This window comes from Thunnus maccoyii, chromosome 6 (assembly GCF_910596095.1).
Source record: "Thunnus maccoyii chromosome 6, fThuMac1.1, whole genome shotgun sequence".
Classification (NCBI taxonomy): domain Eukaryota; kingdom Metazoa; phylum Chordata; class Actinopteri; order Scombriformes; family Scombridae; genus Thunnus; species Thunnus maccoyii.
This window is the reverse complement of record NC_056538.1, coordinates 1,249,885-1,310,832: the sequence shown is the minus strand read 5'-3', so window position 1 is coordinate 1,310,832 and position 60,948 is coordinate 1,249,885. Positions and strand designations below refer to the sequence as shown.

General features: G+C 38.5%; 2 protein-coding genes across 2 annotated transcripts; one reads left to right on the top strand and one right to left on the bottom strand.

Annotated features, from left to right (window-relative positions):
• Positions 1-11,049: 11,049 nt before the first annotated feature.
• On the top strand, positions 11,050-37,488 carry nlk2 (nemo-like kinase, type 2). Its single transcript, XM_042414563.1, has 11 exons — positions 11,050-12,970; positions 21,987-22,116; positions 23,318-23,373; positions 26,529-26,635; positions 26,890-26,975; positions 28,093-28,302; positions 28,607-28,708; positions 29,469-29,555; positions 31,418-31,616; positions 32,815-32,908; positions 34,776-37,488. Exons 1-11 carry the CDS (start codon positions 12,504-12,506, stop codon positions 34,828-34,830), a joined length of 1,593 nt encoding a protein of 530 aa, XP_042270497.1. The 5' UTR covers positions 11,050-12,503; the 3' UTR covers positions 34,831-37,488.
• Positions 37,489-40,604: 3,116 nt separating this feature from the next.
• Positions 40,605-58,717, bottom strand: LOC121899566 (Na(+)/H(+) exchange regulatory cofactor NHE-RF3-like). Its single transcript, XM_042415481.1, has 11 exons — positions 58,639-58,717; positions 55,411-55,438; positions 53,950-54,011; positions 53,615-53,826; positions 49,814-49,885; positions 46,827-46,959; positions 45,161-45,297; positions 44,851-45,058; positions 42,461-42,657; positions 42,294-42,371; positions 40,605-41,748 (listed from the first exon to the last, which is right to left on the bottom strand). Exons 1-11 carry the CDS (start codon positions 58,652-58,654, stop codon positions 41,716-41,718), a joined length of 1,176 nt encoding a protein of 391 aa, XP_042271415.1. The 5' UTR covers positions 58,655-58,717; the 3' UTR covers positions 40,605-41,715.
• Positions 58,718-60,948: the final 2,231 nt, after the last annotated feature.

Here is a 60,948-nt window from a genome sequence, read left to right as displayed (position 1 = left end):
ATGATGCAGGGAGTCATGCAAATTTATGATGATACACAGTCTTTATATATATATATATATATATATATATATATGTATACACACTGAAATAGTGAGTAATGGATTTTATTATAATACTAAGTAACTGAGAGGTAATATTACATGATTTTATGCAAATGTAAAGGGACAAAGGAAGTACTGAAGTTAATGTCAAGTCAAGTTACCTTATTGTTACATCTCATGACACAAGTATAAGAGAATAAAAATCTTTTTCAGCTAATGATGTAAGAATTTTTTATACAAATGTGTTGTGATACAACACTACATAGTCATGCTCCCATAGAGATAAACCTGATTTCAATGGCTCCATTACCTTTTTCACCATCAGGACAAATATTACTCTTTTAGCCCATCTACTGGTGAAGCAAAAATCTTCCTGATGTTGTTCCTGCTACTCAACACTGCAGCCTCTAGGAAGTGCTACTAGGGCTTTCAGTCTGGGGAGTAAATACTAACAATGTGAAGCTTCATCAACAACATCAACACATTAAAATATGATACAGTAGCTGTCACAAATTTAAACCTCAAAACTGAACAAAAAAAACCAAAAACAATCCCAACATCTCAGCACTCTCACTAACTACAAACATTCTAAGGTTTACTGCAAGGCAGTTGCATGAACTGGATTACATAGTGCAGGCTGTGTCCAGCTTCACTGTTACCTGTGACTTCCAGGATCTCCTATAGCTTCTGATTTTGCCCGCACAAAATCTCTGCTTTTTGATTGCTATTCAAACATATGAAGAAAGTATGACTATCTGTAAAACTGTAGAGGCAAGTCCTATATTGACTATTATTTACACTACAGTACTCAGTAGTATCTAAAAATGTATAATACCTGTCCCACCCGTTCAGGCCACATACTCATGGAGATACATTTTTGGCTCCACTGCAAAGCAGCATTACAGATATGTGTGCAGAAACAAAAATGATATTAACTCTAAGCACAGACAAAACTATTTCAAAAATTCATTTATTGAACTGAAATAATACAGTTGCAAATATGTTAAGGCACCTTATTACATCTGCACAGATGTCACGAGTGACTCAAAGCTATGGTTGTCAATAACTTAATGAGAAAAAACAGGGTAGCATTCACATTAAAGATGAAGAAACTCAGGTGTCATCTTGTGGTGTGTTTGAAGACACTGGACTCAGTATAACACATTCTTACACGTTCTACAATTACATTCAATACGATACTTTAGAGCTGCACTCAGCTGTTCACACTGTTGGCATTCCTGAAGCCTTCTTTCTCCCTAAAACTCTTTTCATTCATACAGTGGTAATGTCTGAGACCAGGCTCATGTTGCATTGACTTGAAACATTAACAACAGCACTGAGTCACAATAGGAAAACTGTTTTTGACCATTCACCTGTTTAAACATTTTGGAACACCTCTGGTCAAACTTGGCAAGCTGTGCACAAGTCCTTTGGTATGCATGATATTGCATCATATGTAAGACATCATTAGAAACAACATGAATCCATCTGCTGCTCTAAAATGAACATGATAAAATTAAGTCATACATCATCTTCATCCACCTGAAGGCACCAAGGAGCAACTGATTCTCCATTCGCTTTGATTTCTTCTTTTTGCAGCTTGAATCCTGCTTAAAGCAAAGAAACACACTTTGGAGGAGGCTTTCATTAAGACAAACGGTAGATATGTTGGGACAGAGACGAGGCCAGAGGCTAGCCTACAGAGGGACGGTTGTCAGGTAATCCTTTGGGTATAGCCATTGTCATTTTGTCCAACCCCAGTCAGTTTGGGAGTTCATGTCTTTTAAGCAGAACCTTGATGTCTACTCGATAGCGTCAGGCCTGGTGGCCACATAGACAAAGACAATGATGAGCAGCACCACTACGGCCAGCGTAGGCAGTACTACGGTGGCCACCTGCTGTCGGGCTTCCTGCATGGCCTGCTTCCGCTCCTTCTTGTCCTTGGATGTTTCTTTCTTGGGTTTGCCCTTGAGCTGCCTCATGATGTCTTCCTGACCGCCTGCTCTATGTCTTCACTGTGCTCACAGGGACCTGACAGACACAGAAACATATCAGATATATCACATAAGACACATATCCATAGCACATATTCCAGAATAGATGAACATGCTGAGACATGCTTATCTTAGAGGACGGAGTATTTCACTCTGGGCAAGATGTAAAGAGCAAAGAAAGAATGTGAATGAAGAAGATTTTCACAACCTTGAAAAACAACATGCACAGACTCAAGATGTACAGTCACAAAATGTGCTAACACAAAAGAGACTTGAGTTTAAAAATCTTATGACCACTAAAGCAGAAAGAAAGATAGCAAGGACATGGTATCATTATTATGAGAAAGGGGAGAAGACAGGAAAACTGCTGAGTTTGATGATCAAAAAACAAGAACAAGAACAATTACTAAAATCTATCAAAGATCCAGAGTGCAACATTACAAATGATCCCATTGGAATCAATAAATGTTTTGAAAATTGCTATCAGGATCAGTATGGATAAGATGAGTAAATGGGCACAACAGAGAATGGATGGATGAGGACATCACACAAAAAGAAGTAACTGATGTATAATATCTCTGAAAACACATTACCAGGGCTAGATGGTTTTTTAAAAAGATTTATTGATCACCTTGTACCTCCTCTTAACAGCTAGGCTCAATGAATCATTTGAAAAGGGATCACTACCCAAGTCTTTACAACTTTCCTCAATTTATGTCTTTCTAAAACCCAGCAAGGATGAACCTCTATATACCTGGTACAGGCCTATCTCACCACCAAATCATACATCTTAAATACTCTCAAACATAATAGCACTCAGATTAGAAAGAATCATTGGGCATCATGCAAGAACCACTCATATGAACAGATTCATTCTAAAGTATGACGAGTGATTTAAGAAGATTTTTGACATTCATCAATTTAATTCAATAATTTTTTACATTTTTTTTTTTTTTTACGTACGAACAGAATTTACAAGTGGTCCAGAGCCAGAGCTGTTGTACGTGTCATGAACAGATAGTCTAACTTTCTTCACAAGAAGAAACTCTTGTTTGATTTAGAATGATGTCTTAATCTGAATGAATGTGGAGTTTAAATATGATATGTGGAAGCATTCTCTCTTTATTTCTGTCACACTAGATTTTTACGCTTTGGTAACATTTCTGTGAATGAAACTCGACCACACATGGATCAGAACATGGAGCCTTACATGGCAATTTTAGGGGCTAATGATCAGATCTCACGAAAATGAAAATGAATGTTTAAGAGAGTTTGGTGAATCTGATTTGGAACACTCGTACAAGTAAACAGGGTATGATTTCATATTATTAATGCATCAAAAGAATCATGTGATCCAAAAATTGTAATATCTATGAACACTGAGGAAGTGTTTTCAATTGATAATTTTTGGAGGTAACTTCCTAACTTGGATAAAACTGCTGTACAGAGCAGCTATTGCAGAGCTGGTCTCATTTTCCTGCTTAGTTCATATTAGTTCAAACCAATTGCAGCTCTATTTTTTTTTAACTCTCAAACATTAACATTGGTACTGGCTTTAAAAATCCAGTATCAGTTGGTCTCCAGAAATCATCTATATGGCATAAAGGCACCATCACATACACTGCATGTCCTATGAATATTCATCATACCTTCCATTCACTTCTATTGAAGTCCAAACAACAGATGAATTCATCTTTTGTTTTGATGCGATCTCCAGCTCGCAGGTCAGACTTAATGTTTCTTTTACCTTGCAAAAGGTAAAACTGAATGCACAAATCATTGTAGCATGTGCAATCAACCTGTTTCGCAAAATATCACACAATGCAATGTTGTTGAATATAAGACTAAAGTGACTAAATCTTAAGCCTAATTAGTCTAAGTTAAAAAAAATGCGGTGAAACATCGGCCTTATCCCCTACTAGCTGCAAACATGAAGGACTGAATATCTAATAAGGAATACAGTGTAGACCTATTCAATTAATACACACATGTAACTGCATGATTACTACATAATAATAACACATCTTCTTTACTGTAATAGTGTTTAATGAACATGAATTAACTACTTATTTCGACTTGATAAAAGTTTCAAGCGTCTGTTCATTTAACAGGAAGAAAATGGAAACTAATGGCTGCTTAGAGGGCAGCAAAAACTACAGCAGCCATTTTAAACACAACACCATGCTGCATCAGTAATATTAATATTAAAACGTCATTTGTGCTAAACATGTTACAATACGTAAAAACACTATTATGGTTTTTATGCTCCGTCTGTATTTGTGACAGTTAATTACGTACGGGTTACTCTCCCGACAAGTCAAACAACCGTTAATTTAGTCGAATAAAAATAAATAAATCAAGAAAAAAATGTCGTCATTTTTATATCCCAAACTCTGTAGTCGATGAGCACAACTGCGGCCCAGCAGTAGTCAAGCTAATATTACACGCTGTAAGTACGCTGTTAGTAGCAACACCATACGGCAGTGAAGTGACTGTTAAGGTACCGGGGTTAGCTAGCTTAACAGTAGGTGTCAGTTTTAGCCACATTGTTGCACATTTTCTCTCTCTAGCGTTATGTGCTGTTGAGGAAGTTGGTGAACATATTGGTCCTGAACCCGGCTCCTCGTGCTAGTTAGCTGATACTAACTTTAGGACATGTTAGCTACAGCACTGATGAAATACTGCTGACGGTTAGTTGAGTGAGTTTGGTAGTTAGAGTTATTACCTTACAAGTGGAGTCAGAGTTGAGAACAGTTCCACGCTGAAAGCTTTTGGCCCGCTCATCCGCTGTTTGTTGCGGAGTCCCAGATGTCAGGTTTGTTACGACAGAAAGTACAGTACTGTACAACTTACAAACCTGCGGGTCTATTTCTTACGGGGCTTGACGTGGCAGTCACTGGAGAGCTCCTGGAGTATCACCAACAAGCCCGCCATGATCAAAACAAGGACACTTCCGGTCACCACCTCCAAAATAAAACCCTACATGAAGGCGTTGCCTTAATAAAGTCAATTCATCATGTGGCAGCGGTGTGGCTCACTGACGTGTTTTTAATACTTTTCAGACAACAACAGAGGTCTACGGCACAGATGAATAAGATATATCAGACTTTGATGCACACACAATAGTTGTTAGTGGACGAGTTCATTGTTGTGCTCTGCACATGAGATTTGTTGACAATAAGAAAAATGTAGAAAACCGCCAGCCTTATCCTTAAAGATACATACATACTTTGTGTATTTTAATGTGTATTTATGTGAGGGTTTTATTTGCCTTATCCTTTAAAAGGACATGTGCTCCCTCATTGAAAAATACGGAATCTATTGATCAGAAAATATTGTTCTTTCCAAAAGTTTAATTGCTGAATGCATCAGACTTCTCCTACTTCACTGAGAAGTCTAAATTCAAGTTACCACATGTGTAAGTTGAATACTGGACCAAGATTGGCTCCAAACTAGTTGTGATGTCACAAATCCTGCTTGTACATCCATGTGTGAAATTCAGATTTATGATGAGAACAAAGAAACTTTCTCCCTTCAGCAGATGAATGTGAAAACAAACTGCACATAGATCATTCTGGACAGTGAAACTCAAACATCCACATAATATAACAATATGCAAAATACATTGTGTGTGTGTGTGTGTGTGTGTGTGTGTGTGTGTGTGTGTGTGTGTGTGTGTGTGTTTAAATAGCTGGTCACTGTAGTTTTTAGCAAATGTTACTCAAAATGAGGAAATAGTGCTTCTGTTGTGGACTATTTTTGATGGCGGATGAATCCACATTTGGTGCTCTAGTTAGTATTTGTAGCAGCAGGACAGTGTATGTGGGATTGAGTCACAATAAATTACAGTGTGTGTGTTCATGGTAATGAAGGAACATTTCACCCAGTGCAACAGTGTGACTCATTGATGTGTTTTTAATAGTTTTTGGACAACAGTGGAGCTCTATGTCACAGAGGAATAAGATATATCAGGCTTGGATACACACAATACTTGTAAGTAGATAAGTTCATTGCTGGTTTCGGACTGCCCATGAGAGTTGTTGACTATAAGAAAAATATAGAATGTCACCAGACGTATCCTTTAAATACACATACATATACATCAAAAAGGTAAAAAGACATGCCCGAATCTCAAAGATCAGTTTATACCAATCCATCCTGGTTCAACATGAGCTTGTTTGACAGGTTATCATCCAGGTTGTTGCTGCTGGTGTTGAGGTCTGTTCTGAGTCAGTGTTCACCCTTGTGCCTATTTCCCACAAGCTGTCTCCCACAGAATGCATTTGGCAAAAGAGAAATGCTGGCTGTGAAATTAGCTTTGGAAGAGGAAAGCTAGGGGGGGAGGGAACATCTATTTTTAGTTCGGAAACACCACAAAAACCAAGCATACATTCACACAGTCAAGAAAGTAAACTTCTGGCAGGCAAGGTGTTTTTTTTCAACCATTTTAATTTAACACTGTCCTACAGCATAGGTGCCAAGAACATGAAGCCAGCTGCCCTTTATTGCCACTTCTGTGCTGAAGAGAGTACTGGAGCTCCAGTGACCATCCTTTCCCAGTCCTGCATAGTGGGAACTGTCTCTAGGGACATAGAGCACAGGCAAAGGCTTCACATCATTTCATTCATTCCATCCTGGTCCTACACCTGTCCTGCTCACCATCTAAATGATCTAGAACCCTCTCCCTTCAGTGGGGACACCTTCTAGGATCACCGATCACCCAGGTTCTACCAACATCCTGGCCTTCCTAAAAGAGCACTTCTTTCGACCATGGAGATCAGTAGCAGGTCATTTGTAACAGCCTGTCAAGTCAGTGCCCTGCATAAGTCCTCTCTTTGAGCCCCTTCTGGTGTACCATGACCTCTTCCTACCCTATAGTCAACCCAGCACTTGTATCTCACTGGATATCATCACCAGTCTTCCCCCCTTCCTGCAAACATAAAAAGAGAGCTGTAAAATCCTGAAGCCATTCGTCTCTCCACATTCTTACCTGCATATAGTTTTGACTGTATATGGAAACATACACCCATTTTTACCAGCCACAGCCACAAAACTCCATATATTTGTCATTAGGTCCAGAGCATGAAGTGCCAGGGGCCAATGGTTCCTGGCACAAAGTGCAAGGAACTGAATTTTGTAAAGGTTACTCTCCTCATTTTTGGTCAGCAGGTGTGAGTGTGCAAATTTTTATCAGGGCCCAAGCATAAAAGTGTGAAGAAACTCTTGTTTTCGTAAAGATTATTTCAAAGAATTATCAGGGCCCCAGCATGAAAGTGCCAGGTGCCCAACGGTCTACACATGATATACAGCAACATGAACGTATAATTATTGGGTGTTCTCTAGTGCCACATAGTGGACACAGGAAGTGATAGTTATCTCCTACATGCAATGTCCAATATTCATGAAATGTATGTCCATGTCATTTGCCCTCTGGTAAATTAATATTTCACTCATGTAGTATTGCCTACAGGCAACAAGAAGTAAATGGTAAATGGACCGCACCTCAATATAGCACCTTTCTAGTCTTCCAACCACTCAAAGTGCTTTTACACTACAAGCTACATACCCCATTCATACACACATTTGTTCACTGATGGCAGGGGCTGCCAGGCAAGGTGCCAACCTGCGCATCAGAAGGATCTAATCATTCACACATAAATTCACACACCAATGGCACAGCCATCAGGAGCATTTTTGGGGTTCAGTATCTTGCTGAAGGACACTTTGACATGTGGACTGGAGGAGCCGGGAATCGACCCACACAGAGCTGTGTCAAGGGACCTCCAGCAACTATACCATGACTGCCGCTTCCTCCGACACATGCGAGGTGCAAGGGCCCATTCATTGCTGCTTGCAGCTTTAAATAGAGTTATTTCTGTTATTGATTAATCAGCATTTGTTTCACACATGCTTTTTTTCTAAATGCCATGTTTTTTGTATATTGTGAGTTGGCAGGCCAAGCAGGTCTACATCAGCAGCACCTCTGGCCAAGGGGGCATCAATTTGGGCTGACCGGGTCAACAATTTTTTCCCATGTTTCAATCACCTATGCATGCACAGTCAAAAAACATACAATATTTACACATACAGCTTTGCTCCTATAAATAAAATAACAAATTTTCTGTAAATAACCACTCTGGCCCCACACCTCCAGGAGATCCATGACAGGCCAGCACCCTCCTGGTCTGGGGATGTTCCATGCCAGGGTTGATGCTAAACACTAGACTGTAGCACTGCTACAATGTATTCTCTTAAAGATTATCTTGGAACACACCCTTTTAATCTGGATTTTAATTTGCATTATTTTATATTTCGTAGATTATATAACCGATTTCATCTTAGTTTAACTTATTTTACTGTTTATTGTATATATTTGAATAGTGTTTCTTTTGTTCTTTAAAGGGAGTTTAAGGACAGGAGATAATAAGGAACAAGAGTCTACAGCCATAGTGGCTACTTGAGCTAAATGCTAATATCAGCATGCTAACATGCTCACAATGATAATGCTGACATGTTGATGTTTAGCAGGTATAATGTTTACAATGTACCACGTTGCCATAGGGTTTTAGCATGCTAACATGTGCTAATTATCAATAAACACAAAGAACTGATAAACCAAAGTAAAATGCACATAATCAAGTTTTGACCTGATGATGGTAATAGATGAAAAGTCAGGATATCAAAGTTACCACAATTCATCCTACAATTCATCTGAGGAACATGAATGTGTGAACTGAATTTCACAGCAATCCATCTAATAGTTGAGATATTTCAATATAGAACTAAAAAGTCAACCTTGTGGTGGCAGTAGAGGAAAAGTCATCAGATTACCAAAGTGGTCAGAATGTATATTCCAGGGACCTTGAATATCTGTTATAAAATTCATCTCAATCCATCTGATAATTGTTGAGATATTTCACTCTGAACCACAAATTTCAACCTCTTTGTGCCACTAAGGGAAGAGTCTGAGGACCACCAAAATCTGTAGGATTCATCCTTTGGGGACCATGAATACAATATACGATGTACAATATTTCATGGCAATCCATCAAGTAGTTGTTGAGATATTTCAGACTGGACCGACAGACCAATATTGCCATCTCTAGAGCAATGGCTACAAAGAGGACAAACTTGTATATATTGTGCATACATATTGCATTCCTGTTCTTGTTTTCTTGCTGATTTTCTATCTTTTAATGTAAAATGTGCAGACACACTTAAAATAACATAGGGACTCTAAAATTGCCTACGTGCAGCCTCATTAGATTATGCTTGAAATATAGCTTCTCAATGTAAAACAGCCTATAGACAGAACAAAAGAAAATTCTGTGAGGTCAGTAGGTGTTGAAGAAAGGTGCTCATTCAGTTGGGCTCAAGACCAAGATGTTTCCCAGTTTATTCCTAAACTATAACTGGTTCTGGTGGTGGTTTTTGTCAATGCACTTTGTAAGCATTTGGATGGAACAAGCCTCTGACTGAATGAGACTAAAATATAACAACAGGCACAGTGTAAATGTTATATTTATTTTGGACTAACTCATAGATGAAGCTGAATATTGTGTTGTGTGGTTTTATTGATATGACTTGTATAGCTGAATATGGAATGACCTGTGTTATGTGTTTATCTATTAAGTTCTTTGAAATTATTTGTTGTGTGCTGTGCCAGTGGAGACAGTTTTATAATGATGATATAAATACAATCAAGAAATTTAACAACAATAGTTCTATGGTAAGTGTGAAATGTATAACATTAAACACATTTGAATTTTTTATAGTTTTATTGTTGACCTCAAGTGAGAGTCTTCTTTGATAAAATAAAACTTGGCCAATATTCAGGTTTAACCTCAATTCAATTATCTTGAAACTTGAAATATTCATTGACATTTTGTGATCATTATTATTACATACTTATTTTATTATCATCTTTCATTATCAGTTATATTTATTTGTTTTCTCATTTTTATTATTATTTATATTTTTTCTACTATCACTATTGCCATACAAAGATTTTTTTCCGCTCCCCATATATCCACATATTTCCTTGGTCACACGTCACCTGCCAACGTTTATAACATATGCACACCTTTCCTCGGTGGTGGAAGAAATACTCTTTACTTAGGTAACAGTACCAATATCAGAATGTAAAAATAACCCATTACCTTTACAGTTACCAATCTAGGGGTCGGCCCCTCCAAAGGGTCAGCAGATAAATCTGAGGGGTCGTGAGATGATTAATAGGAGAGGAAAGAAGAAAAAACAAAGTTCTGATACACAAATTTGTTTTCAGTTTTTGGGCTTTTCTCTTATCTTTGATTTTTGGTGAAATATAATAATATGATCATTTTTAACTCTTTGGACCTTCAACAGTTATTGAAACGATGAAACCATGTGGGAAGTTTAGAGGGGAGATGTCTCTTTGGTGGACCTGACAACAACTCATAGACATCTGAAACATGACAAAGCATCACACCTGCACACTGATTTTATAGAGGAGCTCACAAGACAAAAAGGTTGAGAAACACTTAGGCTATTGAATCTTTATTTTATAGTCTCATCATGTGTTTTTATGTAAAATCTTAATCTAAAAAGTAATTGTGGCTGTCAAATAAATGGAGTTAAAAGTACAATATTCCCTCTGAAATGAAGTAAAAGTATTAGGTAGGATTATGTGGAAGGCCTACTCAAATAGAGTAAAAGTACTTGTAAACGTTGTTACAGTCCATCATTGCTTTTACTTACACATAGAAACATATAGAAACACAAACACAGTTCTGACATTAACATGCACTACAATTTCCAAGTTAATACTCAATAAACTCATTATCCGTGTTTCCTTGCTTTAATACATTTATATCACTGTATTTGTTTTGCTCTTTGGTTTAGAATTTATCATTTATTTTTCGGTGCAAATTCATTTTTTATACAAACACTGTAGCTTCTGTTGGAATTTGACTCCAGATATTTTATTGAATTGAATTGATCTCTTAGTTTGTTATTCACTGTTTCTGAGTAGACTGTATTGGGCCTTCGACGCAGCAGCACCAGCCACTGGCTGCGCTCGGTGCCAATCAAGGAGATTACAAGTACGTCATTGCGGGGCGTTTGGTGATTGGTTGGCCGTCCTGCATAATCTCACCGCCGAGTAGCTCAGGTTTTGTTCACCATGTTGGATCAACTGCTCATCTCAGTTGCCTTGTGACCAATAGTTTTATCATGCCAGTGGCAACGAAGCGTCGTGGGCCCAAAGTGTCGAGGTGCAACCGGGTGGCTTCCTCTTCCTGAGCGGACAGCGGGGCTCACCGACACGGACACGGCAGGAAGGAAGGACTACTGTTTTGATTTAGAGACATGGACACCCATTAGCTAGCTCCAAGCTGTCAGGTTCAGTACTACTGTCTTCTTCCAGGACAATTCAACCCGCATCTAAAGGATTTAACTTTTTCCTCCGCATTGTTATATAGTTTTCCTGGATGTGTACTTATGAACCGCAGGAGGACATTGTGAAACACACTAAAGGCAAGGTTGTCGATGGGGGAAATAAGTTGCCTGCCAGCCGTCTGCGAGAATTTCTCTTCTCATTTTTTGAGTCATGGTCGAAGCTTCGTCTCTCTGTCAAACTGATGGGGGTTTCTGTGCAGGCGCTGCTGCTGGGATCTGTAATATGTGAGTAAAGTGGACGGCCGAGGCCTGGGCCCGCTGTTGTATTGTGGCCTGGGCTAGGATACACCTCCTCTGCACCGGATCAGCAGCGTTAATTACGGCTCGGAGATTACCCCTGTTTACGGAGTAGCGATCTGGCCTGCGCACACATCTGAAGGAGGATTCAGTTTGGAATAATAAATGCGATTTCCAAGCCGTGTGGAGCCCCGGTGGTGGGAACAGCATCGGCGCTGGACCACAGCGTGTGGAAAACTTGGACACTTTTAAAAGATGAATGCGCTGCTTCCCATGTGACATGCTTTAGATCACGCTGTTCTATCAAGACGGGGAAGCTGAGTTTCACCAGGAGGGAGGGGGGCGCACCTCTATCATGAGGGACATCTAGGGCCACCGACTTTTTAATTTATTGAGGGGGGTGCGGGTTATTTTCTGTTCTATATTTTGATTTGTCATTGTTAGTAGTGGCACTGTTAGGGCTGCACAGATTCTTAGACTTGGGTAGTCATTGCTGTACATGCTCATGATATGCTTTCCGTTATTAGCCCCGGGCTACAGTAGCCTAATGGTGTGCAAGCAAGAAAATTAATTTAGAGGAAGTGGGTCAGATCCTTGTTGGCATTATGACAAGAGGCACGCCAGAATGGTATCTCACCCCATAGATTTGAAGTAACAGATGTTGGATCATTTAAACCCCAAATCTGTTCTCTATATGTTTTCTGTAAGTTTCATTACTCGTAGTATTGCAGCCTGGTAGCCATTATCACTTTTAGAAGCAGGTTCTGAAAAGAGGCATTTCAGCACCATTGAATGGCTCTTTGCGGCACAACGGCTACAAATGCTACAAAAATGATGGCTGCTTATAACGGTGGCTCCTCAGCAGTGGCTGCCCATCACCCGCATCACCACCACCAGCTCCAGCACCTTCCGCCTCCCCACATGCACCACCACCACCACGCGGGCCAGCATCACTTGCAGCACCCGGGCTCCGCCGCCGCCGTGCACACGGTGCAGCAACACACCTCCACGGCTGCCGCTGCGGCGGTGATGCTCAACCCCGGCCAGCAGCAGCCCTACTTCCCCTCTCCTGCCCCCGGACAGGCCCCTGGGCCGGCGGCGGCCGCGGCTCCTGCCCAGGTTCAAGCCGCTGCTGTCAAAGCTCACCACCACCACCACCACCACCAGCAGCATCAGCAGCAACACACGCACCACCTACCACAGCAGCTGGACATCGAGCCTGACAGGCCCATCGGCTATGGAGCGTTTGGTGTCGTCTGGTAAGTGCACCGCACTACACTTTCTTAAGCCGTTTTATTGGAAGCGTTATGAACTCATGTATCACATATCACAGGCTATTGAACGTGTTTTGCCTACCTTCTAAACACAGACTAGTTTCCGTTAATATATGAAACTCAACTTGTAGAGTTTTAAAACTGACAACAATTTCCGCTCTGGCATTTGTTGGTGAAGTTATTGTTGTGTGGTAAAGCAGCGCAGACATATGACTTTACTTCTCAGGCTGAATCGGTTTACAGTAATTGTAGCACTCATGATGTTTACTATGAGGAAGTGCTTAAATCAAGCAAATGACTGCGTGGCTTTTTATTTTAATTTTAATATTCTAGCACATGGATATTACACTGTCTGGAAGGTGGAGAAAACATGATCAACAACCTAAATGAGCAGCTAACATTTGACACTACAGCATGCTGTTGAACGTGGTAGGCTGTACTCAAGTGTACATAATATGTAGTGAATAGGACGCTACTTTAAATAAAGTCCCTGCATGCATATCCCAGTAGAACAGGTTAATGCCAACAAGTGTTGTGGTTAGACTGGTCATACAACAACTTGCCTCAGCCTGACTACCTCTTGCATACCTAAACATGGTATACTTATGACTTAATAAACATTTCATGACCACTCTTTACACTGCTGATCTTCCTGAACACCAAAGTAATGTGGCCTTGGATCTTGGTGTGTGTGTGTGTGTGTGTGTGTGTGTGTGTGTGTGTGTGTGTGTGTGTGTGTGTGTGTGTGTGTGTGTGTGTGTGTGTGTGTGTCAGCTCAGTTAATTGTTCATGTGATAGTTTTAAATTACAATACAACATGGATTTTAATGGTGATACGTGTGGGGAGATCACAGCAGTAAAAGTGAAAATCAGCGAAATACAGTAAAATATACAATAATCACTGAACTAGAATAGAATACGAAACTGTAGAAACAGCAGAAATGATATGCAAATATGAAAAGCTGTAGCTATAAATAGGTCTGGGAATTATTACGTAGGTATTTTTATTATATTGTACTTTTTAAAAACAGGGCTGACATGTTTGAGTTTCTACAGTGTGTTGTTAAGTAATATTGTGGTGCTTTTATTTTTCTCATGATGAACAAAGTATTGACAGTTGAAAGTAAAGTACAGCTCCTCCTGCTGTCACAACAGAGAGGAAAAGAGCAGACAGTCTGTGGAAGAAAGGTCTAAATAAAATGTTGCATTTATAATTCACTCAGCTGATTAACAGTGTTGATTTTTCTAATAAAAGAGTATACTGTTATTATTTACATTCACATTTGCCCCCTGTTATCCTGGGCTGCATTGATAGAATAAGAGTGTTAAAGTATCTATACTGAAGCAATCAAAGAAGCTCAGTTTGTTTGTTAGACACCGTTTTAAGCACCAGTGTTGACACTGTATTGCTTCACTTAAATGCACAGTATGCTGCTTCTTTCCCTGTCAGGAGCCTGTAGAATGAGATCTCTGTTTCCAATGAGCTGATTGGTCAGTACTCATGCTGTTGACACACTTTTTCTGATCCTCTGTTGTCATTATGTTTCTACAGTATGAAAACTCACAATATGAGTAGCAGTTATTCATTTATTTACAGTTTAGGCAGCAGATGTTGTAATGAGTTATAGACCATTTAGTCTGTGTCTAGCACATTAACAAGGTAGATTTATATAAATAACCTGTGCATGTATTGTGACATCATGTGGGTGAATATAGCTGCAAGGAACACCAATGTTGCCAAGGAAATGAAGGACATTTGGCAGAAAGATTAGGAAAATAACACAAAAGAAAAAAGGAGGGAAACAAAGAAAGAAGGTGTGAAGTAAACAATGATGTAAATAATGGAGACAGAACTGAAGGAACAAAGAGGCAGTGGAGTTTTCTTGTTAACGAACAATTCTATTTACATTTACTGTTATTCACCAAAACACTATAATCATAAAATATTTGCATAGACATGAAGTGTTTTGAAACCTGAATTGTTTACATCATGTATGTAATAAAAGAGCCGGGGGTTATTCCATCAAGCTGGATAAAGGAAAAGCCTGGCTTATTTTGATAAGCCTCGCTTATTTAAGTGAATGTTCTGTTCCATTACTGTGGCCATTCCATTATATGATGCCTGGCTCAGTAACCATGGTAACTTATACCACAGACCTAGTGTGTGTAAAAAAAAAAACAAACAAAAAAAAAAAAAAATTTCCGATGGGCAAAAAACAGATTCCCAAAAAGTGTCTTTTTGCGCTCGCATCACTTTTGTTCATGTCGGGAAACATAAGATGAAGAACTGTGAGGGACGTTTACAAAAATACCTATTTCAGTTAATCCTCTCTGTTAAAGAGCGGCTGAGATTGACACTAAAATGAGAATTGCTGGTCCACCTTAAAAGTCTGTCCACCTTAAGTGAGCCTGGTTAAGTTAAGCTAATGCGTTGTTGCTAATTTCGGGGCGCCGCTGCTGAATGAATATAGGGGAAACACTGGCATATATAATGTAAGAAATAAAAGTGTGCCAACGTTGTTTTGACTTTATTTATTTATTCACTCAATTTGTTCAAGCTGTGAAGACAAAAAAATGATCCCTATCCTTCTCTTAATAAATTTTAACATTTCATTTCATTTTTAACTTAATTGGAAGATCGGTGGTTCGATTGAATGATTAGTTCCTACTGAGATGCAGGTTGGCACCTTGCATGGCAGCCTCTGCCATCAGCATATGAATGTTTGTGTGTGAATGGGTGAATGTGGCTTAGAAGTGTAAAAGCTCTTTGAGTGGTCGGAAGACTAGAAAGGTGCTATATAAATGCAGTCCATTTACCATTTACCATTTGTAAATTGAACAGACATGCTGTGAAGGAGAAAATGTGTCAGAGAGTAGATGATAATGTTGGTAAGTTAGTAAGTTGGTCCTCATAAGTTGCCTGCACCATAATTTTAAACGTACATCTGATATTATCCAGCCTACTGATAATATAGCCACAGTCACTGATCCGAATGTTCATTTATTAACAAATAAAGATGAAATAATAAGTAGAGGCATGTGCTGCTTTTCACTTTCCCCACCCATATTTATCCTGCCAGTCTAAGGGATTGAACCAGCAACCTTCTGATCACAAGCTCACTTCTCTGACCTCTAGGCCACCACTGCCCATATATGTAGGCTTGTATTACTTACCTTTTTCATCTGTCAGTAATGTTTTGCCAAGCCATCTCCCTCGCCTTGTTCATTGCAGCAGTATTGCCCTTGTTGGTGATGACTCCTTTTTATATAGTTGCATCCACAGGGTTTGTTCTGCTACTGAGAAGAACACCGCTCTAGTTTTCCCTTCTTTTTACGACATAGTGTCTTCTTTTCGACAATCGACTGTTTGGGGCTGCTTATGTACTTCATGCATACGCACAATGCAAGCTTATTCAAGCCTGATTAGAGTTAATGTTGACAAGAGACGGCTGAATCGTGTTAGTGGAACGGCTTGAGCCATAAGTTAGAGTTGGTCTTAGTTCAAGCCAGGCTTTCTCAACTAAGCCCAGCTTTCATTAGCTGCATTGATGGAATACTCCTCTGAATATGATGCGTTGAGTCAGGCTGGCTGCCAGTTTGCCCTAGTGGCCAACTGTAGTACTGCACATAAAAAAACAAATCCATTGCAGCTTTAGATAGAGACATCTTTAAAATTAAACAACCTCAAACAAGGTAAAATATTACTCTTGCTATTGTGCATTTTTAAACCATGGCAGTTATATATTTGTAGTCTAGAAATGCTATTTTTATGTGTGTGGTACAGTGTTAACTTTTTTGGGACGGAGCCAGAGCCACTCAAGAACATGTGCTGGCTGAGCAGCTTTCATGGGAATGAACGGGCACCATCTCAGGTGTCTGGTGTCCAGTTCTCAAAAATACATCCATGGTTTCTATCCATGTTTCCTAGCTAGCAGGCTAATCCTTCTCTGCCTTTTGTTGGTGCTTAGCCATTTCATTGCATGATAACGCCATTAATTATGTGGATCAGTGCAATAACATGAAACCATCGGCAGGAATGTGCATCATATCATCCACAGGCATGAAACATATATGTGGGTCCTCATGCATGTGCACAACTTAAAACAACTACCTGATTATTAAAATAAAGCCACATTATATCCACATTTGATCCTTTGGATATAACTTGTATCACTTGGCATAGGAAAATCATAACTCAAGGTCCACATAACTAGCTTTTTCTGGAGCTTTCAACTGCATCTCACAGTCATGCATTCAGTATGTTGAACAGAACTCCATCCGCTGATGAAGATGTACTTGAAAACTCTGGAAAAAGTTAGTAAGGGGACCTTAAAGGGCCACTGCGAAGTTTTCTTTACAAAGTTTCTGTTTTACATCCAGTGTTTCTCATGTAAACCACCTGTGCATATGCTTGAGGTCTAACAAACTCAATGCATTTCCTTCCTCATAAAACTTTGCAAAGCAGATTTTTTTTTTTTGAGTCTCCTGCATCGTTTACATCCTTGTTTACCAGCATGCAGTTGTCTTCTTCACTCCTTTTTGTTATTGTATTGCTGCATTTGTGCATTACAGCCACCTGTAGACCAGTGGAAAAGAGTGGAACCAGTGGTAGGACTATGTGTTGCGCGTATCATTTTGCATGTGCTCAGGACACACAAATTGGGGTTGGATAAAAAATTGCTCGGTAGCACTAATGGTGGTCAAAAACTCTACAGAGCACCCTACATGTACAAGGTAGATTATTTTACTTGTTTTTTTTAAACAGTTTTAAACATTCATACTCATATTTTACCATAATTATTCAAATTGTTACCAAAATACAGACATTTGAAAATGGTGGAAAAGGAAATGTGTCCAAGCTGGATAATGCCAGTGCTTACATATGAGAACATCTGAAGCAATTAACAAAAAGTACCCAACTTTACAACGTTACTGCATTGTGTAAAGGAAATCTAAAAATATATATTATGTTCATTTTCCACTGGTGAGTATCATCACAGTCCCGCCCCCTTCCTCCTCCTCCTCGCAGCGCCAGGCGGCGTGATATCTCTGTCCTATACTCACCCTGTACTGAAGCAGGTTCATACACATGCAGTGCACCTGTACTGGAGCCATTTATATGAGGCTAGTGTCACAGGTTAATCACTGATTGTCATCATTCACAGTTAACTCAAGAATTACACTGACTCATAAAATAAGAACAAGTAAAGTTTCATTTTATTTTCTTTCTCACATGCTGCTTTCTCTCACTTTCCCACCTACTTTCTCCCTCTCTCTCTCTTACTCCCTCTCTCTTTCTGTGTTTATCTTGCTCTTTTTTTAGACTAGTCGGGTACTCAGTTATATAAATCTTTAAATGGCAAGTTTTATTAAAATTAACAGGTTTTAGGAAGGGAAGACTGGTACTGTTCACATGTTTCCACTGTTAGAAATACTCACTAGAACATCAAATGTGGATTAATCCAATGTTGAAAATAGTCCCCAACAAATGCACAATTTCCTCCTGTTTTGAGTTATGTGCGATTAAAAACTACAATGTCCAGCTGTTTCAGGAAGTTACTGAGCATTTTTTTAAAAATGAAACTATATATGCTTGAGCTGTTTTTTTGTTTGTTTTTTTTAAATTCCTGCCTTCAGTAAGAACTAATGGGTTTGGAGCTGAGAGCCACAGACAGAGTAGGAATGTTAGAAAGTATTGACAGACAGACTAACACATTGTGGGTTTGGGTCTGCATATGGGATTTGTTGACAGGAAGAAATAAATAGAATATCATCAGACATATCTCCTAACATAAGGGCAAGTTCATCCTTTCATTATACAGACATTTTTCCTCTTTGGTATAAACTAGTTATCAAAGAAGGCATCTGTCGGTGTGAATGCATAGCTGGTTTACTGTTGAATGCTGACCAGCACTGCACTGACAAGCTGTGTCTGAATATCACACTTGGTGGATACGTTGCAAACCTGCATGTTGTGGAAAAAGAAGATGCCAATATGAAAGGTTCCTAGCATTTCTATTCAAGCTGTCAGCAGGGAAGTTTAACAAACACTTGAAGGAAGCCCAGAACACCACATCAACCATAAAGAGAAGTTCTCAACTTGTAGGAAACCCTCTTGGCAGGGCAGTAATACACTCTCATTGGGCATCATGAAAAGTGTGATGTGCACCATGGCTGCTGATTCACAGGGACATTCAACAATGTTGCTGATTTTTTTTTTCTTTTCTTTTTTTAAGATTGATTTGGAAATTATTACTTTGGCATGACAACCTATACAGTTAGGAAAATTATCTTTTTGCTTGAAAAATGTATGAAATGATTATCAAAGTAGTTGCACGATTACATTTCTCTTGATTGACTAATAGTCGCAGCTCTACTTCAGGTCCTGCTGTCAGAAATCAGCGAACAAGTTGATCAGTGTCAGTACATCAGAACAATTAGAAAACATTAATCCAGCTGCCAACGACGCATCATCAGAGCAACACTACAGTGACAGAAATAAAGAGGGAATAGTTTGACATGAAGTTAGATGCTAAAAAAAATGTCTTTCTACAGCAAAGTGCTCCATGACTAATATGACAGGTGGTCAAATACAAGGTGTTTACAATGACTATTTCTGTGAATCCCTCTCGGATTTCTCCGAGCATTATCAGCTCAGCAGAGGTCAGGCTGGCAGTGCCCTCGCAGCAGGTTGAAACACCATAGTTAGTCAAGGGAGGTGAAGTGATAACAGTAAACTCTGCAAATGTAATATTAGCTGTACCGCACATGGAAAACAGAAACTGGAACTTTCCTGTGATTATTTGCTTCTGGCTCAAGTGGAGGTTCACCTGTTGCTGTGGTAGACTGTGACACTAGTTCTCATTTGAAGAGCTCAGTTGGAGGGCTGGGTGTGTATAGTGTTTGTCTTCCTGTTATTCCCCATAAACTTCAGTTGCAGTGGCTCTGAGGGGGCCAGGATTGGATTAGGTTAACATTAGGTCAGTTCATGTTCTTAGTGTTTTGTTACTGGTGATCTTTATGATTTTACATCTACTTACATGTCATGTCATCAGGCCTTGATTGTGTCTGAGAAATATTTGACCAAAGATTTATATCCTTTGCTGCTCAGATCTCACATCCTGTTTGCAGCTGCAGATTGTTTTAAGATTTATTTTCCTTCACAATTGTACAAATGTTGCCTTTCTAGCCAACAAAAGCTGATAAAGGATCTAAATGGAATCTCCGGTGTAGAATGGATACAAATTGGGCATGTGTGAACAGTTTGGAATGTGAGGCTCACTTAATGAATGACTTTGGGGTCTTAAAGGACCGGTGTGTAGGATTTAGTGGCATCTAGTGGTGAGATTGAAGATAGCTACAAACTGAATACCCCTCCCCCTCTCCTTCCAAGTGTATAGGAGAACCTTTGGTGGCCACGAAAAACTGTAGAAACATGGCAGTGCAACATGGCGGCCTCCGTGGAAGAGGACCCACTCCCTATGTAGACATAAAGGGCTCATTCTAAGGGAACGAAAACACGACAATTCTTATTTTCAGGTGATTATACATTAATTTAAACGTACTTATGAATATTATATTTCATTTCTGCCAATAGACCCCCCTAAATCTTACACACTTTAAGTCCTTTAAGTTTAAGAAAATGATACTAATAACTCAGGTTCTCTTACTACATCTGAAAATGTGTATAGACACTCTCTTACATGTGTGTGTCCTCTCTGGTATCTGAGAAGATGAACTCCACTCTAAGTAAAAGTTATTAGTTTTGTGTTAGGTGATTACTGTGAATTCTCAAATAAAAGCCAGTATTCAAATAATGTACTATTGGCTCACATGATAAATTAAGCATTTTGTCCATTTCTACAGCATTAATTGCATCAATACAAGGAAAGAGTCAGGTGATACACACTACTCTGCTGCTCTGAGTTTCCATTTTAAATCATTTGTCATTACTTCCAATCTCTTCTACTTTTATGTTTTTTTGTTTTTTTTTATTGTTAAGCACCATTAGTGAAACCAAGCTAAATTTCCTGCAGATATTTCACACTAAAAGCCTTTCAGGAACAGGATGGATTATACCCTTTGAGCCACTTCAATGCTTTTAATATGAAACATGTGCAGGAAATGTTGCGTTTCACTGACAGTCCTTTAAAAAAAAAACCCCAGCAAAGTGGAAGATCAGAAACATAGTGAATGAAAGCAGCATTTCTGTGGTGGTGAGTGCTGACATGTCTCCACATGCTGTGGAAATGAATATTATACTGAATTTATCAAGACAGCATGTACACATGGAGGAACCTGTTGAGTTTGCATTAACAGCAAATGAAATCAGATTGAAATGCAGGCCTCTTACTAACATACTAACATGAGATATAGCCATCAAACAGGAAAGACCTGGCCCTAGGAGTTGGTTTTCTGTACAGTTAAGGTGAAAAATGTACTTTTACAGCGAATTTACAGTCATTTGAAAGCAGCATTTCATTGCATGGCACTATGGCTGCTGTCTACTCAGTTAAAGTTCCTCTAGTCTGAGAATGTGAGCTTATGAGTGGTGTTTGAAGCACAGTCTTTGTGAAGCCTGGGATTTTAGTCCACTGCCATCTGTTTGTCTCGACTGATCCTATTTGAGAAGGGTTACTGAAGGTTGCTGTAGTGTGTAGGGTTGGAATGCTCTTACACCTGCTGGGTAGCCTCACGAGGCTTTGATCTCTGCCTTCCTACACTTAAAGATTCTTCGACTAATCAGTCAGAAGGTGCTCCAGCAACAAACAGGGTGAAGTAGAATGGTGAACTCTTTATCTTTCCTGGTCCCTCAAGCCAATCACATTGTCACACTCTCATTTCTGGCCAAACAGAAATGTTAGGATTTATCCTCTGGGACTGTGAATATCCATACCTGAACATCAGTTTATAGGTGTTGATGATGATCAAAGTCCCTGTACTGTATTACCATATTTAGGTGTTGAATTTTCAGAATGTTGTGTTTGTCCTCTTCCTCCAGGTCAGTGACAGACCCCAGAGATGGAAAGCGAGTTGCCCTCAAAAAGATGCCCAATGTCTTCCAAAACCTTGTTTCCTGTAAGAGGGTATTTCGGGAGCTGAAGATGCTCTGTTTCTTCAAACATGAAAATGTAAGTGCACAGTTACACTAATATGTGTCATCATGTCCACCTTGTATTATGTGCAGTCTGTACCTGGCTATCTCACATGAATAAGGAAAAAACATATGTTTATTGCTGGTATAATTGCATGTAGACTGTATTGTGATCAGAATGTGATCGGATCAGTCAGACTAGATCTGTACGTGGTCTGGGTCTCAGCCAGCTGTAAAATGACATCTGTACAGTTTGACTACATTCTTACAGAGGAAAGATCAACCCAACAAGTTGAAAGGTCACCTATCTCTATCTCAAGCTGCCTGTCACTAGTGCTAGCAAACTATGAATATCTTCTTTGAGTAACGTTAGCCTAGTTAGCAAGAGTACTGTAAAGAAATAGATGCCTTCAGCTGTCTGCTTTTGTCACATGATCCTCTCCTTGCATTTCATAGCTGTCCCTGGAGAGTGTCAGAATCACTTCCTGTTTGCTACCTGATGCACTACATCTAGCCTCCATCCTTTTATTTAAAGATCTGCTCCAGAGTTATTTTAAGATGTATATAAAGTACTCTATTTTATAATAATTTGTGTCTAATATGTTTTTTTTTTCCACAAGTGAATTATCTCTTCAAAATCCTTAAATTGTCATCTACTATTCTCCCTCATTAAAAATTCCAGAATCTCTGAATATGCAAATATACAGTTTTCCTGCTGGAAACAACATATTTCCTACGTCACTGTAACATTCGTTCTTAGTGTATGTGCACTGGAGGCTTCAAGTTTCCACATCACACTTGTGTAAGATGCATACTAGACCACTATTGGCTCCAAACTAGATGTGATGTCACAAATCATGCTTGTAGGTACAACCCCTTGAACCAAGATTTTCAGTGAGCAAAGAGAAACTTTCCTCCTTACAGCAGATGAAGGTGAAAACAGCCTTCTACTGTCAAACTCAATTCAAACATCCAATTGAAGGAACAAGAACCAAAACACATTTTTTGAGTGGAGGGGGACTTTAAGTGCCTGAATTCAGAATGGGAAATTAATATTCTACATAGTGCTTCAAAAAAATCCCACAACGGGATAAAATAGTGTCCATGGCATGCATAATAGGTTTAACAGCAAGGCCCCCCATGATCGGATGTCGTCATTCAGACAACATATTCAGATACAGATCACATGTTAATACCTGGTGAGGCTTCTATCAACCTGGCTTTAACTCTCTCCTCAGGTGCTCTCTGCTTTGGACATACTACAACCTCCACACATCGACTACTTTGAAGAAATGTATCCTTCTCAGTTATGGTTGGCCAAATCTGAACTGAATGTTCTTGTGTCTTACTTAAAGGTGCAGTATGTAGAATGTAGTGGCAGAAATGGAATATAATATTCTTAAGAATGTTTTAATTAATAAAACATGAAAATAAGAATCACTGCGTTTTTGTTACCATACAATGAGCCCTTTATATCTACATAGGGAGCACGTCCTCTTCCACGAAGCCCGCCATGTTTCACTGCCATGTTTCTGCAGCAGCACAGAATGGACAAACCAAACACTGGCTCTAGAGAGGGACTTTTGGGGTTTTTTTTCGCGGGTTTTGCGGCCACCGTAGGTTCCACTACACACTTGGAAGTAGAGGGGAGGGCTATTCAATTGGTTGCAATCTGCAACCTCACCACTAGACGCCGCTAAATCCTACACACACTGCAACTTTAATTCTCCTATGAAATGTAACACATGAGTGATGTAAAGGAGTAGATTTTACTCCCTACCTCCAGCTAGACACAGGGCCCAGTTAACCGCTATAAAAAAGGTTTAGTTTCATTGTCCCTCCTGCTGTATTCATTTGAACATGTCTTGGTAATGTTGATGCAGGACTATAAAAAGACGACAGTCTATCCCACAACCTGCCAACTGAAAGTGATTTGTGCAAAATCCTTCTTACCTGCTCTGGCTGATGAGATCCTCCCTTGGGTTTGAGCTTTTGAGGCTGATCCAACCTCTCCCTCTCACACACACACACACACACACACACACACACACACACACACACACACACACAACTGACAGCTGACAGGCACACACAGAACTAAACACAGAAAAGAAAGTGACAAAAAAAAGTTAAAAACCTCCTAAAAACTTCATTCATTAACACATATCCAAAACTAGATAGAGTCAGTTGTGTAATGGAACACAGTTGATCCCCAGATCCACAGATGATGTCATTTTCAATGCCATGAGCATCACAGACTCATTTTCATTCACTTCCATTATATTGGTAAGGTAGAAATGTCAGAAATAAATTTCTATAAAACTGCATAAATCAAACCAAAACTAGATGAGTGAGAAAACATGTTTTTGTAATTTGGGTGAAATTACTAGTGTAGTTTGTCTTCAGCAAGAGGGATGTAATTAATTCCACAGAACACATGAGCGGTCATATGAAACTGGCTTCTGGTTCAGAGCATGTGATTGATGAGATCCAGTGGTAGTGCATGACACATAGTGCTCCTGATATTTAATAGCCACATTGTTCATCAGTCCTAAATATTCATTAGATATTGATATTGGCAGTTTTACTGGGTATCCGGACTTGAAAACATTAGTCTTTGTTAGAGCTTTGCTAGTCAGTAAGGATGATAAGGACACATTTCTTACCTCCTTTTAGGCAGCATTTGCATGGTTGTTTTCCCTTTACAGCTGAGGCATTCTGCTGACTCGGGACTCTCTGGTCATTAGGGCCCTTTGAAATATTGTCTTCCAATTAGTTTTATTGGTCTTGCTTCATTATTCATACAGTGAGTGAAGCACTCTTGTGTCCTACTGTGGAAGGATTTTCAGTTGTGCAAGGATCTTGACTAATTCATGTGCAGTATGTGCAGGTGAAAGCTTTAGTGTATCCGCTGAATGTAATAGATGAGCCCTTGAACAGACTCACATCCCAAATAAATCATCTACAGGCATGACTTCAAAACTTGCTTTATTGAATTTAGCGTCGGTTTGCGCTTGTTGATTTACGAACAATAAGAATCTTTCAGTCGAAGCAAAGTTTAGATTTTTACAGCCTTCTCGATTACTCTAATGAATACATTGTACAGCTGCCAGCCACCTCTGGCCCTGAATCAGAACAGAACACAACAAGCCGTGTCAGTCCCTGCAGCTTTCACACCATCAGTACCATAACTTTGACAGTCTTCAGATTCAGGGACTTCAAAGAGCAGGAGCTAGGACTGAACCATTTGCAGTTTAAATAACTGATAAATTGTTCTCATAATCAAAGCTATCTGTTCAAAAAAGTGTGTGTTGTAAAGTAAGAAGTGTGTTGCTTGTTATTGAGGACCTCCAGGGTTTTTTTTTTTTTTTTTTAAAGATGTCATCTGGAGAACAATTTCCAGGTAAACGGCTAGTTTTCTATGTAGAAATGACTAGTTTGATTCAAATTTGAGATTAATCTGTACTTGATATTGTCAGTCAATCATTTTCAGAAATAATTGTGATAATTAAACTGGTGTTGAACAGTTTTTGATGCTGATGTATGATATATGTGAGAAACTTAGCAAGAATTTCAACGAAGAACCTAAAGTAAGAAAACAATGGAGAAACCTTTTTTCTTGTGTCACTGTAAAGTCCATTCTCAGTGTATGTGTACTGGAGGCTTCAAGTTTCCACATCACACTTGTGGAAGTTGCACACTGGACCATGATTTAGCTCCAAATTAGTTGTGATGTCACAAACCATGCTTGAAGGTATACTAATGAGATTTTCAGTGAGCAAATATTCCACTTTCAGTAGCTGAATGTGAAAACAAATTCTGCACATACATCATTCTGCACAGTGAAGAGCACAACATCCAAGTGAAGGAACAAGAAGGAAAATACATTTTTGAGTGGAGGGGGACTTTAAATAAATGATTTCAAGAGCTGTATGCTATGAATCTAGAGTAATGTTCTTAGAGCATTGTGGGGTGAAAAAACAGCAGTGGTGGTATTTCTCTCACCTGGAATTCACTTTGACACAGTCAGTCCACCTACCAAAGGTGGAAATATGGTGAGGATAGCAAACATCTAAAAAACTATACATACATCACATGGTGGTATTCATCAATTGTAGCCAAAGGTGAAAAAAAAGTGTGAATTTCATGTTCTGACTGGAGGCGTGTACACACTGCAACGATCAAAGCCCGGTCCCATGCTGCTTTTTGTTCCTGTGAGAAATTGCTAATAAACATGTCTAGTGTTCCAGCTACAGTAGAACCCGTTTCAGGTGGGCTAACAGTGAAAAACATAATGAGATAAGGGAAGTCAAGTCAATTGAGACTGCTCCAGAGTGTCAGGTCATAAATGTCATGTCTTGATTTCAACACTTTCTTCTCAGAGAGATTTGTTCTTTGAGCTCTTGGATATGCTTTTTATTTTTTTTGCCTTAACTTCCCATCGGTCAGCTATGTGGTGACGGAACTGATGCAAAGTGACCTCCATAAGATCATCGTTTCACCACAGCCTCTGAGCTCAGACCACGCCAAAGTTTTTCTCTATCAGATTCTACGAGGTAGCATCTCTTTTATTCACACATCGTCATCTTGTTGTACATTAACATTTTAAAAAAATCAAGTGGCTTTATTTGTGTGTATGTTAGCAGACATCAGTTTGACCTGCTTTGCATGTGACTGTTTGTAGCATGGGAGCTAGTAAGCACTGTGTTAGTTATGGTTAGAGCAGGATTGTAATATCTGGCATCTGCTGTAATATTCTGTCTTGTCGTGTCTTCCCCCGCCGCCCCTCAACCATCACCACCACCACCAGGACTCAAGTACCTTCATTCTGCTGGCATTCTACACCGAGACATCAAACCTGGCAACCTCCTGGTAAACAGCAACTGTGTGCTCAAGGTGGGTGGAACAACCTCTGTGGCTCAAGTCAACTGAACATGTCAGAAAGAAAGTTCAAATCCAACATCCAGCCAGTTTACAGTAACAGTAACCCATGTAAATGATGCCATCAGTGTAATAGCACTGCAATACATCTTACATCTGTAAGACTATTAATGTTAGTTTCTTGTTGAGACTGTGTCCCTGAAGATTTGGTGGTAATGTTATTTGGCTGTCGTTTTTTAGTGTGTGCACTTCATTGCATTTTATTTTGAGGTGCTTTTTTGCTGAATCCACCATGAACACAATCCAATGCAACAGCACCACACAGCCTAAAGTTATCTAAAAAGTATCAGTTGAAAAGAAAAAATGACAAAATGTTTGACAGGTTTCATCACAAGTAAAAACTAAACAATAATGTTGAATTACTGTTAATGCAAAGTCTTATTCAACAACCTGCTTGCATCTGTGGAACCACACATTATGTGCTCATTATTGATTAAACAGTATCCCCCCCTCACACAAAACTGTCTTCTTCAGAAGTGAATTTAGCTGCTTGATCTCCCTAAAACGCAGCTTTTTGCATTTCAGTAATGTTATGTCTCTGCCTGTAATGATAGCTAACATTATTGGTTCTTGGAAGCAACATAATAACAGATTTATGGACTAAATTCATCCACAATCCCACTTGAAATGAAATAAGAAGCAGTATCAAAACAGCTGAGACAAACTAAGACAACAGGCAGGTTCATGTAACATAATAAGGGCTGTGGATGTAATGTGTAAACTTTAATTTCAGTTGGCAGATGTTGATGTTTACAGGCTATCATCAGTAGGAATGAATACAGGATTAATGTAGGTGGTCAAACATCTAAATCTTCCTCTAGAGAAACACTGTAGCTCCAAAAATATATATACCTACAATACACAATTCCATCTTAACATTTTGCAGTATGCTCCTTCACTGTTGGTGGTTTTGTACTGTACTGCATGAACACTTCTCACAGTTACCATTGAGCAGCGGAGACGAGCGTTCTACCTCAGCAGCAACGCCTTCTAGTTCTCACAAAATGAAACATGTGAAAAACGTGAACATAATCAGAACAGTTGCAGCAACCACTGTATGACTGTCTTCCAGATCTGTGATTTTGGTCTGGCACGGGTGGAGGAGACCGACGAGTCACGGCACATGACTCAGGAAGTGGTGACACAGTACTACCGAGCCCCAGAGATCCTGATGGGCAGCCGCCACTACTCCAACTCCATCGATATCTGGTCTGTGGGCTGCATCTTCGCTGAGCTGCTGGGCCGACGCATCCTCTTCCAAGCCCAGAGTCCCATCCAGCAGGTAAATGATGCTCTCTGAAGACGAGACAAGATAGAAGTTTATTTATCCTGAAGACAAAAGTGTGTGCCCGAGATGCTTAATATTCATGGTTAAATTTTGTGAAGATAAAGTTTATACTCCATGTACCTCACCTACAGTTATGAGAAATGTGTTAGTCACAGTCACATCACTGCCAGAGATGTGTCAGTGCCTCTGTTCTTAAATACAAACATGATCTGACACCTGACATGCTGGAACAAACCTTACTACTAAGTCTGTGGTGTGTGTGTGTGGGTGTGTGTTTGTTTGCCTTGTTGGATTGTAGCTGGATTTAATCACTGACCTGTTGGGGACTCCCTCTATGGAGGCGATGAGGACGGCATGTGAAGGTGCTCGTGCGCACATTCTCAGAGGACCTCACAAACAGGTAACCAGTTTGTTTTTTGCATGGAGCTGAGGTGACACTTTTCTGTTTCCAGAACAGCATTTCAACTTCTTGTCATCTTAACAAAGATAACACAATAACGCAACATTAGTTTGTTTCAGAAAGACCAGTGAAGGAATACCCCAAAAATACATTGTTGAACAGTGAATCACAAGCTGGCCTGGAAGTCAGATGGGACTTAAGCTCTCTCAAGCCTTCGAATGGTTTGGACACAGCACTGAGGATAGGATTATTTGGGTGTTTACTTGTGTTAATGACAGCCTGGAACACACATCCAGTTTAGGATCAAATGTGACTTACCAAGATGTTCATGTTGGTGTGAACAAATCAGTAGTCTGATGCATTTCATAAATTAAATGTGTGGTTTTCTTCTTCAGTATCGTTTTCGTCAATTTTAATGGTTACATTATTTTAGAAAGAAATATATTGATAAAATATTTTTGATAAAGCCAAATGTATTATTATTATTATTATTATTATTATTATTATTATTATTATTATTATTTTTATTGTTGTTGTTGGATTCATTCATCCAGAAATGGATTTGGATCCAGTGATATACAGCAGCCAGTAGATGGTACTACAGTACAGACAGTGAGGATCACACTGTGGAGGATAAGCTGATGGATCTTTGAATGGGACATGTTGAGGAGCCATGTGTATATACTGTATATAAAGTGTATCAGGAGCTGAAAGAGACAGGGGAAGATAATTGATGTTGCGTTGTGTGTTTTGTCTGCAGCCATCCCTTCCTGTTCTGTACACACTGTCTAGCCAAGCAACCCATGAAGCTGTCCACCTCCTCTGCAGGATGCTGGTGTTTGATCCGGTGAGTCTATTATGTATAGTATTGTATTATGTTTGCTTCATTAATTAAACCTGGTTAGTGAGTCACTGAAGTATAGTTACAGTATAGTATGCAGTCTGCCATTACTGGTTTACTTTGGCTTCCATCATAGCATTTGAAGCAAGCAACAAATAAAAGCATAGAAGACTGGCTTAGACATAGTATACACAGATGTAGTTCAATTTCAAAATATTCACATTTAAGAAATATGACCACAAGTTTTACCAGAATGTAAGTCAATACTGACCAAAACAATTAAAAACAATCTACTCTAAAGCAAATGTTCATGATTTTTAAATGTACATTTAAGGCATCCAAGGAGCTCTGTGGGTAAAGTAAGTTAGCTAGCCTTTGGCTAACCTTGTCCTGTCACTCTCATGTCTCAAAGTCTTAAAGCAAAAAAAACCTCAAACTTTACCTTTTTAAAAACACACATTGTGTACATACAGATTACCAAATACTTCATCAAACCTGGCGCTAAAGCTTTTCAAAGAACCTGGGAAACTCTAATCAGGCAGAATCTTTGTACAGAGGTATGTAGGGTGACACTCTCAACTGATAGAGCCTGTGATACCAAAATACCTTGCAGCATCAGTCATCAGTTTAGTTGTTTATATTTTACAGTATTCATCTGTGATATTTATCAGAAAAATCAATCAGTCAGACATAAGTACATTGAGAATATGGCTTTTGTGTGTACCATGGTAAAGGTGCAGTTTGACATATGTTTGACATATGTCCTGTCTGTGTATCAGGCCCGTTAGCCAAAAGGCTAGTTTTCATCAGCAGTGCCTTTGCCTGATGTTGTTAGACATCCTAGAATAATAAAAATAATTCAATATGTACAATACAGTTAATAGTACACATGGATTTGTTATTAGTCGTTATTGTTATCTTTTAAAACTTTCTGCATCATGGCAGAAAGCACAACAGTCTGGTTAAATGTGGCCCACATTTTAAGTTAGACTATAATGTAATTGCCAAGTTAAAGGAACAGTGTGTAGGATTTAGTGGCATCTAGTAGTCAGGTTGCAGATTGCAACTAGCTGAATAGCCCTCCCCTCACCCTTCCCTTCCAAGTGTGTAGAAGAACCTACGGGGGCCACGAAACCCATGAAAAACTTGAAAGGTCCTCTCTAGAGCTCTCTAGAATTTGTCCATTCTGGGCTACTGTAGAAACATTGTGGTGCAACATAATGGGCTCTGTGGAAGAGGACCCACTCCCTATGTAGATAGAAAGGGCTCATTCTAAGATAACAAAAACATAATCCAAAATAATGTTCCAATAGATGCTACTAAATTCTACACACTGCACCTTTAAATGAAACGTGACATGTCAACTAATTGATATTTCTAGTTGATAATTGATATTTATTTTATAATTTGGAATGTGAAAACATTACAGTGCTGAAGCTCCTCAGTATCCACAGAGCTTACAAATACATGTGTGCAGTTCACTCATTCAGGGCAATAATACCCATTTATTGATTAGCAGCTGTTTATTCAAAAAGCTTCACTGAAATATTCAAAACTGTACGATTTTGGCCTTAAACAATTTCCATTTTCACTTCTAATGCGCATACAGGTGACTAAAGTGAAACTGCCTTGCCTCTTAAAGCTATTACTGCTTAAAGGAGTTGTCAGTTTATATGTAAATGTTGGGGAGAGGACCCCAACAAATCTGAATAACATTGAGGAGGGTGTTGAAGATAAGGGTTTGACCCTCTGTCCAACTCAATTATTAGTGGCTGGAAAAATATCTATTTTATTCCTTTTGACATGTATTCTGAGGCTGAGATGACGGCTGTTGTTAATGACGTATAACTTGTCTGTCTGGTACCCAGTCAAAGCGGATTTCAGCAAAGGATGCCCTGGCTCACCCTTACCTGGACGAGGGTCGACTCCGCTACCACACATGCATGTGCAAATGCTGCTACACCACATCCTCCGGCCGTGTTTACACCAGTGACTTTGAGCCCGTCACTAATCCCAAGTTTGATGATGGCTTTGAGAAGAACCTGAGCTCTGTGAGACAGGTCAAAGGTGAGTTTATCTGAGGTGTGCTTGGTATTGCTATTGATAAAGAGATTAAGAAAGAATAGTTGTCAGTCCTATTAAAAGTCGTGATTGTTTCAGTAATAACAAACTTTGGGCTTATTGTTAGAAGTCTGATTTTCACCTATTTATCAAGCAAAATAACTTGAGTGTCTTTAGAGTGTTCATCAGTTATTTCAGTAGTCTCTACCAAATGCAATATCACTCTTTACCACTGTTCATTTCAAATAGAGAAAACAGAGCAGAAAAGAGTAGTGATACTAACACCTACAGAGGCCAGGGAGAATCTTCAAACCAAAAATCCAGGCGAATATGGCACAAACAATAACAAAGCTGACTCTGAAAATGAAGGCCTTGGTGATGAAAATAAAAACACTTGAAAGAATACATTCAAAGTGTTAAAAGTGCACCAAATCAGAGTAAAGTGAAATGGAAGTGGAGGAAGCTAACTTTCAGGCAAACATTCAGTGCATCAGACAAAACACAGATGTTTTGTTGAGAAGATGTTTATACAGACAGAAGCAGTAGTAGTCAAGGTACAGCAGTGAGGATGGTCCAATCTGCGGAGAGAATATGATAAAACCTTTGCTTCCGTACAGTATTGACACACACTGATGCAGAATATAGGACAGTAGCAGATGCTGGTGTGTTAAAGGTGGAGCACACCGAGATTTTAGTGTAGTTCTGCTTTATCTCAGATGTTCTTAATGTTACAGTACAGTTCTTAATTCATGCTTTTGAATATTGATACAAATGAAACAGGGACCAATTTGTAAAACATTGCTCCACAGCACTGCTAGTGGTCAAAAACTCCACAGGGTACCTTTTTAAAGCTCATTACACTGATTAGCTGGAGGTCAGTGGACAGAAGGAGCCGCTGACCCCACTGCAGGGCTGACTATGGAAGTAGGTATTACTGTAGCTGTGGAGACTCAAGTCAGACTCACCACAGATTTGATGACTGCTTCTTTATCATTTGATAAGATTTGCGATTGGCCCTGAAGGTATTTAGACACAGCATTCATTTTGGCTGTATCAGTCAGAAAAGCAGTAATAAAGATTCTAGCTCCACATAAATGTGAGAAATACATTAAAAAGTTTTGCTTTAGAATAAGTAAGAAATCAGGAAAAAAAACCTTGTTTACTAATCTTTCTCTGCTGATCTGTCTTGTCTTTCCTCCCACAGAGATAATCCATCAGTTCATTTTGGAACAGCAAAAGGGTAGTCGAGTGCCACTCTGCATTAACCCTCAATCAGCTGCTTTCAAAAGCTTTATCAGGTAGGAGGCTTTTTAATGCACTGTAGTCTGTGTAGCCTTAGAATTCCAGTTTCTACATCTGTTGCATATAAAAAGATACTAACTGACAGCAGGGGAGTTGGAGGAAAGTGTATATTTGTGCTTTTGATGGAGCTTGGATAGCAGTTGCCTGAGCTAGCATAAACACCACTCAACTGATATCACTGTTATCTGTATCTGAGTTAGGACTGCATGCTTCATCAAAACGGACTTGACTGCATTTATATAGTGTCTTTCTAGTCTTCTCACGACTCAAAGCGCTTCACACTACATGCCAACATAAACACACACACACACATTCATACACTGATAGCAGAGGCTGTCATGCAAGGTGGCAACGTGCTCATCATGATCTAATCTAATGCTCACACACTCACACAGCCTTGCCACAGCCTTTGGGGAGCAATTTAGGGTTCAGTATCTTGCCCAAAGACGCTTCGACATGCCCGACCGGAGGAGCCGGGAACGGAACAGCCGATCTTCCGATCAGTGGACGACCAGCTCTACCTCCTGAGCCGCAGTCACCCCTAAAAAATAAGATCACAATCTCAATGCAGGCCTGTGTGTGTGTGTAGTCTCATTTTAGGTGACATATTTGCATATTTTGAGTATATTGTCAAAAATCTTTTCAACATCTCTGTAGCCGCTACACATTTATTTCAGGTCCACACCGATCCTTAAAAAGTCTTATAGTGTCTTCAGATATTGTTTGGTAATTCAAAGTCTTAAAATGTCTCAATTTTTAGGAGGGGAGGGATTACATTTTGATCTGTAAGATATTGTAATGTTTCTAATAACACCTGCACACATGTGATCCAACAAGTAGAGGAAGTGAGAGAGTCCAAACAGCAGTGCACAGTGAAAATAAAAGCAACAAAGTACATCCCAAATAACAAACCTGCACCAATACATCTAGGGTCATTATGTATATATACATTCTGTGGGCAAGGCAGGCAGACAAAATGCAAGTTCAATGGAGCACGTTTGTGCACTCAGGTATTTATTATTTCAGCTGTCACGCTTTAAGATATTTCTGCTTACTTGTAAGATTCATTTGACTGGAAAGACCTCATTCTATTGAGGAAAACAAGGTGTAGCACTCTCCATGCTTTGATAAGAATGTGATGGACTAAGCAGCTGATTGTGATTCTATAGCGCTACACACGGGGGAAAACGCTCAGTGTAGTCTGTAAGTTACACAATAACAGACCACCTCCACTGTTCCAGCAGATATGTTCATATTCAGCGGTAGCCATCTCTTGTATTATTATATTCATCATAACCATTTATTGTAATGTCACACCTGAACGTCTTTTGGAAATAATTTCAAATTCACTCTCACTCCCTATTGGTTGTTTGAGTCAAAAGTATGATTGTGGATGTGTAAACAATGTAAACCATAAAGCCTAAATGCAGCACTAGTGGAAGCACTGGGAGTTTGTGTAGCCTAATTGAAATGATGTTCCTTGAGATGTTTAGGCAGATGAAAGAGAAATTAGCAAACGGGCATAAACAACCAACTCTAGGTATTGTCAGATATAGGCCTCTTTTCTTTTTTAGATATATAGGCATATAGTTTCTCTATCACCATGGCAGCAGCAGTGCATCCCTCATTAACTTACGAAACACAACATTGTATACTGTACTTTATAATAACTTAATAGTCTTTTTTTTGCTCTGGAAATGGTGTTTTTTCCTTGCATAGGTATTAAAAAGTCCTTAAATTTGAAGTGGAGAATTGTGCAGATACCCTGTTAGCTAATACACACATGAATACACACATGAATACACACATGAATACACACATGAATAGCTAATATTAACTTCTTGGCCTCCTTTTTTTTCACAGTTCCACAGTGGCTCAGCCTTCTGAAATGCCTCCATCTCCGCTGGTGTGGGAATAGCTGCTGTCGGTGTGTGTCGTCACCTTTCCCAATTGACAAGCTGCTAAACTGGGAACAAGAAAGCGTCTCGACGTTTTCTATCATCTGCGTAGCATTTCACTGGAGAGCAGGACTCACAGGTCTGCTGTGTGTATGCTGAAATATGAAAACAAATGAAGAAAAATCCACTAATAATTGCTTTATGGGGTTTATTAGAGGGTTTGGTATGCAAATGTATGTAATGCTCTGTAGACCAAATCAGAATGTTTTAAACAAACCCATCTTGTCACTTCCAGGTAGATGAGATTTAACAGTTATTGCATCATAATGAAGTACATTTGTTTTTGATATATATTAATTAAAAAAAAAAAGCAGATTTCTATTTTTAAAATTCTTAATCAAAATCTAATTAATCTCCCATATGATTAGGCTACTCTGCATTATTACACCCACCTTCACCTCTGCACTGGTAAACAGCCAAATCAGCGTTAAATCCAACTTTGCTTCTTATTCAGACAATCGATTGTAATCATTGGAAGGCTTTTTTTTTTTTTGCAATTGAAAGCTCCCCATATTTTTTAAGAACATGGATATTTTAAGTTATTAAAAATGAGTTATTCTGGCATGTCCCCCCCCCCCCTGCACACGTTTTTACTTCTATATGACTATTAATTTGCCAAAGATCTGGAGCCTCATGTATAAATGATGCATAAGCATTCAGATTGTGTGCAAAAAAAAAAACCCAAAATGTTATCTCTGCACATTTTCTACATTATGCTCAGTCATGTGTCCAGATGGATGGACACATCAGGCCAGATTCAAGGGTGGAGTATGCTTCAAACAAACTAGTTCCTATGATGCGTTGTCCAACTATGTCTAAAGACAAAAGCTGCCATCCTATCCTCCTCCTGGCTATCTCTCTCTCCAGCCACATGTCTTTGTCATGACGTAAAGTTACAAAAATGAGTCAGTAAGGTGTGTGAGGAGGTGCAGACAGTTACATGATTTGACAGCCACTTTGTTTGAAGCACTTCATTGTTAGCAAGCAAGACTTTACTGAGAACAACTTGATAAGATGTTAATATGTCAGAGCTGCATGTGTCAGCTTGAGTTCTTCTGCCTCCCAGCGGACACAAATGGATTTATTTAGCTTAAAACAAAAGCAACAATCAATGAATGATGAGTGATTCATTGATTTCATGCATAATGTGCATGATTGCTTTTGAAGTCAGCATATAGACATGACTATAGCAGCATTTAGCATGCAAGAGGCACATACCCACTTTAGAGTCGTCATCATTTCTCATTTTTCTTTTCTACCCACACAACATGGCACTTCTAATATAAACAGAGGGGAATGAATTGAGTTAAAGTGCATGGCAGCATTAGGCATCAACTATTTATAGTTAGTGTCAAACATGATGAGAGAATACACAAATCCACACTTAAAGAGGACGTGCGTACAGGAATGTAATGAATGTTTAGATATATGTGAAGTTTCACATAGATACAAATAAATGTATGCATATGTATCTGCTATTTTTGCACATGATTTTAGTGATGAATGTATGCAAACATTTATACGTGAGGCCCCCCAAAATATTTGTAATTAAGTTGGAACAGCAAAGGTGCAGCAGTTTCTAAAAGGTTTAACACGCGTTTGCTTTATTTCTGTTAGGAATCATTCAAGCAAATGCTCCCAGTGTTCAGTAGATTAGCATACTGTTGTGCTGAGTTTAAATGAAATCTGCTTGGTAGGGTTATTAAATAAATAGTGTTTGATTGTTAAGATAATTTGGTCTCAAAGGTGAAGGTATAAAATGTTCACATGCATGCTACATGAAGAACAACTGAAACTCTCTGTGAACATGAAGTAAGTTCAGATAAGGGATCGGACTCAAAGAGATCTGCGTATTATTCCCTGCTTTTAAACAAGACAACAGCTCATCTCACTTGAAAAGCCAAGAAAAATCATTTACTGTATTGAAGAGAGAAAAAAAGGAGCAGCTGGGGATGCTGCTCCTGCCCCCCACCTCTGACCAGCCATAGCACTTCCTGCTAATATCCAGATGAATAAGAGTGTATGGCTGAACAGTACTGTCAGCCAAACTCAGTTGCTGTTTTTTTTTTTATGAAGGAATGTGTGCTGTCAACTTGTGTGCCTCCTAATTTCACTGACTAATTCCACTCCCAGCCAAACTGAGCAAATTCTTACCCCAAAGAGTACGAAGAGAAAAATCTTTAAACACAAAAAGTCTAAACTGTTTTGAACTGAGGAATACAAAAGATCTCAGCTTCCCAGTGTTCCTTCATGAGCTTTGCTTGACATGCTCTCTGTACTGTACATACATACCACTTCTGAAGACAGCCTGTTCGAGGAAAAAGTCTGGTTTTCACAATCTGGATCTTATTTGCAGTTTGGCCATCCTTCATGTTTTTTTTTTATGGAAACATTTTACTCAACAGTTTCATTGTGGAGCACCTTCTGTCTACACTAGGTGGATATATCTTAAAAATGGATTGAAATAAGCCTGGTCTGAGGTGACCGTAAAGTTAAGACAACATTCTGTCTCCTCTGACCAACGTGTGTTCTAGAGCTGCACAATTAGTAGATTAAATGATTAATCACCAACTATTTTGATAATCGATAAATCATTTTGATTAATTTTTTAAGGAAAAATGTCTAAATTCTCTGATTCTAGCTCCTCAAATGTGAATATTTTCTGGTTTCTTTAGTCTTCAGTGAATATGACAGTAAACTAAATATCTTTAAAACATTTGAGGACGTCATCTTGGGCTTTGGAAAACAGGGGTTGACATGTTTCACCATTTTCTGGCATTTTACCAACCAAACAACTAATTGATTAATCAAGAAAATAATCTACAGATTAATGGCTAATGAAAATAATTGTTAGTTGCAGCCCTAGTGTGTTCTCAGATCTTTAAGAAACTGCTGAGCAACGTGTTGTCATTATGAGGATGATGGTCAACACAGAGTAAGACTCAGATTGTAAAAAAACAAAAGAAAAACAAACCTCATTTAAAGTGAAAGAAGTCCAGGTGTTGCAGCTTACAGCAGTCTTCCCTGGGACACTTTGTAAAAACAGGTCTGCTTGTTCTTCTTCACACTATATGGACTAACGGAGAACTGTCACATCATCACGTTTGAACAAAATGAAATGAAACGTACCAAGGTAGAAACCAGTGAAACCAGCAATATCATTCTATAAGGGTGTTAATTCTTTGTTCTGTGTACTTGAATATATCACCACATACTATTGACCAACTTTTTATTCATGGATTGCATTCAAGGAGCTCACCATAGAAAGGAAACAAGTAGCATATGAATGACATAGAAATGGTATGGTCTAATCTATTTGGATTTTTCTAAATGGTAACAGGATGCTAAAGTCAGCCCCCACTCCTCCTCATACATGTACACTGTATCCAGAAAAAGAGCTTTGAAGTAAATTATTTAATATATTTTTAGAATTGTTTTCTATTCCTGTTCTTGTGTCCTATGGCATGCATCCTTCTCACACCTCAAAGTATGATTATGTATATATGTTAAATAGAGAAGCAAATCTACACACCAACCTAAAAAAACAAAAAAACAATACCACTGTATAGAAATTGTATTAGCCTGCACATTTCTAAGGCTGTGAAGTTAATTTTATTTTTAAAACTTGCATACAAATGTATATATTTTCTTGATTTTTACCCTGCAACTAGGATATGTAGAGGACAAACAATCCTGTAACAATTCACAGAATACACAGTCATGTTAACTGTATCTTGTGTGTACAGCAGAGTTGTAGATATATCTAAGGAGAAGCCTTTTTTTGTTATTGTTAATTATTTCATCACAGCAACACTGTGTGAATATGTATATAAAGGATTCACCGTGTTGGTCTCTACCTCTTGAGCTCAATAACTTGGCTTTGTTTACCTCCACACATTTCTGATTTCATGTGGGGATGAATCGAAAACACTTGAATGTCCATTCAAGCTTTTATACTGAAATGATAAAATATACCGCCCCATCCCCTCACTTCCTCTGCAGACTTTCCTGCACTTTCCAAGTGCAACGCATTCACCTGAAATTTTGAATCATCAGATGTTTGTATTTTAAAGCCCTATCAATAGCCAAGGGTTACCTGACTGTTAGTCAATTTTCACTCTTTGATAGGATAGGACCTCATGGGGAGGGAAAGTCACCATTTACCCCACAGCGGCTGTGTTCAAAGCTCTGTTGGATATTTCACAGACCACTCAATTTCAAATTTCCACTTTATAAACGATCGATCCTGTTGTGTTGACTCATGTTTACTGTCATGCTGCAAAGAATTAGACCTGTGTTTTGATTATTTTTTGAGGGCTGTACTACATACATGTAGGATTGGGGTTCAATAGCATTTTATCCAGTCTGAATCCTTTCAAATCCTTTATTAGATTTATTTTGGTTTAGCTTCAGACAATTACAAGTTACTAAAGTTGTGATTAAATAAAACACAGTGATTCAATGTAGAACTGTAATCAGTTTTGTTGCTTAAAATATGAATTTGTTAATCATTGTGTACAATGCTCTTTGCTAATAAAAAAGAGCAAGGAGAGAGAAAATGTTCAGAGTTTTGTTAGTGCATTTAGGTATTTTGCCAACAGGGAACTGGCTATCAGAACCCATCCCTTGTAGTATGACCATGAAGAAAAGTCTATTCCAGTTGGCTGGAGGGTGCTTATTCTTAGATAACCACACACTGCGAGTAATATGTTTTTCTGAGGTTGACAGTGCCAACGTAAAGTTTCCATCTAAAGAGCAGAGAGCCCAGTGTGCTGCAACTTAAAATAATAACAATGTTTTGGGAAATATGTTAATTGACTTTCTTGCTGAGAGTTAGCTACCACTAATGCTAGCTAGCAGCCGGTTAGCTTAGTTTAGCATAAAGACTGGAAACAGGTGGAAACATATAGCCTGGCTAGGTCTGAAGTTAAAATCTGCTTACCAGCACTACTAAAGCTTACTAACAAGTTTCATCTTGTCTGCTTAATCCCCTGTATACCTACAATTTTTCGCTTTTACACTTCAGTTCTTGTACAGATTAAACAACAAGATTTAATGTGTAAATCAGTGAGTTTGGAGGTGCTGGTTGGTGGATCTTGTTACCTTTGGACAGAGCCAGGCTAGCTGTTTCCCCGTTCTCTGTCTTTATGCTAAACTAGGTTAACAGGCTGCTGGCTGTAGCTGTATATTTACCAGACAGACATGAGAGTGGCATTGATCTTCTCTTTTAATGCTCTGCAAGAAAGTAAATAAGCATATTTCCCAAAATGTCTGACAATTCCTATAAGAAAAGACAAGCAATTGAAGAAAATATCTTCACCACTTTGACAACTTATGCTGTATATGGATACAAAACCACAAATAAACACATTTTCAATCTGACAACAAAGGTATGGAGTAAAGAGCATACTAAAACAAGCAAATGTAGAAATGCTGCAAGGCATACAGAACAGCTCTTGTTTCATCTATATACTCATGTTTTCTTAAGTTGTAGTGCATTGAGCTGGCTCAGCCACTGTAATATTTCCCAGATATATGAAGTCACCTGCATGTTAACTGCAATTCTATGAGTACATGTGTAACCCTCTAGCAGACTTTGCTCTCTCTTACCCTGACAAGTTTCATACTTTGTTAGTGTCACATGGCCATATTTTTAAGTGGGATAATCCACTCCAACCCATTATGAAAAATAACCACACAGTAACTACCCTCAATGCTGTTCGTTATTTATTGCTATGGATCATCTCTTACCCATTCAACAAGGACTTTCTGAAAAAGACTGATTAATTGAACTGAGACATGCTGTGGGTGTCTATTGGAAACTGAATGGGACTTTTCTCAGGAATGAGCACAGCTAGCAGCGGTACAAGTTGTCACTCTCCCTCCCCATTGCCTGTATGAACTCTTTGTGTAGATAAAGTAGTTTCCTATATGTTTTATTTTGTGTTGGAATGAAGTACTTGAATCAAATGATGCTCATTTTGGAAAATTGTAGAGTAATAACTGACAAACTTTGTGTGAGAGACTAACCACAACTCAGCAACTACTGGACTATTTGGATTCATATAATTTGCTGTCCTAAACAATGTTTGTATATTTGATGTTTTAATCAGATGCATTGTAATTTGAATAAAACTTGCAGTATATACAGTACATAGATGTATCTATTAAACTCTGCTCTCAAGCACTGTAAATCAAAGTTAATGATTAGGTATCCAGTTGACGGTTGTCATTTTGGAACGTATGAGATCTACGCAAAAGGTTCCATCTGGAAAATAATGGTGAAAAGATTAAATGTGACATTTAAAGAATGCCAATCCTTGTTGTCTGATACTCCTCTCTTATAATGCAAATGCTGAAGACAGCCTCACACAGCTCAAGATCACACTCTGATTCATAGTTTTGCATCTGCTCTTAAGAGACAACAGCCAGGCTTAAATCTGAAGACAGTATCCTGTGCTCATGTTATTATCTTGTGTGGACAAAATTAAAATAGAAATACATTTAAGGGACTTTGGGGGCTCTGAACTATTCAGATTGAAACCCTAACATTACACATACTAAACTTTGTATCTTAATACAATGAACATATCACATACAGCCACTGACACCAACAGCTGATGTGAGACAGACACACACACTTATAAGCTCTTGCCACATATACAGCTGTACAAACATTTATTGGCTGAGAAATAATCTCTGATTGTGTCACAAAAACATTAAATATAAATAATCTCATATGCTTCTGCAGTGACATCATTAGTGTCTTTCACCCTGAGCTCTTCGCTGTCCTCCGTCTGCTGATGGATTTGGTTATTCGTGTTCAGTTCATCTGCAGAGTTCCATCACAAGAAAGCATCATTTGTTCTCTGTGACAGCTGAAAAACACAAAACAAGGTCAAAGTGTTGTAATATATTTTATCATACTTTAGTAAGAAGCCTCTCTGTTTTATGATCTGCTCCTGTTTTAATTTATTGCAAGCTCAACACTTTTTCAGTATAAATTCAGTCTAATGTGCATTTCCACAACACTAACTCCATCAGTACAACAGTCATGTGCCTATTTAGAGCAGAGTTATCGTCAGTGAAACTCAACACTTCATGCTTTGATGTTTCACATTAAAAGCCTTCGAGAGACTCAAAGGCCATAATCATTTCTGTTCCTGTTATGCTTTTAATTTGAATGATTCCAGTCACTTCTACTTTCCAAGAGCTTAACCACCAGGTTCTGAAGATGACTGATAATAGTCTTGTTATGAGTAGTGATTGAAAAATGTAGCGGAATGTTAGAAGCTCACTACGGCAATATCTGTATCTGTACTCCCGCTCCCCTGACTTCACTACTCTGTGACAGTCCTGGCTGCCAGTGAACACACTGGTACTTGTACTGGTCAGAGTATGTAGATGATGTAATGAATCATACCTGTGTAGTGAATGTTCCTGTCTGATCTGGGACACAGTCTGTATATTCCTCATGGAACAACAGGGGAGAAATGCTTAACTGCAGAACAAACACATGAAGCAGTTAAAGGCATGTCATGATACACTCTCTGTGTGAGGAGTTTATCCCAAGTATGTGAGCGTGCTGACCTGTCTGTAAAAGTCTCTTCCTGGTATAGATATAGCGATGAGGCTGACTTTATCACCACTCTGTCTGATCCTTTTGACAATGTCATCATGCTCCATGGACTCCACAGGTTCCCCGTTCACTGCCAGCAGCAGGTCTCCATCCTCCATCCCTGCCCCCTCAGCTGGACTCCCCACATCCACCTCCCGCAGCACATGAACTGGTAACAGGAGGTTTGGACAGAAATCAAGAGAAGTTCAGACACAACTGACAGAAAGATTGCAAAATGCTTTTGAGTAGGGTTTTGGATAATATGAAGTATTTCAGGCCAGTACAGGTCCTTTAGTTACTATATTGAGCTTGAAACTTCACTCTTGACCTCTATGAGCTATATTTTGACCGACATCTATACAATACAATAATGCTTTACTGTCCACAATAGTGTGTCTTCTTCTACACATTTGCAGAATAGAACATTATTAAGACATGGAACATTAGAGACAACATCATGTAATAATTTTTTACAAGCACCAATGACCTACAGAGAGGTTTGCACACTAAAAACTCCCAGAAGTTTTTATTGATGCAATGTGCAGGTGTAGCTCCAGTCACACTGCAGAATGTGTAATGTATACATAACCCTCTGCAGAATAGCTAAAAAGGCCCACAAATCTCCCTTCTTAACATTTCTCCTCTCTTTTTTCCTCATTGACTTGCATGGGTTTTCATTTGGTTTGTTTTTCAAAGCCCTACTGGTCAGTTTTCGCCCAACAGCTACCAAACTTCATGTTCTACCTCAGGCTATTTCACCAAACATTCAACGTGTGGTGCTTTCACTTGCCTTTTTGTCTGGAGGACTTTGTTTGGGCTAGACGTACTATTGGTGCACTTTATTTTTGGTTGAGTTCATTTTTGAAGTTCTAGAACTTATTGTTGCACTTTGCTTTGGTGGCTTCAATCTGAAATCTTGCCAAGGGCACCAATGTAGTCAGGGCCAGCCCTGCCAGTACTATCTTGGGACCCCTTTCAAATAATGTTCAGACAATGTTCAGACAATGTTCAGACAATGTTCAAACAATGTTCAAACAATGTTCAGACAACAGTCATACATGGTCACAATGTTTGCTGGGACAGCATCAACTGACTTAGAAATGTTTAGTAACAGTGTATATTTTTAAGGGAACTTGAGCAGGGTTTCTGCAGTGTTGACCAAATTAAATGTAAGACTTGATAAGACCTTTTTAATTAATAATTAAACATTAACTATTATATTAACGACATATTAACTATTGTTACATAATAATTATTTATGAAATATATTAATTTATTGACATGTATTACATCACATTCATGTCAGTTCTTCCCAGCTGTATAACAGTAATTACTTGTTATATAATTCATTTATTAACAAGACCTAATCCTAGATAAGAGAAATGTGACTGATGGATTAATCAATTACAAAATAAATAATTAAAGTTTTTGCTTAAATTGAGACTTGACACCCAGTGTAGTTTGTTTGCAGCAGGTCTGATGGTGCTTACTGACACTCTATGGGATTCATTTTGTGTCATAATAATGGAACAAAATCTCCCTAGAATCAAACAAAAAAACATTTAAATTGGCAACAATTAATGTAACTGTCTACAGCAGGAAAGAAGAAATATTGCACACCTGTTAAGACTTTCTAATGCTATAGCCTCTTTTTTTTTTTTTTTTTTTTTTAGGAAAGTGATTTCAATACTTTTTAAGACTTTCAAAAAAGTGGACATGTGTATTGAGTCTACTAAGATTCAGAACTGAAACTGAAAAATTCAGTAGCAAAACTTAAAAAAAGGTAACTGCAAAATCCTGATGAGTGAAAGAAAAGTTAGAATACTGCAACCAAATATTTCACACTGGTATACTTTCATTTTTAGTTTTGCCTTTGTGGTATTTTTTTTGATTTCAATTTATTTTTATTCACTTTCAATTCAATTTTTTGTTGGATTTTTGGGGAAATTTTGTTCAATTATTATGACACAAATTTAATCCCATAAAATCCACAAAAAGCATTAAACAGCTTCCTGCAGCACAATCCACTGTTGCAGCAGTCTGACTTGTAGTTCATATATGTAGACTGTCTCCTGACAGCCACAACACATACAAAAAAACTAATGTTATTGTCTAAAGCAAGAAATAAAAAAATATTCGAGACTTTGTAATACTTTAAAAAGCTATGGCTTTTTTTCTTTTTTTTTTCTTTAGAATGAGAGTAAAATAATACCTACATATGTTGTGCCAGCTTCTCATGTGCAATCTGAACATCATATGAGATTCACACCGCAGCTGACTTTTGACTGTATAAGTGGTGACAGGGCTGTACAAGGGGATGGATGTGATTGTCTTGTCGTGTTTCCATCAGTGTATCTCTCACCTATTCGTCGTGTGACCGACAGCTTCTCTTGTCTCAGCAGGAAGCCGTACCCATCACATCCTTTGACCAGATGCATGGTCTTGGCTGTGTGAGGGAGGCTGCAGCATTCTGCCACCACAGGCAAGATGGGCATCTTCCTCCTGATGTAGCAACACTCACTCCCACTATCAATGACCAGCACTGTCACTGAGTCCGCACTCTTCTTCAGCTGAGAACCAAACACACTGCAGGAGTCACGCTCATGTTCAGTTTAACAAACCACACAAGTGATTGTGAATGCAGTACATGTGAGGGAAAACTGGATTCATACAGTTCTGTTGAGAGAGGAGTGTGTGAGCGTGGACACCATGACGCCGTTGATCCAGATCAGTCTGTCTCCACTGTGGACACCAGCTCTCTCTGCTGGACCATCAGTCATTGTGCTCACGATGTGCTGGCCTTTCTGACCTGATGAAACATCTGATACTATTATCATAATCACCATTATCAGCATAGGCTTTAAAGATAAACTAGAGTTTACAGAGGAAGTCATTCTCTGCTGTTAAATAATTAGTCTACCTACTAATGTGATTTCATTTTGGTGGAGATGAATCAACACATACATGTGAGAAAATATGAGGCATATTGTCAGACACTACCGTTTGTATTATTACAAATGTGTTAGATTAATATATCACTAAAAAGTCACTTTAAATTGTATTCAAAGTTTATGTATTTTCTAAATTCCTTCTTCATGTCATGGTTTTATTTGTCCAGATTTTGAGATCTCTGCCTCCACCCCAACACAGTGGAGTAAAGGAATTTAGTTTGTGCTGCTTTCAGCATTTTAATGATTAACCAGCAACATTCTTTTCCAGAATCAGTGTTCCTTTTACTTTATGTAGTCTACACAAATCGCTGTGAACAGTTTTAAAAAGGGACTACTGTCTCTCCAGTGAGAAGCACCATCTGCATTGTTTGATACATCTAGAGAAAATGAAATCTGATTTCTTATGTCATTTTGGTCAAAGCCCTGCAGTTATTAAGAAGTAAATCAGATTCATAACCCTCAAAGCAAACCTGAAGGGAGGTTTGAGAGTGTTATTTTTTAAAACACACGGTGTGGATTATCCTGCCTATACCATGGTCACATGCCTCGGTAGCCTTGGCAAAGCTGTTGTCTAGTAACAGCAGCCAAAAGCTGTGCATTTATCTGAAAATAATGCGCAGGCTCCACCCAATCATAATTACTGCACGTGCATAAATGTTGGAGTTTGCACTTTTATGAGGTTGCAGGATTTATGAGTGTGTATAAATTGAGCTTCTAGAGGAGGAGGAGGGTGGCTGTGCTCTGTGTCACTGTGTATTTTTGGAGAAGAAAGCAAAGAGCATTTGAATAGAGTAGAGTAGGTGTCTGGGGATGAGTTTAAAGAAATCAATATTTTGGGCAATATTTGCTTCCTTTCTGAGAGTGAGATGAGAAGATTGATATCAATGTCATGTCTGTGTTTCATACAGAGCTGGAGTCAGGAACTGGAGAAATACTGGCTGGATGGATAAACAAAGTTGGTCATGAAAAAAACAGTAATAATCTAAATCAGGGACATTTTATTCTCACTGTATGTGTATTCTCTTGATTTAAAGAACATACTGAAACATAATGATTCTAAAATCTAATTTTGAAGAGGATTTTAAAGCAAACAGTCTTGTTCAACTTTAAGAGCTTAAAGAGATGTGTGGTTATTTTTTTATCTGGCGGTAATCCAAAATTCCATCTTCTAACTAAGCACAGTGTCAACCTCAATATGAATCCTTACAGTGTATTCCTATAGTGCACTGGTGAATGCAGAGAAATGTGTTTAAGTGAATGAATCATGAATGATGAGTGGAGCATCACAGCATCATAAGTGCTCATTGGCCCTTCTTGTGGAATTAAAACACAACAATCCACATGACCTCTGAGAAGCAGCTAATGAGTGACAGTAGTGTGTTGTTACCTTCCACTGAGATGATGGTCATCCCCAGGCCATGCTCTGGGTGTCTGCTGATGTGACACAGTCTGGGTCTGGAGTAGCAGTCCCCTTTGGTGGCTGTAGCCAATGTCTGCAGATCCACACCCACACACAATGCCTGGAGAAGAGACATCAACTGAAGAATCAAAGGAACAACACAAACACAATAACTCCTGTCACTCACATTTACAGAACAAGTGCAGCCATGTGTCTCCAGTTTCTCTGACTCATTACAGCTCTTTGTAGGTTAGATGTGGGTGGTGATGTGCTGAGAATTTGCTGAGGTCACCAAACTCATTATATTCCACTAACTGAAGCTGTAAATAGACCTTTCTTCAAATGGTTGTCAGACACAGGTGCAACTAATAACAGAGTGATGCTGAGATTGGAAAGTGGCCGATGATATGTTGTTCCTGTTCCAGTGACTGATTCTGAGTGGTATGTCTCTGTTGATTATTGGTATTCTGAAGCCATTCCTCTGCCTTATGGCACTTATAAACAGTTAGTTAGGGTTAGTTAGTTGTGTTCCACTGGCAGATACCACTCCCTTCATATGATGACACTGGCATTTGTCACTGATGCAATGAATGCTTCACTGCTGGTGGCTACATACTTTATAAACCTTGTACAGCTAGCATAGTGACCATAGCCTGTTAACAAAATTGGACCACAATTGCTACATATGTGGTAATGGGAATTCAGTCCAAATGTACTTTTATAACATGAGAGGTGGTAGGCCTATATGTGAATTTAACAGCAGTGATAGGCCATTATTACTGTTACCTAGGGGTGCAACGGATCACAAAATTCATGAAGCACGATATTTTCTTCTTTTAAACACGGTAGTGAATGAAACAACAGTCTGTGTCCACATCATCAAAACTTGATAACTTACAAACATGAACACAAGTCTTGTCCTGCAGCTTGTTGAACGAGTTCAAATATCTGCAGATGTCACTTCGGACCCGTTTGATGCTGGTTTGGTCGTTGCTCTTCAAAATCCCTGTTAGATACGCGCTGTCTGTCTATGACTTGTACTTACAGCAGTTTGTTTACTTTATTTTAAATGAGATATTAAATTTTGCAATTAATCCGCGGTTCACATGCGTACCGAACCGTGGAGGGCGATCCGTATGGATCACGGATCAACTATGATCCGTTGCACCACTACTGTTACCACACCAATGGCATATGGCAGTGCATGTGTGACATACAGTTTTCATGTGTCATAGGCCAATAGTCAACACTAAAACAAGAGTGAGTGAAATACCACCAGTGTGACAGTGGAGAGAGGGATCTGTGAGTAGAACACAGGTCACAAGCTGTTTGTAAGTGGCACAGCAGCGTTATACCATGAGTCAGCAATGGAACATGAGTGACCTGCCATTTATGCCATAAGCCAGTATAACAGCAGCAGCATACCAATAATCAGCTGTGACATACCACTCAGAATCAAAGGCCACTAAAAGAGTAGAATACCATCAGCCACTTTTCAATCTTGGTTTTGTAGTAGTAACATTAATCATGCTGCATTCCATTTAGGTATTCCAGTTCCAGTACCATGAGTACATCCCAATTTCCTTATTTGATCGTTCTACTCTCTCCTCGTATCCTCGCTTGACCCGGAAATCGTTCTGGTCGGCCATCAAGAAGGCCGTCACAAAGAGCTAATTTCTGCTCTGAGGAGTGAAGAGGATCTCTGAGGAGCCTTGAGCGAGGATACACGAGAGCAGCCTTCACGGAAGTCTTTCACCCCTTTATTGGATATGAGTTATTGATTGGACGCTGCAGCTGATCAGACTTAAACTCAAGTGTATCACTCCCAACTTTTATATTTATTTATAATAAATAAATAAATATATTTATTTTTATTTGTTTTCTGTTTCACCATCTAGTTAAAAATCTGTGTTAACTGTCGGTCTGATCAACAAAAGAACTGTAAACAACTTTCTTCATTTATTAGAAAGATTTTTCTTTTCATGGTCTGTTGTTTCCCCCGTGAACTTTTATTATGGATAAAATTAAAGTCAGATAGAGTCTGTCTGTCAGCAAGAAACATTTTTTATATTTTACATCATTTATCGTCATTTCCATTCAGTCACATGTGAAGCTGAAAATCCCTGATCTTGGGTTTGATATGAGTTACATAATTTCCATTTTCCATGAAACATTTAGCATAATAAATAATTTCCAGTGTTCAAAAGACACTCTGATTATATTCTGGGTTATTAAATAATGAATTCACTATCAGGACATCAATAAATACAGATGCAAATAATTAATAAATGATATAAATTCTGCCAGTAGAAATGGTTCCTGTGCGTCTGAGCAGGACACAGTACACAGTACAATACAGAATGCAGGTTTTTATTCATGTGCAGGTGTTTGTTAAACAGGTAACAGCTGCAGAGAGAAAACAGCTGCTCTGGCAGTGATTACGGCACGTTTATTAGTATTAGCACGGTGTACATGTGTGCAGACACAAACCATCAAAAGTTTCTACAGCTGTTAAAGCCACTGACAGCTGATCAGTTGTGAGCAGCTGCTGCCATCATCTGAAACAGACATCGCTTCACATCACACTTCAGAGGAAAGGATGTCTCATTTCTCTAACACAGAACTAAGACACAAGGAAAAGACACAGGGAGAGAGGAATGAACTTAAGTGATAATGAATATTACTGGTTTCTCCTGTGCTTCTCAAGGCATACTGTCTGCAGTTCGAATCTGCATGTGCACATGTTAATCATGTTACTGGTGTGTTCATGCTCAGATGTGTGTGTTGATGGGATGATGATGTGGGGGGAAAAAAAACAGCATGCATGTTCAAAAAAGACTCCCAGTTGTGATTGCCAATGAAAGTTGATTTGTATGATATTTTTAAGTCTGACATCAATATGACATGAACACTGCACAATAAGGAAAATGACTGCACACACCTGTGTGTGAACCAAATCATGTCACTCTGCATACCTGCTCATACTCCTCTCGCCTCAGCACCAGGAGAAACAGATGTAAGTCACATGACTGGATCTTCCTCACCACCTATCAAGTAATAGTAGTAGTAGTAGTAGAGAGACACAGAGAGATAATAATACAAAATATATCCAATAATAAAAATGATGCAATAAATGAATGTCATTTTCATCACTAATACCTGCCAGGCCCCATTCCCTAAATTTCCAGACATGTAAATGGCAAGAACTCTTGTTTAAGACTCAGAAGCAGACAGCAATCTGTCCTCTCTTTCACCTATGGGAGGTCACATGAGTTAGCCTGAGGTTCAGATAAGGAGAGGAACACACTTTCAAGCCAAGGCTTCAGTTCAGTCCTGTCTGTTTACATGTAATTAAACTGTAAAGTAAAGCAACCATGAGGCGATGAATAGTGGGATTTAAAGATGCTGGGGGGTCTTCTCTGTGTCAAGGTCTTCTCTTGGACAAAATGACACATTCTCAGGGAGCGGGAGTGAATATTTGCAAGACCAAAGTGTAATTGACTGTATCTTAAGCTGCACTTTGCTGGCTTGTTCATGTGTGCTCCAACACCAACTCCTAACAGTTCTGACATGACATGGAGACAGTGGTAGAAGAATTAGTTCAATATTTTATTCAAGTAGAAGTAGCAATTCCACACTGTGGAAATACTCATTACAGGTGAGTTTACTGGAGTAAAAGTACGGAAGTACTAGTAACAAAATGTATAAAAAGTGATGATTATCATGGCAACTGTGGAGGCTAAATTAAAATCCAGTCTCCTGTCATTTATGCAAAATGTCATTTGGAATAATACAGCACACTCTTTCTGTGAAAAACTAGTATATGGTGGTTTCTGTCACAGGTATAATACACGTCATGTAGCACTGGTCATCTGACAGTGCCATGTCCACAATCAAACTGTATGATGACAACTGTTCTCTGTAGAGCTTCTGCTGCCTGGAATATACTCCCTATACACACACACACACATCAAAGTCACTGAAACAAACTCTGATGTATCTTACATAGATGTTACTTTTAGTTATTGTGATTTTGGGAACCGTCTTTTCTTCTTTATGTTGCTTTTTATTTTGACAATTTTCTTTTTGTTTTTACTGTCTATGTTTTCACATGAAGAGTTATTTCACTTATTTTTGGATCATCATATTTGTCTTGTTTTGCTTTTTAATGCTTTATTAATCAATGTGATTTTAAATTGTTGTTTGCTTTATTGATGCCATTTTGGACTCCAGGAGGACTAGCGACCACTTTGTGGAAGCTAATGGGGATCCAGATCAAGAATAAAGAATGTTAGCATGTAAGTATTTTAATATTGTAGGTGGTCAAGTTGTAGTTTATTTTAACTACTTAATATACTGTTTGGTAGCTGAATCCTTAACTCTATCATTTTAATATTTCCTCTGAAATGTAGTGGAGAAGAAGTATGAAGTAGCATAAAATGGAAATACTCAAAACTGTACTTGAAGGTATAACTTAAGTAAATGTACGTAGTTCCTTTCTGCCACTGTGTGGAGGAGAGGTTAAAGAAACTAAGAAGCTAAAAAAAAAAGCAACACAACTAAGAAGTGTTTGATCACTAATTAAAATCCAAACAGTAATTTCTGTAACATATTACCCCCACGGTGTGGTTATAGTAACCTGTTGTCCTGCCAGGTTAGAAAAAACAGACCTTTCTCACAGTGAACATTTGGACTTATCAAGCACAGCTATGTCTAATGACGTTAATAATGTCAGCATTTCATTTAGCGGTGTCAGTGTGGTCATATGGTGCATGCTGGCTGTCTGCTGTGGCAGAACTAGCATGTTCAAACCCGCAGAATGTGGTGAGATCTTGGGTTTGAATATTTCACTCAGTGTAAACATTACAACAAGCTGATATAATATGTAAATGTGTAATGTGTATTTTTCATATCTTAAAGTTTAGGGGAATGACATTTTTTTCATGCAATACAAATGGTGTAATTCATTTATTAACATGTCCTTTTGAAAAAGGATATGTAGGAAAAACATTGAGAACTCAAACAATAGTGGATCATAAAAGTACCACATGATGCAAAATAGAGATCTATCCAGCTGAATCATGTTTTATGAAAATGAATCATCCACTCTCTTCCCTCAGATATAGAAGAAGGTATTTTAAAAGGTGTATTTGGACAAACTGCTTGTTAAGAAGGAGGCATTCTGGATTTCTAGGCTCGGCACTTTAAAAGTCTTCAATGAAGAATGAACATTAAAAACTATTTTATAGAGAGCTTTACAATTGAAAATTGATTCATAAACGCACACGGTATGTTAAGTTCAAATGCAGATGGACTTTGTGAGGAAGCACTGACTCTTTCACTAACTATTTGCTAGGCCCTTTTTGTTTATTGTTTGTATGTTTATTCTCTCACAGTGTTCTTTTTCTTTATTTAATGTATAGTTCAAATATCAGTTGACAAAGACAAAGCATTATACTTAGCATTAGAATAAACTTTATTTAAAAAAAAAAAAAATTGCAAGACATGCTGTTGTCAAAGCCTTAACCTGTCAGAGTTTGAGTCCTTTTGGAAGTCATCTTAAAGAGGAAGCAGCACGCCTCAACAGCAGCCCTCTTATGTGGTGTATGAGATTTGACTGGATAACGGATGTGTGATGAAATGACTGGTAATTAAGATAAATACTGAATGATGTAAAAATAATTTGTTCATTTTGAATGTATAGTATTTATGTTCACATGCCGAAGAATGAATTGAGCCCTTGTTGTTAAGAGAAAGTTAAGAAAATAATGTTTATTTGTTGTTTACCTTGTCAACTCTCCATTCTAGAGTTCTGACCTGATAGGCCAGTTTGAACTGGCAGGGTGGGCTCTCATGCTATATATGTGAGTGGAATGGGAGAAAGTGGGGAGAGAATGGAGTGGTTTTGAAGAGCAGCATCAGTGTTTTTGCCTCCATGTTTTTCTTTTCCGAGTGTGTGTGTTTGGTGTTTTTGGTGTTGGTGCACACCTCCCTGCCAGCATGATGTTTTGCCTTTAAGTCTTCACCATGCTGCCCAGTACCTCACCTTACAACAGACTTGGCTGGGGTTATTCATAAATGTCAAGTCATGGAAGTGATTTGAATGTTTTGAAAGATTAGTCTGAATAATGAGGCTGAAAGAATTTACTGAATTTGTTTACTTTAAATAAAAAAAATGGATGTACAACATTTTACTCATTGATTGATGGCTTGAGATTAAAAATTGAACAATATCTGCTAAAGAATATTGTTAAAAAATGATTGTAAGTTTATATGCTGTTGATGTATGGTCATCAATATTCCACTTACAATTTTTGTAGCAACTAAGAGTAATGATATTTTGTGTATAGTCATTTGAAGAGAAGGTTGATGATGATGTTTTATATATCTGGTGTATATATAGATATATACTGCATATATACATATATACAGTATATTGAAGGTGAGATAGCCAAAATGTTTGATGAATAAAAGGCGGTGTACTGGAGAAGAGCAACTAATTTGAAATGTTATCAGATGTACCATGAGGAATGTGCACTTTGACAAAGTAACTATTTGTGCTTACTGTTTATTGTGCACAAGTGTGAATCTTTGGTCATGAGGGTCACCAGAGACAGTATAAATGATCCTGTGTGGTCCACAAACATCCACAGTAAACTTCATGGAAATCCATCTGGTACATGTTATTCTGTATCTATTGCTCTAGATGAGCAGATCATGAACTGATGGATCCATGATGGTGGATCCTGAGGCTCTACAGAATTATGAACACTAACCCTGTAGAAGTCCATGTTGTCCACGTATTCGTCATTGACCTCCAGCACTCTGTCTCCCTCTCTGAGGCCGCTGTGCTCCGCAGGGCTCCATGACTCCACATCTCTGATCTCAAAGCCTCGGCCGTCCTTTACCACCCGCAGGTAGAAGCCAAAGCTCTGTCCCTCCAGACGCTTCAGCTGGCACAGTCTGGGCACCGGACTGTGGTCAGGCTCTGGACACATTTATACAAACAAGATCTTAAACAACAGACAGACACTGATGGATCACTTTAAGAAAAGATTTTTGAAAGGTCATAGGTTGAAATGCATATATATCCATGTCTGTTAAACCCTACCAGGATCATCAGCGATGACCAGAGCTGGATTATCAATCCCTTCCTTTGGATTGAAGATAAAACTACAGTGAGGAGAACACAAAGGGGGGTTAAAATGATATCTTTTATATTTATATCAGTGCTGTGGTATAACCTATTAAAAGACCATACCAGTGTTCTTGCATGTTGTACTTAATTTGCTACAAATTAAAAATACTTTTCTTCACTGCCAACCATTTCAAAGAATGCTGGACATAAAAATGATGTAGTTGGTCACACTTCTGCCTTTTATTGGTTCCTACTGGTAATTCCTACTGGTAATTTTGTGAAACAGCTGGCCACTGTGGTTTTTAGCAAACGTTACTCAAACAGGAAGAAATAGTGCATTTGTTAAGGACTATTTTCAGCAGCGGATTAATCCACATTTGGTGCTCTAATGAGTATTTCTGGCAGCAAGATAGTGTGTGTGGGATTGAATCCAAATAAACTACAGTGTGTTTGTTCATGGTAATGAAGGAACATGTCACCCAGTGACATGCAACAGTGTGGCGTGTATGATATGTGTTTATGGGATCACCAGACTACTCCTTCAATGACGTATGTCTGAGATGTGGAAACACAAGGAGGAACCTCAAAGTCTCACAAGGTTCTTACAAGTTCAGGCTATAAGAGGCCCTAAGTTATGGGTTATCAAGTTCCTGCACTTGGAACAGTGACTTATTAATACAATTGATGACAAGTAATATGGTCAGTATGTAGTCAAAAACAAAGCAGTGCCTGTGTTAGCTTCACTTTAAGAAAAGGAGTACACTTCTTTGGCAACATGTCATTATTGTGGTCAAGGCTGCTGAATGTATCCAGAGTTATCTGGACAGATAAGAGTCCTGCACACCTAAACTCACAGCTCTGCTTTAATCTGCTTTTAGTGTTATTGCAGTTATGTTATCAGTGCATGGCAATGAACACAACACACTGTAAACAGTTTCATGCAGACTTTTTCTATAATAGAAATTCCTGGAAACTGTCGACAGTGCGATCTGTGGATTGTGACAGGAATACTGTCCCTGAAAGAGATGTTGCTGTGGGATATTTTTAGATGTCATTTTTAAATGCTGTGAGCACCACAAACAAAAAACCTTTCACATCATTGTATTTGAGTGGAGGCAAAAATCTCAGAAACATATTTCCAAACCTGGATCAATGAAACCAAAACTATCTGCATGGGAGGGTAGTAAGAAAATATAACATTTTGTAATTTGGGTGGACTGACCCTTCAATGTTTTAGACAGCACTGCTATTGAAAGTAAATTGCTAAAGCAGGATACTGATGTAGTGTTAAGAAACATTTGAATATCTAAAACATTTTCATTTAGTAATATAAAGCAAGATTTGTAGGGACTGGGCTAAAACACAGGCATGGTCCTTTAAAAAGCAGAAGTCTTCTGGTTATTAGGAGCTTTTAGCAGTAAGGCATGAACTTACCGTGGAAATTCCATGGCATCCTGGTAGCCTGTGGGAGAGACAGAGTGACATGAACTAATTAATCAATGAATAATTGCAGAAGTGGTTCAACCTGATTACAAGTGTAGAAGCTGTTGTTACACCAGCAATGCCTCTCACTGCAGCTGCAGGCTGAATCTGGAGCTGCTTCCTATTTTCGAAAGGCAGAGAATGAAGGTTACTGAATTACTTCTAAGGGAAAAAACATTGCATTGATACATTTTGCTCTGCGCCTTCATGAAAGTTTATGAAGTGAAAATACAAACAGAGGAGGTTTTCCTTTTGATACCAAGAATCACAAGACAAACCAAAAACTAATATTAGCTGCCTGGGTGAACTTTCCTACATTTAGACTGCGTATACACAGCAACACCACTTGAGATTAGAGTTATGCTCATACTGTTTAGGTATTCTCTAAAGGAAATACCCAAAGGTTTACTTCATTTTTCAAATTCAACTTCATTCATAGTATGTCTTATAAAGTAATGACATAAAAATATCACCTCGCTTTATTGTGTCAAAGAGGAAACTGTAACAACTCTTCTCCATTGAAAACAGAGACTAATGAAACAAAACAAAATGGCTTCACACAAATCTGAAGCCCTTCATAAAAGGATTCTGGCATGGTGATCTTTTGTTCATATTTATGCAGAATTCACCTCCTGACTCAGTCCTGCAGTAAACACAATCAGTACGTCCCTCTCTACCTAAACACACTCTCCAACTAATCACAACATCCAGGGCAAATACATATCCACACTGTATGCTTATTACATCATTGCTGTCTTATGCTGCACATAATACACACCAGTGTAGAACTCAGAGAGGACATGTGGCTGCCACCAAAGTAATTAAAATAAAGTGTGGTCAAAATATCTCAGTGATAATGGCTTTAAATAGCTGCTAACACCATTAATGACCCGAAACATCAGCTAACAGGCTAATAACACTGCTCATAACTGGAAAGATAGAACTGACTGAATTGTCAAAAACACAACTCTGCTCCTGTCAGTCACCAGAAGACCTACATGATTCCATCAGTGCAGGTCTGAACCTGATCTTGTAATAGAAGGAGGTGACGAATAGAAGCTATACAGTACATCCTTCTGAAAATGTCCAAATGAAAGCTTTTGCTACGTTACAACACTGACATTATGATTCATCTTTTGTATATAGATCTTCAGCAGTTGCTATACTGGCAGCAGCGCTTTGATGAGAGTAGTTTGGAGACTATAAATATATGGCTCATCACTGGTCTAAGTGGGATTTGTATGAAACCCTGTTGTAACAGTTGATGTAACATAGAATATGTTGCACACTTGTATACTGTATTTGTGAGAACAGACCATCTGGCTGTTTGCAAACACAGATCATATGAAAGAAAAGCAGCAGACTCCCTGACAGACTGTCTGAGTTCAGTCTGACTCTTAGTGAGCAGTCACAGGCCAGTCAAACTGCTTTGCTCACATCTGTTTGTAACTCAATCCTTTTTCGCTGTGTGACATCAAGTAGCAGAGCAATAATGAAGATGAGATAGAGCTGGTGCTCTGGCCTCTGGAGACAACAGAGGAGGAGCATCTCTGCCCACAGTACGTGCCTCTCCCAATACAGCTATGAAACAGGCATGGAGGGAAACTCTGATGACAAAGTAACATTAAACATTACATAAAAGGCCCTGAACTTTGAGTAAATTCCTCTGCATGTTCACACTAGATGTATATATTTTTATTTAGCAGTAGGAGTACCTGTCATATGTGGTCAGCTAATTCTGAGATGTAGCTCTGCTGAATAGTTGAGTGTTTATTCTAAAATAATAGAAGATTTCTGAAAATAATTTACATTTTACATTTTCTATCATTATTTTGTATTAATTATATATACATTAGTTATGTTTACATATATAACTACTACATACTGGCCTGAATGGTAAAAGAAATATTCATTTATCTTTATTATCTAATACTGAAAGCAATACCACAATGTAAAAAATACTCCATTACATTTAAAAGTCCTACATTCAAAGTCTAACTTTAACATATACTCTTAAATCATTATTACTGACAAGCTGCATTTTAATTGTGTAGTGAGTGAGTTAACTGTAACTAAATTTATACCACAATGACAAAATGTACTTAAAATATCAAAAGTACTTGTTACGCGAAATGACCCAATTAAGAGTGTTATATTTATATTACATGTGTATTTATTATTTGAGTATTAAAACTGATTAACTGACACGCACATTTAAGCAGCATTTTAATGTTGTCAAGGTGGAGCTAATTTTAATACCTTTAACTGTTGTATAGTCTAATCTGTAATAATGTATATATAACAAACTGATCATATGTTTTACATATAAAATATTGATCTGAAAAGTAACCTGTGAAATAAATGTAGTGGAGTAGAAAGTACAATATTTCCCTGAAATGTAGTGGAGTGGAAGTATACTCAAGTAAAGTACAAGTACCTCAAAATTGTACTTAAGTACATTATTTGACTATTTGAAATGTGACAATGAAACTCAAAATCATGAATCCATCCCTGCCTATGAAGACATGCAAACTTTTTTCATTTCTAATTCTTCACCTATTTATTCATCTTCTTGGAGCAAATGGGATTCCATAGCTCTGTGAACAATTGCTGAAGAATCCTCAAAAGCAACACTGTGATGAGGGAACCTTCAGGATGATAGTTAGGATAACTGAGCTCAAGGCTGTTTGCTCTCTCACCTGCAGGAGGACAGAACTGTGTACACAGCAGGTTTCACAGAAAAGGTTTCTGCTGACAGAATGTTCTCTCAGTGGAGGATTATCTCTGCAGAGCTTTCTATTAATAATTGTAGAACACCTCAGTGTTGAGCACAATAAGTATCCAGACAAGGACTGTGGATGGACAATGTTTAACCTGGAAGAAAACAACCCGAGTTATAAGGTGGTGTTAAAGCCAAAGTGATCAGGCACAGAGCTTAACAGCAGTCATGTCATGGAGCATCTGTATCACAGTTCCTACAACCATCAAAACAACAAGCAGAACACACACCTTACCTTCAACCCCAGCACAAAGCTAACAGCCACTTACCACCATCACCATGAATTTATGTGAGCAAGTAATGTCAACACAAAGCAGCATGGGAGTTACATTTGAATAGTCAAATGATGAGAAGGCAAGCGTTGGTGAACAGCAGAGTGCGAAGCAGGAAGGGGAGCTTACCTGTGGTGGACCTCATTGAGTCGTGAGTGTGTCCCCGCTGCGTCTACCTGCTCACACTGAGACACTGTGAATGGACAAGGTTCACAGCACAGAGGGACAATAAAAGACTCCGTCAGCAGGTGAGATGGTCACTCCTTTCTCCACAGGCGTCTGAGTTAAACATTTACCCACCATTAGAGAAAAGCTGTGTGCTGAGTGCCAGTGGGACACATTGTGATAGAAGAGACAACACTTAGAGTATAGCTTGTTGCATCAATACTGAGAACAACAGCTGTTGTTGTCAATCACGTCCTCATGAACTCTGAACTCAGTAGACAGTTTAAATATTTCCTGTCAGTCAGTGTGTGAGGTTGAGAAATAAGGGCTATATCTAATATTGTGCCTCTATTATGCTGTCTGTTGAATATATCTATTGTAAATTGACTGTAAAGGTAGCATTCAGTTAGTCATATCAGGGTACATTTGCATGTGAACAGCAACACCAGTGTGATGTAATTTACTCATTGTATTGAGAAAAGCATCTTTTTGTCTGCTCACATGATACATAAACTGAGAAGAGCACTGACAGACATTAAAAATTGTATTTTTTATCTGTGGGTTCATGTTCTTTGAATACATTAGTTATCTTTATTTACCAACCATGACAACCAACCATGACCATTTACAAATTGAACTCCCACTAATATAAAATATTAAATTGTGCACCTTTTTGGTGTGCTGAAGACAATTTTCTACCTTGGTGGATAGTACAGAAATATTCTGATCTGAAAAAAAAAAAAAACAACAAACAAAAAAACACCTCGACTTAGTGTTTCCAAGCTTTCGACCACAGTTTGTGTCCTTCCAGAGTACATAGTACCGCAGTTCTCATCATGTGATGTAAGTATGGAGCTTCAGTCACATGATAACAGGTGGTTGTATATGGGTGGAGATGGTAACTCCTGTTTCTGTTCAAAGATGCTCTCTGGTGTCAGACATAAATGTCCTCCTAGATCTTTGTCCAGCTGTCCACTGACTCCTGATCAATGACCTTTGACCTCATCTCAGTGGATGCTGTGAGTGGTTTTGGACTGGTGTTCATAGACGGCTGATAGTGTCTGTTTCCAGTGTTCGTTCAGTCTCAGGGTGTAAACTGATGTAATCTTTCTTACAGCTTTAGTACAGTACTTGAATAAATGTACTGACTACATTCTGTCTTCAGGGTATAGCAGCAGAGATGTTGAGGTGTTGAATTGTTTGTGGTAAATGTTGTCTCCTTGTGACTTGAAGACTCAAGCTAGATGTTCTGACAGTCCAGCCATAAGAGAGTCACACTGGGAGACTGCTTCTGGTAATGAATAAGTGAATCAATCAAGTGATAAACTTGAGAATTTTTTATAAAGCTTCCAAGATCAACAATGTACCTTCAAACTCAAAATAAAAGTTCATAACATATTAAAAATAGCATTTAAGAAAACAACCCCCCCCCCCCCCCCCAAAAAAAACCCCAAAGACATATACATACTGTACATAGTTGTCTATCTAATAAAATGTTCTTGTTTAAAATAGACTTTGAATTTAAAAACTTAAAAATCAAGCTGGTTACTTTTTGAATCTCCCTTTTTATTTGGGTCACCTCAGCATATTCATACACAATAATAACAAACCAGGTATAGAAATGTGCTCTTTTACTGCCATTGTTTTACTTACAACTGTTTTGAAAAGAGAGAGCTACATTCTCCAGGAATTAGCCTCGCTCATACAGACAGCTGAATCTGAATGTACATGATTGAAAAACAGCATTTTACTCGACCAAATAAATTATATTTTATGTTGTTTTAAGACAGCACACTGACCAAGAGATTATCAGGTTGGATCTCACTGAGGCCTACACACTGTTTCAGCTGCCAAGTTTCAAGTTCTGAAGGACACAATTCATGGACTCTGGTATAAAGATAAGGTAGCCATTGCTTTGAAATATCTCAAAACTCTCAAAAAGAGAAAATTGTCACCCACGCACAGTACTGTAATTTCTAGACACAAGAGCTTGTCGATCTGATCCAATCTTTCACCCCACCCGCCATGTTCACCAGCCTCATACAGTGTGGGACATAACAACATGTTACCAGTAGAGGGCACTCATTGTGCAAGTGTCCCTAAAAAACTGCCACTTTGTGTACACAGCATACAGTGAATACAGTACATTTTCACTTTAAGTGCTGATGCATTTGCATTTGATTCCCCTCCAGACATATTATAATACTTCTCTTTGAATATTTTGTGTCTGATATGGTTTTTACACAAACTTTCAATGAACAAGTTACAAATTCT

Coding starts and splice junctions, on each gene's coding strand:
- nlk2 (XM_042414563.1), top strand. CDS start 12,504: ATGGCTCTTTGCGGCACAACGGCTACAAATGCTACAAAAATGATGGCT. Junction 29,556..31,417: donor GGATGCTGGTGTTTGATCCG/GTGAGTCTATTA, acceptor TCTGGTACCCAG/TCAAAGCGGATTTCAGCAAA. Junction 31,617..32,814: donor CTCTGTGAGACAGGTCAAAG/GTGAGTTTATCT, acceptor TTCCTCCCACAG/AGATAATCCATCAGTTCATT.
- LOC121899566 (XM_042415481.1), bottom strand. Junction 49,886..53,614: donor ACAACATGGACTTCTACAGG/GTTAGTGTTCAT, acceptor ATTACTTGATAG/GTGGTGAGGAAGATCCAGTC. Junction 42,372..42,460: donor GAAGAGACTTTTACAGACAG/GTCAGCACGCTC, acceptor TTTGTTCTGCAG/TTAAGCATTTCTCCCCTGTT.